This window comes from Electrona antarctica, assembly GCF_951216825.1.
Source record: "Electrona antarctica genome assembly, chromosome: 12".
NCBI classification, from domain to species: Eukaryota; Metazoa; Chordata; class Actinopteri; order Myctophiformes; family Myctophidae; genus Electrona; species Electrona antarctica.
In genome coordinates this window covers 11885548-11946495 of record NC_136793.1, presented here as the reverse complement: position 1 = coordinate 11946495, position 60948 = coordinate 11885548, and the positions used below count along the sequence as shown (strand labels likewise).

Here is a 60948-nt window from a genome sequence, read left to right as displayed (position 1 = left end):
TTTTAGGTAAAACATGACAGAATTGTGTGAGGATGAACAAAAAACAAACTAACAAAGCACTCGGAAACAGTCATTTCAAATAAACATTTGACCTGTTAACGATTGTCGTCTAACTTTCTTGCTGAATGGAGTTGAGACTGTGACGTTTACAGGTGAAGCTGAATGCCGAGCCAGTGACACAAAATCATTTGTTAAATTGCTATATGTGGACAGTAATCCTTTCCCATATGCGACCTGAGGTATTGTGACAGCTGAAATAAGGCATAATCTACTACTAACCAGTCCCACAGAGACATATGCAGCTTTCCATTCTGAAGGGGTTTTGATTGGCTCAGATCACGCTCTGCTAACAAGTGAGATGTTTTTTTTCCAGGAACAAACCTGGGTGTGGCACTGAAACTGCCTTGACCTATCAAGTGAGAATCCCCCATCCTTTTTTCAGTCACCGTAGAGGAAAGAGAAGAAACCAAGTTGCCCCGCCCCCAAAAGACCTTTTTCCTCATGCTTAATTCATGTCTAGTTGCATGCCGGTGTGGCGTGCAGAAAACAGGCCGTCTTCAAGGCGAGTTGTTAGCTCGTAGGCTATTTTCTGCACGCAAGACACCGCTGCACAACCAAGCATAAGATGGGACTCGCACGTGAGCTTCAGACGTGTCGTTCATATCATGGGAGAAAAGCAACCAATAGCACCACTGTGCGTTGACCTCTATTGGCAGCCATTTCGCCAGTAGTATTCTACACTCCAACATTAAGTAGAGCGAACCACACACGTCTGATGCATATGCATCGGCTTGCGTTTCAGATGCGTCGGCTAAAGTGCATGCGCGAGTCCAGCTCAAAATCAGGCTTAAAGCCCAATTCATACAAAAATAGACGACCTACAAGCTCACAAAGCGGCACGGATGCGCCACATTGGGAGCGTGTAGGACAGATATTTTGGGCGCGAACAACGTTGTGCGCCAGAGCATAAATTAGGCTTAAGTTTAACACAGAGGTTAGCATTAAGGGAAGCAGAAGCTGATCCTAGGTTTGTGAACTCCACAGAGGTCAGAGAGAGATAGAGAGCACGCAAGGGGGCTAAAATATGTTCCTCTTGAGGGGGGGTGGGGGGCGGCTACTGGCCGATGACCGCATCCAGCCACTTCTTGTAGGCCATAGCAAAGCGTCTCTGGTCCGGGCCGTGGCACCCGTCCAGGATTCCGCGTACAAAGCTGTGCTCAAACGACAGGACGGGGGGGCCGGGGGGCGCCGCCGCTGCCACGGCGGCGGCGGGCCCTCTCTTTAGTCGCTTGGTGTCGCGGGGGTCCGGCAGGCTGGCCCCCCCGGGACCTCCGGCATCCACGTCCATAGCTTCGCTAGCCTGTGGCAGTCTATTGGTGGTGGTGTCCCCCGCCACTGTCCCGCAGCCGCCTGCCGCACTGCTGCTGCTGCTCTTACCCAGCCGGTCTGTGTGAGCGGCGGAGGGGGTCTCACCGGACCCTGTGCGGGCACGGTGGGATCCGTTCACGGTGCCGGGGTGCTGCTGGTCCGTCCTCCAGTGGTGCCACAGGTAGAAGACAGAACGCCTGGAATCAGTCAGAGAAGCATTATCGTCACTGTCGGGCAGAGACTCATTTATATATATTTTTTTCTCTCTGCATAAATGAATGCACTATTTTATTTATAATTGGTCGTATAATGGTGTTGAGGAAAGGTAGCCAACACTACTCCTAAATTGGCAGCAAAAGTTCAGCCTATAACTTGCCCATTGCCTGCCGAGAATCAGGATGAAAGTAGTTGAGTCTATCAGTTGATTTTAAATATATTGAACAAATGAAAATAATGAACTCACTCAGTCAATGCCAGACTAAATAATCATTTCATTAACACAGTGCCAGTGATTTTCCTTTTTTTCTTAACATTAAGTAGTCACAGAATATTTATGTCCACTACGACTGATGGATCCGCAGGTGAAATGGGGGGGGGGGGGGGGGGGGGGGGGAGTGAACGGCCACCACTGCCCCAACACAGCTGAAGTGCCCATGAGCAAGGCACTAAAACCCAACTGCTACTCAGTGGCCAACAGTATAGCTCCCAGGTTTTAATGTGGGGGTGTGTGTGTGTAGGATGAGGCTGAAAATAAGCACCCTAGATTAAGCTACCTCGCTGGGTAAATAATAATAATACAAATTTAAAAAAAATTCAAATCACAATGCCAGTAAGAGAAGTAGTCCACTCAGTGGAGTAGGTCTGGAGGAACCAGACAAGTGACAAGACAAAGTGTTGAGACATGTTTCCAGCACCCTCTGGTGGACATATAAGTGACCTACATCAGAACTGAACCTTTAATGATGAAAATCTACAATATTATCATGAAGTTGAAGTTGTCTTGTTGTCTGTCCGTTTTGTGGCATGGCTCAGCACTAGATATCGTCCAGTGTCCGGATCTATCTTTTAGGACTTTTTTTCACGTTTAATACCTACTGTGGAAATGAACGGTTCTGGCTAATCGGGCTGAAGCCTTGCCCAAATGTTGAGTCATACGTCATAGATATATGTCACATGAAGTCTGAAATCCACATTGGAGGCACACCATTCCCATGTGAACCCGAAGATCCACGACTCAATTTGGTATTCACTGAAACCTTAGTGTAAAACAGTGATGTAAAAGTTGCCCATGACCTTCAGTGGATCATAATGGTCCACTGAAGGTCACTTCTTCCATTTTATACTGTATAATATTTACATTTTTAAATGAAGGGAGAGGCAGCTTGGTAAGTAACTAAAAATATGTACTGTAGATGCCAGACATTTATACTGACCGATGCCATAAATGACTCGCATCATCATATGGCTCTTTTTTTGCTTCAAGAAACAAGCGCACTGCGCTGCGCTGTCCCATGTATGAATTTCAGACACTACAGCTCGGTTTCAATTTCAAATAACATTCTCAGAGCCCTCCAAAAAGAAGAAAAAGCCCCAACGTTGCCAATCTACGATTTACCGGTATGCATACTGAAGTTGTGGGGGGGGGGGGGGGGGGGGGGGGGGGTGTCACACACCGAACAGAGCACATGTACCAGCTCACAAGTCACAACACATCATCACAGCGTGAAGCACAATCCATCGCCATGTTTTTGGCTATATAGAAGTGTATATGTCTCTAAATGTTATGATGAATTGAACAAGGTGGACCCTCTTGTAAATAAATGTAGTGCTTTATTGGGTCGTCCACTTTTTTGTATTGAGTTGTGCTTGAAATGTACTGTAATTCTGCAAACTGTTAATAAATACTTCAATCAATCAATCAATCATCACTGACGGATGCCTATGATAGCACTGTGAGATTATTTGCTTTCAACTACACCTCAATTTGAACAAAAGACCATCGGACTCGATAGCGATACCAATATCACTGCGTGGATATTAGTCTCGTCCCTCTCAGTATTATTTGCATACTGGGCCCTGGTTGGTTATAGCCTGGTTCCAGACGAATCTGGTTGGCTCGTCACCACTTCGGCGGTGAAGTCCTCCCACAATTGAGAGGGGCCAGACTTAATCTGCCTGGGGCAATATGCATTGCAAAGGCAGATGAAGGCGAAAATATAATAGTACCAGTAATCCAGTGCATTCATGTGGGAAAAGGCTGAATTGTTTTTTCTTTTGGTCACAGCCTGCTGTATATACGCAGCTTATATTTGAGTATACTGTCATTTTGAACAAAACAATGATATTGCATCGTGGTGAAATAAAATGATTGTAATGCAATGCGTTAGTACGAGACTGTTAAGCTCCAAACTACAATATGACAGGACCGAGGTGCATGCAGCCAAGCGCTTAATGTTCTTGCCATCTTCCGACCGACCAATGCATTTGTCCTGTTGTTTACCCCATGCGCACCCGTTTTAAAATACCAAATTATCATATTTGGTCTTAAATGAGGTGTGGTCTGGCACTACAAAGGCACGTTGCTACCTGCGTTTAGACCAGCAAATAGCTGGTGGTGGTGGTAAAAACATTATGTAGTCCACTGGTTCTCAAACTGCGGGTCCATTGTTTACTCAACTCAACAGTAAACAAAACCAACATACGTATTTAAAGTGACAATTTTAAGACCTATTTAATAGAAAGAAAATGGAAAAAATAATATTATTATGTCAAAAGTAATCAACCAACTATACTATAACACAATTTCAAACATTGGCCAAACTATGGTATATTAACTGAGATAAAGAGGCAAACACTATGAAAATATGGTATATTAACTGAGAGAAAGAGGCAAACACTGTGAAAATAGCCGATCTACAGGCATTGAATACCAGTACTCTTAAAGCCAAGCCTGAGAGGAATCACCTGTGACACCAGAGCGTCTCGTGACCGGGGTAAGACTGAATCAGGTCCGTGCACAGCTCCAGCTCCTGGTGGAACAGCTGATGGACAGAGGTTAGACCTGCTTGTTCCTCCTCCTCCTCCTCCTCCTCCTCCTCACTGAAGGCTTCTGCTACTTCTGACGCCTCGCCGTTGGCTTGGAGAGGAGCTTGGCGCTGCGGACCGCCGCCACCATGGAGCGCCGTGGCGGCCGCCTGCCGCGCCAGGGTCTTGAGCAGAAACTGACGGTAGTGGAAGCCGCTGTGGTCCGACACGTGCATGGACACCCACATGCGCATGGAGGACAGCTCCTCCTGGAGAACCTAGCGTCAGTGGTGGACGGCAACAAAGTACTTTAAAAACGTACAAAAAAGGTAGTGAATTTTTTTTGGGGCATTTTATTATTACGTTTCAGTCTGAAACAGAAGTATGTGTGTTTCTGAACCAACCAATCAGAGAGTTGAATTCCTTCCGGCTATGGGACATAGCTCTGCAATGCGTGGAGTCTGTTTACAAGTGAGACAGACGGCCAGCTCAGCACGTTTGCTACTACGTTGCTTATTTTCTAACCTATTATGTGTTCAGATACATATTTTAGCATGCTGATTAAGATTAAAATGAGTAATACACTGTCTGGTCATCTTGAATGAGATTAAAATATAGTTCAGCAACAGGAGTCTCCATCCATGTCTCTCCAGCTCTTAACCTATTTAGACCTGAGGCCAATTCTAAAAAAAATAGATTCTGAAATTCTGAAAAAGTTATTTTTTCAGTGGTGCTCAACCTTTTTCATGTCAAGGACCCCCAGAATTATCTGTATTTGGCCACGGACCCCCCATCTGAAAATATGTTTTTCCAGGGAGCCCCCAGAAGCGAAGATTTGAGTTAAAAACGTTCGGTCTCAAAGAATATATATTCAAAGACAGCCATCCACCTATCCACAAGAAGGAGCAGTGTACCAACGCATTATGGGAATTGTAGTCCAGGAAGTAAGTGAGCCCAGTGTCCATGACATCAGAGACACTGGGCTCACTGCTAAAATCTAAAATATCTAAAACCACATATTACACACATAAAGAACCCCAGGAAAGTGTTCTAAATCTTCTAAACGTCATAAACATATATCTTTTTGCAAAAAGGGTGAAGGTAAGGTTTGATGTTATTCTGTCTCTGCAGCACAAAGTCCCCACTGTGTTTGAGCATCAGAAAATGTAGCTCATGTGGACTCCTCATGCAGTGAAGGAAGTATGAGGTCAGTCCGTTGCTCTTCCCAGGTTGGCAGAGGGACTGTAGCGCCCAGGATCACATTCGATAATTGACACTGGGTGAAAAAAATGGGGGATACCATTTCTTAAAAACATGTACATAACCTAGTACCTAAGCACCTCCGCGTTCCTCTGTGACTTTGTGCCTGTGTGGCAACGTCTAAGGTCCTCTCTATCCTTACTCCTAAAGACGTTATGTAAAGAAGGAAATGATGGTAGATGTAAACCACACCCGTGTAATCTGAATTCACAGAAAAATAAATATTCAGACGTGTAGATCGACAGTTGCATAACAAGAATTGCTTATTCTCAGTGACTTCACACGTGTGCATGAATATTTTATGCAAGTGCAAATTTATATAATATACGTCGTTCAGACGTGCAGATGGGTCACGAATTTTGCAATATCCATACCGTGGTATGGAGAAACCACCACCTTACTGGACTATCGTTCTCCACGCCCCTCCTCCTACCTTCACGTTGTCCTTGGCCATGTGCTGGAGCACCCATATGCGGTGGGACCAGGCGTTGTAGTTGGAGGGGTAGCGGTCGGCGGCGTCGGCGCACACCCTCATCTCCTGCCGCAGGGTGCGGGCCAGCCGCTTGGCGAGCTGCTGGCTGCGCTCCGCGGCCGCAGCGTCACACTGCGGCGGCTCGTCGCCTCGCTCCTTCCTCTGACCGCCCTGGACGCAGCACTCGCGCATCACCTGCTGCAGCACCCAGCGTCTGCAAGCAAGCACGCATAATCAATAATAATAATAATAATCTTTAGTTCCTTATCTGCTGCAGCACCCGGTGTATGCAAGCAGTAATAAGAATCATTATCATCTTTATCTTATATCAGGCCATCAAGGTTCATATCACAAAGAAAATAGCATAGAACATAGAATAGAAAATGACAGCAGTAAAAAGAAAATGCACTACAGAATACAAGTCACGCCATGCGCTCACATGCGCGCACACATACACACACACAACCACACACACACATGCTCACACACGCTATGACTAATCTCTGATCATGCCAACTATAAATCCAAGACACCGAGTGCATACCTACAGTATTCTGGATGTTCAAAAGTACGTCTACAAGCTCATTTTCAAACAACCTACTGTAACTATAGATCAGTCTGTTAAAAAAGGAAAGCCACTCAAGAAAATAAGTCAAGACACCCCTGAGAGTCAGAAATCAAGATTTGGACAGAAACTCATTTGGCTGTCATGATTATTTGTAATTATTTTATTTCTTCATTTGGGTTTCTCTTGTCTAGTGTCTTTATTGCTGATTTATTTGCCCAAATGAACTTTATGCCTCGGGTGGACGCATTAAGCAGTTACACTTCCGTAGTTTGACAGCGTAGACGCGGAAGATCAAATTTGTATGTTGCTGTGTTCATGAGCACCAGTGATCACATTCCCTTATGTTTCGTAGAACAGCCAGTGAGTATCACTATCGCTCCCTCAGGTCCTAAAACTAGTTGTTCTGCATACTTGCTGGGTGTCTAGTGCCTGCAAGAGTTGCACAATAAAAACACAGCAGTATGCAGAACAGCTGACTCGTTTAGAGTCGTTTTTGGACTAGAGGGACTGAGGGAGTGATAACCCCCATTGCCATAAAAGCGCTTCAACGTTCACGTTCATTTGAAAGGGGCAGCGTGCAACATGCAATGTTCTCAGAGACCTACCGGTGGATCCATGTCTCAGGGCTCTTGGGGAACTTGGTCAGGGCCAGTTTCCCCAGGTAGAGGTCTTTCTCTGGGTTCAGCGTACCGCACTGCACTAGCTCCTTCCTGCAACACAATGTCCTCAAGGTTTAGGGCTCCCAGCCTACTGGCCTGTCTGGCCAGGACTACGGAGAACTGAGAAAGGTCATTATTAGTCGTCAGTATTTGACCAGAAAGCAAAACTAGACATCATGACTTCAAAAGCGACACGCTGCTATTTCTGCCATGTATGTAATTGTTTTTAATCTTTGAAGGTATACAATAATTAAACATCGTATGTCCTGTTTGGCAGTAGCACATTATTTATTTTGATAATTGTTACAGTCATTGTTTTTTGTGATCAAGTTTTTATTGTAATTTTTTTGTTAATAAAGGTTTCCCCTACCCCCCAACCCACAGGTTGAACAGCATAGATGGGAAGGATAAGTAAGCAAATACAAATAAATACAAAATGACAATACAGCAAAGAACTAAATCAAGGTACAATACCATTGAAAAAAGAAAGGTAAAGGAGAGAAGAAAATAACAATAATCAAGACAATAAATGGATGTATTGTTATGTTGGCATGGTTTATGTTTTTCCAATGCTGTGGCTAAGATGTCAAGCGTGTTTTCTTTTGCCCCATTGGTTCGAGCTATAGAGAGTTCCAAAGAGATCATGTCGATCCATTAAAACTTTGAGTTTGTAGGGAGGGTTAGGACCTTCTTTGAAGCTGTCAGCCCTAAGAGCAAAAGTCGGCTTTTTGGCATTGTCAACCCAATCACTGAATTGTCATTCAGCATTAAAATATTAGGCAAGAGGGAAATACGAGTTCCAAATACCTCGGATAATACTTCTGAAACTAAAAATGATCGACATCTGGGCACTCCCGAAACATATGCATATATGTTCCCCATTTGTTATTGATGCAGTCGTACAGAGCCAGAGTTGAAAACGTTTCCTTGGAGTCAAATAGAATCTACGAGTGAATTTAAAATTCAACATGTGATGGTTATAATTTTGTGATGAGGGGAATATTTTCCCAGACTCTTTTCCAATTGACCAGCTGCTGCCAATTCTTTAAGTCGACATTCCAGATTCTCTACAAAGACCATAGAGACCCATTGGCGAGCAAGTATAGATTCTCTTAACTTCTTATACAAATAGGATAAACCTTCACATTTAGGAATCTTAGTAAACGTATAATGTATACGTTATCATCTGTCATGTTTGCACTGTGCAAAACAGACATCTATTTTATGGTCAGGGACTTGGGGCTGGGTCATACCTGACATTCCATGCGGTGGTGAAGTCTGGGTTGAGCAGCAGTAGTGTGCAGGTGATGTCCACCAGAGCTGTGTGTACACACAAAACACAAACACACACAACATTTTCAAATGATATACCCCCAGCTCTGGTGGAAGACACACACAAACACAACAGTCAAATCCAGGTATGGAGCTGAGACATGGACGCTCACAGCACAACGGGGATGGCGTCCACACAAGATTGCTACAAATGGCACTTGGGCCACGTTTACGTGGCAATGATCAGAACAGAAAGCGACAAAGTGCCACTGTGTTCTCACTTTTTATTCTGCATTTACATTTACACAGTGACTCAGCAGTGATTGAAACCGCTGTAGTGTGTATGCCAGGTGGCGGTGTGACGCGTTTGCCAGGTAGACCAGTCAGTCACACATGCATAGAACCACTCCCGTACAACTTCTTATCACAGCTGTTTGTTTACATCTATGTAAAAGCGAGCATGGCGTGAGCCATGATGTCACTCATTTTGTCGTGTTTGACTGTTTACATGGAGACGGGAGGCAGAGCGTTTTCAAAGATTGCCACTCTGGAACGGGGTTTCACATCATTGCGTTTTCAACCCCCGAAAACACTGACTGTCTAAACGGAAGGAACATCTTGACATTTTATTTTGCCGTTTTCACTACTAGAAACCGTTGTCGTCTAAACGGGGCCGACAGTAAGTGTCACATGGGTGGACCACATGAAAAACGTGGAATTAGCCCTTCGCTAAACCCCACCTCAAAAGTGATTGTCCAATGCCTATCCAAATAGTTTAGCAACCGTTGCTAAGGCTGGCAAGCTTTCGACACCTCATAGATTCTTCTTATTTCTTATTCTCCTGAATAAGAAATAAGTTTAGGGTTAGGCATAGTTTTACTGGGATTAAGTTTAGTAATAGGGTTAGCTTTTGGCACCGTTTTATTGAGGTTAAGGTTAGGAATAAGTTTAGGTTTATCCATAGTTTAAGCATAGTTTACTAGTTTAGGAATACCAGGCTGATTAGTTCCGCCGGTTGTACGCCCGTGGTGACTGTTTTGATGCGAGCTTTCCAGTATTGTTGAGAATCAGTGTGTTTTGGAGCCGCATACCTTCAGGGTCCAGCCAGTGCTTGCGCTGGCGGTGCTGCAGCAGCTTGTTGTGAACATACGGGAGCAGGAACTTCACACACCAGCTCTCCACGCCCAGCTTGTTCTCCTCCAGCACGATGGGGCTGCGGTTGTAGCGCGCCTCCACGCACGGGATGAGGCCGATCTCATCGCTGCACGCCACGGAGGGAAAGAAACACACAGGGTCAGGGCTTAAAGCAAAGACAAATATCAAGAGTGCTTTGTTTAGAAAAACAAAAACAAAACAAAGTCATCCCATTTGATCCTCCCATTTGTTCCTCCATCAGTAATAATGCTTTTATTTGTATTACTTTCCCAGCAGTACTGTATGACAGTGTTGCTCGACAACAATCAACGAACGGGAGCTGACAACAACAACTCCTCATCAGATAGCGATGCAGTGCAACATGCAACACTTTAAGTTTATTCACTTGCATGTTGGGATTCTTCTAGAAGGCGTTGGCCCACTTGGCCACCCTCTGGTTATTTGCAGTTACAAGTGACTTTGTAGATTTAGATTAATATTATTACAACCAGCTAAACAAGCCCCATTTTATTCAACAATTGCAGCTTGCGGATCAGCTATTTTCTATTATTTTGCCAAAGTTTGACACAATTGTAAACATTTGAACAGGTTGACTTTGGCACTGTAGGCTATATATTGACAATCATAAATATTGTTGCGCTTTTACTCAAGCAATAATTCAGATTATTAACAGTTAGTATTACTATTTCTTTTCTTTTTTTAATGATTTGTTTTTGGCTTTTGTGCCTGTATTGATAGTTACAGTGAAGACGGACAGGAAAGAGGGAGAGAGAGAAGGGGAGAGACATGCAGCAAAGGTCGTCATGAACAGGACTCGAACACGCAACGCACTGTCAGGCCAGAGCCTATATGTAATGTGGCATGCGCCTGGACCACTAGGCCAGCAGGCCTGCTACTATTTCTACATTATGTCTGTGCGGAGTGTGCGCTATGCTGCTACTTTGTTTTTGAGGGGTGCTAGGCTAGCCCCTCCATCGTCTGGCTTTCAGAAATGACATCATGTGGCAGCCAAGTCTATGGACTTTTTATGTGGCAGCCACAGTGGGCGTCCCTCACTTCACACAAGTGAAGACCCCCTGTCTTCACCAGGGGGCCTGGGACCCCTAGGGCTCCTCCTCAGAGTTACTGCCAGGAGGGGGCTGCCAAATCTTTGTGTTAGGATATATAACCCCATTCTGAGGAGAACTTTAGCCAATGGGCAGATGGGCTATTTTCAGCAGAGTTTTGGTGAAGAGGGACAAAAAGAGCAAACCAAGTACAGAGTCACTCAGTATTGACGGTTTAAGACAAGTAGTGCTGCTGTCACAACAAATCTAAGACACTATGCATCAATGTCCCTGCTTCATCTCTCTCTAAGCTAGGGGGTCCATGCCGACCCCTGCATTAGAGCAGTGGTTCAGTGGGGTCCAGGGACTCTCAGGGGAGTCAGTGTCTAACTCTGACAGCTTCTGCAAACTGAACCAAATGGACCTGTGCAAGTCCGTAACTCTGACAGCGTCTACAAATGGAACCAAATGGACCCGAGCAAGTCTATAACTCTGACAGCGTCTACAAATGGAACCAACCCCAGCAAGCATGGTCAGGACCTGGACGAATTAGTGACGTTCAGGACTAGGCCAGATCACAGCCCATTATGGGGATGATCTTTAGGTCATTTCCAGGACCTCATGATAACGTTATCATGACGTCATTTGGCTTGCTGGGAATGGACCGTCCCTTACCGGTCTGTAACTGACTGTCTCTGACAGTGTACAAACCCCAAAGGATTCCAGAACTTCCATGGGTCCATTTGGTTGTATGGTGTACACTGTCAAGAGTTTAGGGGAGACCGAAATGTAGAAGTTTGAGAGCTATTGCTTTAAAGTACAAAATGAGAGCACTTTTTCTTCCACCACTGTTTGTTTGAGTGTGTGTTTGTTTATTAGCCTTGCTGATGCTCTCCATTCCATCCCGTGGCTCAGTCACAACAACGCTGCTGCAGTACGACGGTGTCGTTCGCCGACAAAGCGACACCTCTGAGCCCGACAAAACAACTCGTCGTCGGCCGGCGGACAGCGATCTTACATGCCGGTAACTATACAGTGTAATACTTGCATGTTGGGGTTCTTCTTGAAGGCGTTGGTGATGTCTTTGACCACCCTCCGCACCAACACATCGACCTCCTCCTCGGACTCCGCCATCTTTAAAAAAAATAAAATAATAGTAATCCCGAGGATGACGTCACCACGACCCCGTGCGTCATCGTCATCTGCTCTACTATGTTCATCCGGGTTGTTGTTGTTGTTGTTGATACGTGACGTCGAGCGTGCTGTGTTTGCGTGTGTGCGTGTGTGTGTGTGTGTGTGTGTGTGTGTGTGTGTGTGTGTGTGTGCGCGCGCGCGCGGGTGTGCATCCTCCAAGGGCTCTGGTTGTGCGGGTGCGTGTGTGTTGAAAAGCAACTTCTTTTGCTCAGTTTACAGGTCTACAGCAATACATTAAGTTTTAAAATATTTGGACAGGACGAATATTTATATTAATATATTTAATTTGAATAAGAATCATCTTTTATTGTCACATCACAGTTTTACTTTTTTAGTAAAAAGTGGTTGGATATATGCCTAAATAAAACACAGTTTATATATTAGTTCAAATTGTTAGCCTATACATTTGGCCACAGATCCCCATTTGAAAGGATTTTGTGCCCAACGACCCCCCCATGCAGTGTCTATATTTTATGCAGGTTTATGCAGGTTATTGTCTCCACCAGGCCGAAGGCATGGGGAGAGAGTATGTTTTGCACTCCGTCCGTCCGTCCGTGTGTGTGTGTGTGTGTGTGTCCGTCCGTCCGTCCTTCCGTCTGTGAACAGCTAATCTCCGGCACCGTTAACCCGGTCGATGCCAAATTTTGCACTCACACTCCCTGGATGCCAACGATGAACCTCTGCCCCAAAATTTCCAGAACTGCCTGTTATAGCGCCACCAGGAGGCCGCTTTGTGCAAAACAAGTTTTTGGACAGTACACCTACAGATTTTGTCCAAACATCACGCAAATTGGTACACAGTCTCTCTAGAGCCATTCAACGAAACTGGTCTTTCACATTTCTCAGACTCCATCCTGATTGGCTAAGATTGGCTTCCAAAGTTCGCAGGAGTGCTCAGTTTCAAACAAAATGCTGCAAATCATGAACCCATTGTGTGATTTCCGTGAAATTGTGCACGCACATTCCCAATAGGCCGAGGAAGAAATGCCAAATGAACATTTTCAACTAAGCCTCATGGTGGCGCTATAACTGGCCGAAAAGTGTTTTTACCTCTAACTGCACGGATCTGTGGATAACTTTGTATGCCAACTCCCTAGAGGCCAAAGAAAAACCTTTGCCTGGAATTTTTCACATCTGCTCTTTATAGCGCCACCAGGAGGCCGACATATGTAAAACACATTTTCTAATATTACTCCTTCAGATTTTATCCAAATTTCACGCAAATCGGTACACATGCTCTTCATAGTCATGTGATCAAGACGGGTTTGTTTGATTTCTCATAATCCACCCTCATTGGCTACGATTGGCTTCTAAACTTTTCAGGAGTAGCCCGCTTTGTACCCGTTTTGTACAAATCGCCACAACTACTCAACGCAGTGTCCGATTGTGGTGAAACTGTGCATGCATATTCCCACTAGGCTTTGGAAGAAATGCCACTTGACAGTTTTCAAATCAGCCTCATGGTGGCGCTACAACAGGCCAAGCCGCGTCTCTCACACACACACACACACACACATACACACACACACACACACACACACACACACACTTATATTGCTCCTAAACATTTTGCCAAACATCACACATCTCCTGGTGGAGACCTGTGCCCAGAAGGGCACTTTTTCTAGTTATATATATAGACTGGACTCCAGGATGAACAGACAAAGCTGGTTCATGCATTGCAAAGTGGTGTGTTGGCTTTTCATCAGTAGGCTTGATTGATTGATTGATTGAAAATTGTATTAACAGTTTGCAGAATTACAGTACATTTCAAGCACAAACTCAATACAAAGGCTGTTAACTGTGAGTGGACGACCCAATTAAGCATTACACTTGTTTACAACAGGGTCCACCATGTTCAATTCATCAAAACATTAAGAGACGTACAAATAGACACTTCTATATAGACAAAGAACAGTACAGGAATTCATCATAATGGAGGTAAAAAGGGAAAAGAAACATATACAGTGAGGGGAAAAGGGGGGGGGGGGGGGGGGGGGGGCGGTGGGGGGGGATTCAGATTTGACGGGGGCCAGTTTCGAATTGCAGCCATCCGTAGGTGCCCTTTGAGAGCAGTTTTGAAGGAGTCAAGGGATTCGCATGTCTTAATGACTGCCTATTTGATGACTGCCTATGAGGCCTATTTGTTTCATTGCGTACGTAGGCTATATTAAAAGTGTTAGTTCAGTCACACAACTCTTGGATTTAAATACATATATTGAGCATAAATCTAATATCATTTGAGCATAAATGTATACGAACACAAGTACATTCTGGTGTCAAAGCTCTGTCTCACTTCATTCACCATTCCTTGTAAACATGAAAATATTTTATATTCTTGATATTCCCTCCTATATACAGCTTTTGTCCCCACACATCTCAATATTTGCCATTGAAAATGAAATGAGAAATTAGGTCAAATGACTTTTGATTGATTTATTAACAGTTTGCAGAATTACAGTACATTTCAAGTACAACTCAATACAAAAACTGTTAACAGTGAGTGGACGACACCATAAAGCATTACACTTGTTTACAATAGGGCCCACCATTTTCAATTCATCAAAACATTTAGAGACGTACGAATATACACAACTATATAGTCGAAAATAAATCATCATAGGAGGTAAAAAGGGAAAAGAAACATATACAGTGAGGGGAAACAGGGGTGGGTGGGGGATTCAGATTTTACGGGGGCCAGTTTCGAATTGCAGCCGTCCGTCCGTAGGTGCCCTTTGAGAGCAGTTTTGAAGGAGTCAAGGGATTCGCATGTCTTGACTGTTGTCATTGATCTCATTCTGACCTCGGACAAATCCAGAATCTCCAAGAAAGGTGTTATTGTATGCAGGCTTAGCGATCATTTTATGATTTTCTGCACCCGCAAAAAACAACAACTAAAGTCCGGCTGTGGGCTGTCACAAAACAGTCATATCTAGGGACCTCAAAACCTACTCTAGCGAGGCCTTTAACATTGAACTGGAGAGTCTGGATTGGTCCAATTTGATTGCCAAATATGACGTAAATTTTGTCCCCACACGTCTCAATATAATGCCATTGACAATGAAAGGAGATATTAGGTCAAATGTCCACCAAATATGACGTAGCTTTGTACGATGACAAGAGCGCCCCTCACTTCACACGGGTGTGATTTTTATTTTACAATGAACAAATGATGTGCCAAATACAGAAGATATTGCAGGGAATGAAATCATTCCACATGGAAACGGAGCCCATACAGGTGGAAGCTGGGGTGCAAAAGCATCAGCAGCACAGCAGAGCTGAGCAGCAACCAGTACTGTAGACGAGGACATGAATACATATAGGAGATGCAACACATGTTGATAACAGTCGCAATGATCGACCTCGAAACTGGCTAAAAACAGACGCCAACTAATATCTCTAACTCTCCGCTGTGCCGCGCAAATCGGATGATACGGAACACCACTACCCTCATTGTTTTTGAGGGGCCTCCGAGAATACAATTTTGCAGATTATACATCAAGTGGCAGCTAAATCTATGGACGTTTTAATGTTTGTTTAGAGCACTTATGACATTTTCCAGCCAAGTCTATGGACTTTAATGTTTGTTTAGGCCAGGGCACTAAATGACAACGTATGTCACGTAGATATACGTATATAATAAATACAGTGGACACCCCTCACTTCACACAAGTGTGATTTTTTTAATTTGCTGTGTAAAACCAGTCGATACTGATATAACGCTAGATTTGACGCAGTTTGGCTTAAAAGAGCGCTATCACTGTCTCAAACCGCTGAGTGTGATGTGATGCGTAGCACTTGCCCTAGCCTATCCCCTTAGATAGCACATTATGTAGACTTAGATAGTATTTTAAACAGACTTATAGCTTGTTACGTAGACAGCTCCAGAATTGCACTTTATGTAGTCATAGCACTTTATAGTACACATGTATAATATATTATATAGTATAGTATGTATAGTTAACATTGATACTCCACTGTTACATTCTTAGTTTACGCATGATTCATGATAACTACTTTTTATATATGTGATGTATGCCATGCTTTTGTTATTGCTTAATGTAAATCGCTCTGGATTAAGAGCGTCTGCTAAATGCCTAAATTGTAAATTGTAAAATTGATGCCTGCCAAGCGGTCGCATACATTTTAGTACTTAAAGTACATTATTATTAAGACATTCACTCCATTACATTTCAATGCCAAATATTGTACTCCACCACGTTTCTAGGAAGGACAGCTATACGTTATGAATGAACCACTTAAGACCTATTTCATGCAATTTCAATATAGTGAAAATATCAGATCTAAAAAATAAAATCACACTTGTGTGAAGTGAGGCGCACCTTTGAGTTACGCACAAACATGACGCCATGGGTGGATTGCATAAAAGCGAACATGAAAGGTCCATAGACTTGGCTGCCACATCACGCCACGCAAATCGTACAGTACCCACATAAATGTACACTGCTCGGCAGGCTTCGCATCATACACTCAAATCGATATCAACAAAGATGGACGGTGTTCCCCGTCATCCGATTCACGTAGCACGACGGAGAGAGAGAGATCAAATCAGATTTCAAGACGGATCATTAGGACTGTCATTGTCATGTGTTGCTTCCCCTGTGTCTATGCATCCATACTCGTCCACTTGATCGTTGCACCTCCCACAGAGGCCACAGCAGAAACAGAAACAACAGCCGCATGTTAAAATAGCACATAAGATAGTACAGAAAGCCACGAGTGCCTTGAACCAGCACTTGGACGCGATGTCCACCACCCCAAACTGCTCTGCCACGTAGAGTCCCATGGAGCCACACTCGTCATAGACCTTCCGTTTGTTGTGATCACTGAGGATGCTGTTGGCATTGCTGATCTCCTTGAACTTCTCGGCGGCTGCCGGATTGCCTGGGTTCTTATCGGGGTGATGCCTCAATGCCAGTTTCCTGTAGGCCCTCTTGATGTCTTCAGGAGATGCTCCCTTCTCCAGGTCCAAGATCTCATACAAGTTGTCCTCTCTTCTATACATGCTTTAATGTTCACACACAATAAAGTTTCACTGCAAGAAAACGGTATACTGGCTCTCTTTTAGGTGGAAGCTACGTCAAAGTCTGGCGTCATCAGCTTCGTGTGACGTAGTGCTCGGATCGGCGGTAGGTTTTCAGACCTGAAAAGAGCCCCAAATCCAGAAATGGGAGCTGTTCAGGTTCAACTAGAAACAATAAACTAGAAACAATGCATGGCTTTCCGAAATTACGTCATAGGCCAGCCTACTATAGACTTTTAATGTTTGTTTAGAGCCTAATTCTAAATTCCCTGTCCCCAGCCAAGTCTATGGACTTTAATGTTTGTTTAGGATAAATTATGATGTAATTCATGCCAGCCAATGGACTTTAATGTTTGCATGTAGTTTACATTATTTTACATGTAGTTTACATTGCATTTACATATCTATTGTCTCTATTCCAGGAACCTGTGTCTGTGCTGTGTGTGTGCTTCTGTCATATATGGATATGACTAACATCGCAGACAGTACTGACATCATATAGACAACTGACGTCGTAGACTGGCCTCCAGTTTGTGTACGTGCCCGCGTTTTTCCCACAATATGGAGAGAGCTGATGTCATATTTGATGATGTGACTTTTAGAAAGCACAAAAGAGGTGCTTAAAAGGGCTACTCATAAGATAAACAACAATTCAGGCCAACAGCGGACAGGTGTTTGCATTGAACATGTTGAACATGCCTCTGTTCGGTAAGAAGTTATTCGGATCAAAGGGAGGAAAGGACCATAGCCAACAACCAGAGGCCATTCGGAAACTCAAAGAGACAGAGGAGATGCTAACAAAGAAACAGGAACATCTAGAGAAAAAGATTCACGAGGAACTACTTATTGCAAGGAAAAATGGCACGACAAACAAGCGGGTGGCTCTGCAGGCCTTGAGAAGAAAGAAGCGGTACGAGAAGCAGTTGAGCCAGGTCGACGGCCAGCTGTCCACCATCGAGTTTCAGAGAGAGGCGCTGGAGAACGCCAACACCAACACCGAAGTGCTCAAGAACATGAGCATCGCCGCCAAGGCCATAAAGCACGTCCACGAAAACCTGGACGTCGACAAGGTGGACGACCTCATGCAGGACATCACGGAGCAGCAGGAGCTGGCGCAGGAGATCTCCAACGTCATCTCCAAGCCCTTCGGAGAGGAACTCGACGAGGACGAGCTGCTGGCTGAGTTGGAGGAGTTGGAGCAGGAGGAGCTGGAACAGAACCTTCTAGAGATCGAGAGGGTCGTCCCACTTCCCCAAGTGCCCGCCACCTCGTTACCCTACAGACCCGCCAAGAAAGAGAAGGAAGAGGATGAGGATGAGGAGGATGCAATGGAGAATCTACAGCAGTGGTCAATGGGCATGTAGACCAGTTGTTCTTAAGTCAGCCTAAAGAGAGAAGAACCTTTTTTTTTCTTTTACACCCCCACCCCCCACAACAAACAAACACACACACACACACACACACACGCGCGCGCGCATGCACACACACACACACACACACACGCTGTGCATATCATCCGTAGGCACTACAGAATAGGTCGTGATTGTCTCCACCAGGCCGAAGGCATGGGGAGAGAGTATGTTTTGCACTCCGTCCGTCCGTCCGTGTGTGTGTCCGTCCGTCCGTCTGTGAACAGCTAATCTCCGGCACCGTTAACCCGGTCGATGCCAAATTATGCACACACACTCCCTGGATGCCAACGACGAACCTCTGCCCCAAAATTTCCAGAACGGCCTGTTATAGCACCACCAGGAGGCCGCTTTGTGCAAAACAAGTTTTTGGACAGTACACCTACAGATTTGGTCCAAACATCACGCAAATTGGTACACAGTCTCTCTATAGCCATTCAACGAAACAGGTCTTTGAGATTTCTCAGACTCAATCCTGATTGGCTAAGATTGGCTTCCAAAGTTCGCAGGAGTGCTCAGTTTCAAACAAAATGCTGCAAATCATGAACACATCATGTGATTTTTGTGAAATTGTGCACGCACATTCCCACTAGGCCGAGGAAGAAATGCCACATGAACATTTTCAACTCAGCCTCATGGTGGCGCTATAACTGGCCGAAAAGTGTTTTTACCTCTAACTGCACGGATCTGTGGATAACTTTGTATGCCAACTCCCTAGAGGCCAAGGAAAAACCTTTGCCTGGAATTTTTCACATCATATGTCGGCCATCAGGAGGCCGACATATGTAAAACACATTTTCTAATATTACTCCTTCCGATTTTATCCAAATTTCACGCAAATCGGTACACATGCTCTCCATAGTCATGTGATCAAGACGGGTTTGTTTGATTTCTCATAATCCACCCTCATTGGCTACATTTGGCTTCTAAGTAGCCCGCTTTGTTCCCGTTTTGTACAAATCGCCACAACTACTCAACGCAGCGTCCGATTGTGGTGAAACTGTGCATGCATATTCCCACTAGGCTTTGGAAGAAATGCCACTTGACAGTTTTCAAATCATCCTTATGGTGGCGCTACAACAGACCAAGCCGCGTCACACACACACACACGTTTATATTGCTCCTAAACATTTTGCCAAACATCACACACACACTCCTATCCTCCTGGTGGAGACCTGTGCCCAGAAGGGCACTTTTTCTAGTTTTCAACTTGTTTAGTTGTCATACAAGTTAACTGCTACTTGTATACATTTTCAGGGCCTTCACATATAGTGCTGTACTGGATTGACCGGAGCAAATGGTCACTGACATGTGGCACTTGTAAGCCATATAGTGTGCATTAAAATAGGGTTTCTCAAGTGGGTCAAGTGGGTTCCGTGACCCAAGTCCAGGGGTGCCTCAGAATACTTACATTTGCTAGTATCAATGTAATTCAGAGTGTTGTGGATGATGAAACAAGTTATTTACAGAGGGGTGAACGGAGCCAAAATGTTCGGGAACCTCTGCATTAAAATAGTCACACACAAAAAACGTTTGACTATTCTCATGCCGGACGCCTGATCTGATTCATTGTGGATAGGAGCAACACAAACACCTTGGCTGTGACAAGATGTTAATTGGTGCGGAAACGAGCTGGGCAGAATCCAGCACAGCGATAGTTCATTAGGACATGGAAGGCAGGAGGTTACTTTTAATCTCAATTCATTCATTCGCTAATTCATATACTCCCACTAATCAGTCTGTCTGTTTCTCATTCGCTTCAAGCTAACTCACACATGCCCACAGTACATCAGGCGGTTCATTTAAGCAGTCTCTATTCTGCGTTCACTCATGCTAGCTGACAAAGTTGTTCAGATGTCTGCGTTCAATTCCCTCCACCTCCCCGGCCTCGTCCCTATATGGCATTTAGTTCTGTAATGGGACGTACTTCTTTGATTCATATTTATGGTTGTACTATATGTGGTATCCAGTTCTGTAATGGGTGATTCTGTCATAAGTGATTCATGGATTGTTCTATATGTGATATGTATCATATCCACATGGTATATAGCATTTATATGAAGTTATTTGTCATATGTAATGTCTTTATCTTGTGCTCTGCTCTGGGGGGTTGTTTTTGATTGATATCATATTCAGCAAATTGGAATGATTGACAATGATTGCGATCTGTCCTTTTTGAGCATTGCTGGGAGAAGTAGCATACTCAGATTTCCTTTTTTTTGAAGGGCACTAGCCCTCATGTCCAGCTTTTGGTGTATGCGCACAAACTTGGTCCTACACAAACATTAAATTCCCATTGACAATGAATGGACAATTTCACGTCATATAGTGTCTGATGATGACAGTGTAGGCCTACGTCATGATGATGTAGCCTACGATGAGATGTGATTATTTGCTACTTTTGCATAACACTCTTGTATAACAAACAAGGGCATCACACCCGTGTGAACTGAGTGGTGCAAGGTCTTATATAGCCTGATCAGCTGTGGTCTACAAACACGGATACAAACAAAGCTGGTTGTTGGAGTGGTTTGCACCACTCAAAAAATGTTGAATATGGAGATGCAAGCTTTGTGCACAACGGCAAACGTTTTGTTTTAGCGCTTTCACACAGAAAGACTTGGATGGATGTGAGTCTTACATAGACAACTTTTATTCATTTATTTGAATGCTTTGCGAAGAGGGAACCGCTCCCATGAAACGTGTCCATTACACACCTCAACACACTAAAATCCTCAGCGTTAACTGAACCCCAGCATGTGCAAAATGCAGTGGTGTAAAGTAACTAAGTAAATTTACTCAAGTACTGTACTTAAGTACAATATTGAGGTATTTGTAGTTTACTTGAGTATTTCCAATACGTTTACTTCTACTACACTACATTTCTGAGTCAAATATTGTACTATACCCCACTACAATTACCGGTATTTGAAAACATTAGTTACGTGTTACTTTGTGGATCACAATTATTATTAGAAAACCACTATTAGAGTAACCACTTCAACCCTATATATATTTTGACCATTTGAAAATAGCCGATCTACAAGCTCACAATGCGTCGCAATGTGACAAATTGTGAGCTTGTAGATCTGCTATTTTCAAAAGATTGTTATACATTTGAAAACTTGAAATGGGACATTCTGCATAATGAGTACTTTTACTTTTAGTACTTTAAGTACATTTTGATGCCAATACTTTTGTACTTTTACTCAAGTACATTTTGAATTCTGGACTTTTACTTGTAACGTAAAAGTTACTTGTAACGTACTCACTCAGACCTTTAAGACATTGATGCATGCTTGTTGTATGAATGTTGTGAGTGTCATGGCCGCCCCAATGCATTTCCAATGGAAGTCACATGGTTTGAGGACTACATTTTGGACTACAAGCTGTTGTATGGCTTTCGGCTGTGTTTCGACTGCCATGTGAAACCATGTGACTCCCATTGGAAATGCATTGGGGCAAGCTGTGTCACACCCTTTGTATACAACAAGCATACAGCAATCTGTTGCGACCGTGTGAGTGAGGCAAGTAGTTCTATATTGCATTATAGGCTATTGATACTTTTACATAAGTAAAAAGCGCGAGTACTTTTTCGACCACTGACAAAATGTAACCCACGCACATTCCTTCTGTAAAGTTCCATTTGGTCAACATGTTGTACACTCTGGGAGTTACATAGCTCTGGTCCATATAGCGCTAATGTTATATGGACCAGAGCTACACACAGATATGAACGCTGAGAATTTCACCCGTGTATGTCTGCGAAACCCCGCCCCCTCCACAGCAGTGGTTCTCAAAGTGGGGTTCAATATATAATATGAAAAAATGAATTATCACCCCTGGGATCCTGGGGTGTAAGTTAAAGAAAAATGAATATTGTTGAAACTTTTTAACAACACAAATCCTGTAGGGGGGGGGGGGGGGGGGGGGCGCAAGAATTTTCAGATTCTTCAGATGGCGTCATTTAAAAAAAACATTATAATAATTTGGTGGTCCTTGACATGAAAAAATGTTTGAGAACCACTGCTCCACAGCAACGCACAACATAATGCAACATACAGAAAATAAATAGATGCATGTTAAAGTTAATTTCCATATACAAATATATTTTCTTATGAAGCTTATTGTACAAGCAAGCATTTCCTTTTACCTAGAGCGGGACATTTACAATAAAGAAGCCGTTATAAAACTGGTGATATATACAGTATTACAATTGAGCAGTGGTGGACAATGTATTCAACCCCAGTAATTGAGTTAACAGCCTATAGATCAGTGGTTCTCAACATGTGGGTCCCCAGATGACAGTGAAGTTACAATTTAAGGACTTTCTAGACCTTTTTAATACAAAAAAATCACACCCGTGTGAACTGAGTGGTGTAAGGTCTTATATAGCCTGATCAGCTGTGGTCTGACGTAATGTCTGACGTAATGAAATCACACCCGTGTGAATTGGGTGACCATAGCAACCGTGCTCATTTTTTGGTACGAACAGACAGACAGACACGTAAACTAACAAAGCCAGTTGTAGGAGTGGTTTACACCACTCAAAAAATAAAATAAGAGAGAAAAGAAAAAGACTTCAAATGTAATCAACTATAGGCTACTATAAAAAATAAAATAAAGAGGAAACATTATGAAAATAGCCGATCTACAAGCTCACAACGCCTCTCGGTATATCTGCTATTGTCATACTTTCCCTTAATATTTATCTGTGGAACTATGTAATCTGCCTCAACTCCTACACTCCTTATCAGGGTGGGGAGTCCCCAGTTCAAATATGGGGGGGGGGGGGGGGGGGTCATGGCCGGAAAAAGGTTGAGAACCACTGCTATAGATACTCTGCAAGTAAAGCAAGTACTGGAGAACTTGCATTAAAAATGAAAGTAAAAAAAAAACCTCAGGCATTCAAAAGTGAATATAGATCTAGTTTCAGTGGTTTATACATGTATTTGTGTAAGTTTTGGGTCCCAGCCTGGAGGATCCTTTCCTATAGAAATGTAGCGGAGAGAAAGTCTTAAAAGCTTAAAAACAAAAACTCACGTACAGTACAGTTAACAGTATACTAATTGCGTGCAGTACTCGAGTGAATGCACTTCATTGCTGTCCACCACTGCAATTGAGTGCCTTTGATATGTGCACTGCACTGAAAAAAAAGAAAAAGAAAACTCCAGACATACTGGTTAGCTCAACACAGTTTCAAAATGTTTCCGTCTAATAGTGGGAAGCACTGAAAATGCACTAACAATAAATTGGATGTCCAGCCACACTTCCTTTTCGCCTTTGCAGTCGTGTCCCACACTGGGGGAAAACCAAATTAGTCGAAGCCGGCATGCTTCTTAGCATAATAAACCAAAATGATATATATATATATTTGTATATATATATATATATATATATGTTTTTGTGAATGGAAATGAGAAAACAAATTCCTGTCACAACCTTTGCGAGGCAGTGTTTACAGACATTGTGGAAGATTGAGGGACACAATGCAACCAATGCACTCATTTAAAGACAATACTAATACTACTATCAGTGACTCTCGAGTCTCAACATGCGGGCCACGGCCTATTGGTGGGCCCTGAGAATATTGCAAGTGGGGCCCAAAAAGAAGAATGTATTAAAGGCAGGATCAGTGATTTTCTTTGTGGTTAAAATAAGTGTTAAATATATTATTGTGGTACTCAATGATAGTGTTTGTTCAGTAACTGGAGTCTTCATGTCTCTCCAGCTATATAGATAGATAGATAGATAGATAGATAGATAGATAGATAGATAGATAGATAGATAGATAGATAGATAGATAGATAGATAGATAGATAGATCATTAAACAGAACATTTTCATTTGACCAAATTAGGATAGAGAACCCAGTCAGGACACAGAATCAGATTAAACAAGTGAAATTGGAAGTGATGACACAAATAACTGTAACACTATAAAAATGAAGCCGGAAAATTGGTACTTTCTCCTGATTGGCTGAAATTGTGTCACCTACCTGAAAATGTACGTTCTGTTTATTAAAGAGCTGGGGAGACGCCTGTTACTGAACAAACACTCAGCAATGATTACGTTAGAACACATAGAGCTTTAACCTTTAAACAAAAACCTTCTTTGTTTTAACCCACAAATATCACTAACCCAACCTATAATGCCATAACATTGATATAAAAAGAATACAAAAATACAAAATAAGTCAGGGCATTTCTTTCTTCACAACCTTGACAAATGTTTCAGCTTTCATTGTGATACCAAAACTTAAGCTATAGGAACTATATGAACTTTAAGTACACTATTGTCAGTTCCATTAATCCTAGCCGGAACACAATGGATTTAATTGATAATTAAAAAACAAACAAACAAAACATTCTCATTCAAATGCATGCGGCTCACCTCACCCATCTGACCACTAGGGCCGCGAACAATTTCAAGTGGGCCCTGATCCAGAAATGGTTGGAACCCACTGTAAATAAACGGTATATAGGCCTACTATATTCCTTTGGAATGCAGTGTGTGTGAGTACATTATTCAACAATTGTTTAACAGGTTAAGTATCCGTATTGGCACAAGGTAAGGAAGATTATGCAGTTAGCTGTCGACACAAATGTATCTCATATATTAAAATAGTGAATCAATCGCAATACAGTTTGCAATAATCCTTATTAGCAATCATAATGATCAAAAGAAACAATTCACTCGTAGGAAACATATATATTTTTGTACCATATATGATATAAAACTATTCTTAGATGCTTTTGACATCAGCTTCATTGTAAACCAGTTGTCTGTAGGACAGGGCCCTTTGGAACAGACCGTGAATTAGGATATACATAATGTTCTATTTACACAAACAATGTACAAGTCTTTAGAAAAAACAAGGCTAGCTTCAACAGGGCATATCCTACGGTAAATGCACAATAATGTCTGCATGTGTGTGCAGTGTGCACTGCAGTGGTGAAAAGTAACAAAGTGCATTTAAAGGAGCATTCAGTGATTTGGAAAAAAAAAACGGTCCGCCCCGGTAACAAGATGTGCACATGCACGCTCTACAGTGGGGGAAGTACAACAGACCAACAGCACGTGCACCAAGGCCCGCCCCACTCGATGATGATTGGATGAAAGCCCCTCTCATCCTGATTGGATGAAGGCTTTGCCACCCAAAGCCCAAACCGAAACTAGGGTATTTTGACCCCAGGGGCTCACTGGGGACAGGGAGGAACTCCTTATATGGTCAGCACCCTTTATAGTAGGGAGGATTATCCAAAAAATAAGTGATATTTGAATTAAGTGAAATCACTGAATATGCCTTTAAGTAGTACTGTAGGGCTTGTAGGCTACAATTCTGAGGTGCTTTTACTTGACTTGAGTATTCACAATTTAAATAATGTAGTTTAATTGCAAATTAAAAATAGGTTTAGCAAGTCATAACTATAAACCTGCCAAATGATTGTGGTGGAGTAAAAAAAGTGCAGTATTTGCCTTTGAGATGTAGTGCAGCGGAAGTATAAAGTATCAAAAGTAGGAATACGGTAGTCAAGCAAAAATATAAAAGTAGCTCAAAATGTTACTTAAGAACACCACTTCAAATGAACGTACTTAGTTACTTTCCAGCACTTGCACAATGAAATATAAATGAAGCATAATAGGCCTGACAATCATGGAGTGGCTTTTTGTTTTTTGTGGTTTTTACACCCGTCTGTCGTCGCTGTCGGGTGAAAACCTTGTACAGTTGGGTGCCACCGATATTGTCCCTTATCATTTGACCTATTTAGGCCTGACCTCAAAACTTTTAAAAATCCTTCTAAATCCTGAAAAAATCCTTCTAAATTTTCACGATTTTTCAAAAATAGCAGACCTACAAGCTCGTAGCGCGCCACTCGGTGGCGCGCTATGAGCTTGTAGATCTGCTATTTTTCAATAGCTAAATTATAACATGTTTAAAACACCAAAAGGGGTTCCCGCCCAAAATGGGTTAACTGTCCTTTTGCGCAGATCACGGAAACCTCAGCAAAAAGAAAAGGACAATATCGATGGCCTCCAACTGTATGTCGGGAACTTTTTAAAACGTTTTACATGTGTTCAAATAGCAACCTGGTTCCAGCCCTCCACCCCCTTCCTGTTCTGAAAGTCAAATGTAGGCTTTGAAAGAATCACACGCCAAAATCCGGAGTGTTCTGTTAATTGTAATTCAAAAGGTCCATTTTAAACTATTTCTGTGTTCAATTGACACTCACTGTGCAACAGCAGCAGTGCTGAACTGCTCAGTACTGTAGAGTATGTTGAGTGATGGGAACTATTTTTCACAGAATGAGTGGTACACTGTGACATCCAGAGTGTTAACTTGAAGGTGGTGTACGTCATTTCTATTAATCTTTTTTGTTAAAGTAAGTGCTAAATAGCTCTATATCCTGATAGTAATCATTGCTATATACTAGTAAACAGACAATACATTTTCAGGTCGGGATACCTACTGTATATTACTCTCTCCTTATTGGAGGGAATTGGTGTCCCATATGAAAATGTATTTCCTGTTTACTAAAGAAAGAGCTTGAAAGACAGGGAGACCCCTTTAATGTACAAAGACTCGATAGCAAAGATAACTATCAGAACATTTAAACTTTCTATCAACAAACAAACAAACAAACAAACAAAGAAAAACGCAAGGGTCCTTTTGTACACTCTCAGAGTTACAAATTGATAAATGAATGCTGAGGATTGTACTGTGTGCATATTAGTAAATGACAAGTAGCTTACCCTTACGCATAATGATTCTTACAATGTGTACTAAATTACATACAATTATGATGCAGTGATCTAAAAAACAATTAAGTAATGCTATCTACTCTCTAGTCTACACCACAAGTGTGTCTTTTGGGTGGATCTGATATATCTTCTATATAGCAGCCAAGGCAATAATTAGGCAGTAATTTCTGTATAGTGAGTAACACAGTGATAGTACAGACATAAATACAAACGTACACAGCGGAATGAAAACCATGCAAGTGGGCTGTAGTTCGGCGACAAGAAGGCGACTTCCGGGCTGCGAGACGAACAACATTGTATGGAATCCAACAATCTGAGGACCTGAGACTTCAGTATTATGTTCTTGATTTAAGGACACATAGCTTTTTTTTTTTTTTTCGTTTGTTTGTTTGTTTGTTTGTTGAAGTAAAATACAAAATGTCAAAGTTCGATTCGTCCGATTTTGTCGTCTCCCGCACAGAAAAAAAGCACATCTCCAACGAGCCTCAGGTCCTCAAAAGATCATGATTGTGAACGGCGTCTCCTCCTCCGATAGATAATAAGCAGCGATGATGATGATGGCGGTAATGATGATGATGATCCATCTCTGTATTTCTGTGAGGAAGATGCTTTTAATCTGTTCCTTTCTATGAACACAAGCAGGTGGTTCACTGGTCTCTCCTCCAGGGCAGAAGAGTAGCATCCATGTGTGTGTGTGTGTGTGTGTGTGTGTGTGTGTGTGTGTGTGTGTGTGTGTGTGTGTGTGTGTGTGTGTGTGTGTGTGTGTGTGTGTGTGTGTGTGTGTGTGTGCGTGCTTGCGTGCATGCTTGTGTGCGTGGCGTGCGTGCGCTCACACACGTGTGACTACCTGACTGTGAGGAACCAAACTCTTTGCATAACTGTAGTTCCCTTTTCCAGAAGGTTGGCATAAACATTTCCGCTTCCGGGGGGATTCAATAGCTTAGCTTCCTTCATTCGATTGGCTCGGCAGCAAATGTGAAGCAGGAAGCAACACTACCGTATATCTTTTATATTATATGTGTTGCCGGTTCGAATCCGCTGTCGAAATGAAATGTCGAAATGTATGCCAACCTTCTGGGGAAAAAAGGGAGCAGCGGTTATGCGCAGAGCCAAATTGCAGAGTGCGTTGTCTTGCTTTCTCCTGCGTTCAGATCCGAGGCGTGTCTGAGTGGAGACGTTCCTCCCCTTTGGGGCCGGCGGCGGGGACATTATCTGCAGGCGCAGGAGTCCACGGTCATGTTGGGGTAGACCTTGAGCACCACGTTCTTGTCCTCGTCTAGGAACAGGATGCTGAGCGACGACATCTTCTCGGGCACGCAGCAGGGCTCGGGTATGCCCGGCACCACCCCCACCGCCCGCACGATGCTCTGGATGGTGGCGTGGTTGGAGGGCTTCAGAGCCTGCCAGGGAGAGAGAAAGAGAGGACAGAGGCATGGGGTCAACTGCTGAGAGTGGAACCGCTTAAAATCTCGAAACTTGTGCTACCTCAAGATTAGGGCTACAACGATCGATGATTTTCAAAGCAATTATTCTATCGATGACGTTTTCCATTATTGGAATAATCGATGAACTAAATGTTCTAATATCTAGAGAGAGAGAGAGAGAGAGAGAGAGAGAGAGAGATTTTGAATATATCAATGAATTGATTAATCACGTGACGTAAGCCCTATTTTATACTTTAAATACTAGATCTACTGTATAAGCTCTGAGCTTGTAGATCTGATATTTTGCTATTGCTTCTGACTTTTTATTTTATTTTATTTGTTCAACTATAATTAGTAATTACAAGCCCAAAATAGGTATTGATTATTAAATGAATTATTTGTTTGCATTAATTAACTGTTGCAGATTCAGACCCAGGTGCAAAATCATTCCCTGCTAAGCAGGTAGAGAATGCCTTAATGCTCAAGGGAGAAACAGAACATTTTTCCAATCGATTTTTTTCTGTGAACTACAGTGTGGTGTTTCAAAGTGGTGTTCATTAAATGTTCAGATGAATTGAATATGAAGGACCCCAATGAAAACAAGCCATAGTGCTTTGACCTGGGTTATACATCCTCTTAGCAGACCTTGCATTTAACTGTACTTTCATGTGCTGTTTTCTGCAAACCGTTAATAAAGTATTCAATCAATCACTCAATCAATCAATCAATAAATAAATAAATCAATCAATCAATCAACCAACCACTCAATCACAGTTCTAGTTCAGATGGGTTGCCCACATCCAGTTCGTTGCTGGTGCTGGAAACAGTTCAAAAGAACAAAAGTCCACACATCAGCATCCTAAAGTAAGTGTTTACTTTAAAAGTCAGACCCGTCTGACGTGGGTGGTGCTGTACTGTAATCGTGCTGTACTGTACAAGCCCTCCTCCCTGGTGTGTGTGTGTGTGTGTGTGTGTGTGTGTGTGTGTGTGTGTGTGTGTTAGGCTGCGCAACAGTGACACTTGGTGGTGAACAAACGCTATAACGCTAATTCCGTGCTCTGACGGACAGACCCAGAGACACACATTGGGACACACATTGCTGCACCACTCAAAAAGAGTATGATGAAGGCCAATAGTAGCCGAAACGTTACATACTAAAACCTGCACTGTTTTTCTGGGTTTTAAAGTAAACAAAATGCAAAGCTATGCTGCTGTGTGGACACTTATTCTTTTGAACTACAGTAGTCGTGTTTTCCCTTACACCTATACTGTATTTAGGAGCAGACGTACATGCTTTGACCACTTGAACCCTTTATGCTTGACCTGGGGTACAGATCCTTGACCTGGGGTACAGATCCTTGACCTGGGGTACAGATCCTGACCTGGGGTACAGATCCTGACCTGGGGTACAGATCCTGACCTGGGGTACAGATCTGACCTGGGGTACAGATCCTGACCTGGGGTACAGATCCCTGAGCTCACTGCGCCGCGTTGTGAGCATGTCGATGTGCTATTTTCTGCAAAAGCTGTCCCTACAATACATATCTGCATTTACTACTGTACTTACTAATGTATCCCTACTGACATGTTTGCACTTGCGAGAGATGCGAAAATACTTTTCGCTGTACTGTACTGTACTGCACTGTACTGTACTTGTACTGTACATTGAAAATACATTGAATCTCATCTCATCTCATATGCTTGGGTTTAAGTGGTTTAACTACACTAATACGGATGAGGAGAACAACTTGCAGAAGTGTACTATACCCTTTTTCTATATCACTCAAAGTTTCAACTTGAAAAGTTAAAGGTCTCAGATTTGCTGACACGACAGAGCAGCTGTGTTATGGTACTGTACCTCCCTTCCACGTTCCACTGAGGTTTGTGCGATGGTGGTGCGGTTCCAATTATAAACAGAGGCACTTATCTAGGCTCTTATTCTCTACATAAGACCGAGATGATATTAGCCCATGTAGCGCTAAAAGAGTGCAACTCTGGGCAGACAAGTGTGTGTGCGTATGCTGCTATGCCTATCAGTGTTGTTTTTGGCAGCACATTTTGATTTTAGTTAACTTTTAGTCATAGTCTCTTGAAGTTATAATTTAGTTTCAGTCACATTTTAGTCACCTGGAATGTCTTAGTGTTAGTCTAGTTTTAGTCGACTAAATATCATAGGATTTTAGTCGACTAAATCTACAGTTGATTTAGTCTACTAAAATGTATTTTGGCGGGCCTTGATGCCGTCGTAATGGCTGTTTTAACACTTTCTGAAAATAGCCGATCTACAAGCTCACAACGCGTCGCACTGCGACGCGTTGTGAGCTTGTAGATCGGCTATTTTCAGCTTGCAACCAAGTGTAAAATGACTTATACTGGATCTCTTGTCCACTAGTCCCTTCCTAACATTTTAGTCTAGTTTTTATTTGTTGACGAAATTGTCAATATATTTAGTCTTAGTTTTAGTCATCATAGCTTAGTTTTAATTTAGTTTCCATTTAGTTTTCTTCGGTGGAAAAAGGTAGTCGACGAAAATTTTTCGTTTTAGTTTTAGTCGACGAAAACAACACTGATGCCTATGAGTCTGTACAGTACATACAACAATTTGGTAACGTTCCTGAGCAAGAGCAACACTGGCCGCACTCAGATTGGGAACCAACCAGTGGAAAAGGGGTCTCAGTGCAGAATAGAGCACACAAAAAGGCCAGGTGCTGGGTAGAGACAAATATTAAAAGGCCAGGTGCTGGGTAGAGACAAATATTAAAAGGCCAGGTGCTGGGTAGAGACAAATATTAAAAGGCCAGGTGCTGGGTAGAGACAAAATATTAAAAAGAAATCACGCGTCTGCACACTCTCTCTGTCTCACAGAAGGATTACCCAGACATTGTGCCATCTTTATAATGAAATAATCAATCAAGACCAATTATAAGACAAGGTTGAAAATGGGAGAAATGCTCCTTTTAACCCAATCTGAGCCAAAATGAGATAATCTTGTGAATAGCTATTTAATCCTCCTGTGCCAACACGAGATTACGAGATTTGATTAATATGCATTTTTTTTACTCACATGGTAAAACAGCCTAAGGCTTAGGCTTGTATTCAGACAGCCATTGCTCCCAAAAAATGTAGTCTCTGTGACACCTCTAGGGGCCGCAATCTGCATTCAAAGATTTTCCTAGAAGCTTTATCATTGGTCGAACATTTCCCTGCAGAAAATGACTAACCAATCAGGAAGTAGACAGGCAAATTCAATGCATTATTCCTCATTTTTGAAGGCCGACTGCGGCCCCTAGAGGTGTCACAGAGAGTAGTTTTTGGGGGGAGCGTTTTTTCCATTGCTGGCTGTTAACATGGCATTGACATTTTGACATATTATTGCTTATAGCGACTTCAAGTGACTACTGGCCAATCACAGTGTGTCTTTTCCAGGATTGGCATGAGAAAACAAATGTATACATTGCCTCTGATCGGCGTACCGAATGTCTCCTTCTGTGACGCACACGGAAGCTTGGCAAGCTTCCGTGCGCGTCACAGAAGCTTGCCTCCTCTCGAGATACAGACGCCCCAGAGCCGAAGGAGGTGTCTACCTTTCTATGTCTATCTATGGTGCATATCGGGCGGATCTTTGCGTGTGTGGGCGCGTGCTACTGCCCCTGCAGCCTCTTTCATCCATAGGTGGTATTCAAATGACTGACAGGACCACTTGCCACAAGTCACAATAACAGACCTGCTAATGACGGCTATTTAGCAACTTCTGAAGGCAGCCTGACTGAGAAGTGAGATCACACAGGCAGGAGGGGGTGGATTTGCTGTGAGAGATTCTCACCCTTTTCAATTTCAAAGAACCCCAGTTTGATAGCGTGTCCACTTTTCAGGATTCAAATTCCAGATCTAGATCTGCTACTTTTTTTTATACTTTTGTGTGACACTGTAGTATGATCAAGTAGGGCATACATTTTTTTCCGAAAAAACACAAAAAGAATATAGAGATAAGAGGTTTCTGCCCGACATCAGCGATATACAGTTGGGTGCCACCGATATTGTCCCTTATCATTTGACCCATTTAGGCCTGACCTCAAGATTTAAAAAAAATCTTCTAAATCCTCCAGTTTTCTGAAATAAATATTTTCACGATTTTTCAAAAATAGCAGACCTACAAGCTCGTAGCGCGCCACTCGGTGGCGCGCTATGAGCTTGTAGATCTGCTATTTTTCAATAGCTAAATTATAACATAATGTTTAAAACAACAAAAGGGGTTCCCGCCCAAAATGGGTTAACTGTCCTTTTGCGCAGATCACGCAAACCTCAGCAAAAAGAAAAGGACAATATCGATGGCCTCCAACCGTATGCATCAGACCACGGACCACCATTTGTTACCGACTGGAGGGGGGTATTTCAAAAATGAAAAGTTAAAGAGGCACTTGTAACTTTTAAAAAAAATGAATACAATTCATTAAATCATTTTGTCCTTTCTGAGCGGTGCCTAACCGCTCCAATAACTGGCCGTGTGTGTATGTCTGTATACTAGGCACTGTTGGGCAGCCAACTGCAGCCAGCCAGCGGTGTTGTTGAGCAGCCTGCACCGCTCAGTTCGCATGGTTGCAGTGGTTGTAGCCTATTCTGTCTCCCCTGGATCGTGTCAAAGCTCATGTCTCACCTAAACACGGACGGAATCTGACACAAATTTTGACTTGATGGTCAAGATTCAATTTATCCCCTGAGCAAGCAGGCAGGCGCTATTAGCTCAATGGTAAAAATGTCAGGACTTGCGCAAGAGGAAACTGGGTTCAAATCCCCGGGGTAGAAGAAGTTACATGTGCAGCTTAAAAGCTCTATATTCTGATAGCGATCGATTGTTATAACAGACTCTATACTGAATACTCTATGGGAATTCAGTGACAGGGGCCTTCCGGTCTCTTTATTTTTTGAGGGGCGCTAGCCCCTCCTATGCACATCTTTGTGCCACAGAATGTAGCTGAGCAGGGAATGTGATGATGTACGATGATGTACTGTATGATGATAAGAGCGCCCCTCCCTTCACACAAGTGTGACCCCCCCCCCCCCCCATCCGGATGAAATTGGTATCCCGACCTTAAAATGTATTTTCTGTTTACTAAAAAGAGAGACAGGGAGACGAGACCCCTGTTACTGAACAAACTTACACAACCTTGAATGTGCAGATATGCATCGGCCAGACAGCCAGTTTCATGTCACACTGCTAGGCCTGTCACAATTATTACAGAATCGTCTAATCGCAATTATTTGAGATAATCGCAATTATTTTGTCATAATCGTTTCCATGTTGTTCATACATTAAAAAAAGCTGAAATAGCTGATCTACACGCTTACAATGTGTCACTTTGTGACGCGTTGTAAGCTTGTAGACCAGCAATTTCCGTAAATGTGTAATCGTGACAGCCCTACACACGTCCCTAGACTTATTAGTAAATATCTTGCAGGAACACTTTGCACTATATTGAAGATCATACTTTCCCTGTTATTAGTAAATGAATTATTCATATGACTCTAAGCCGTGAAGACTAATTCCTACATGATCTTGAATTCTTGATTACAGAGATTCTGCTGAGAAATAGTTTGGACCACAAGATGGTGCTACAGATAAGCAAAAGCAGTGTGATGTTCACACCAGGTCTACAGATTGCTGTTGGTACTTAGATTGGCTATTTTCACTATTTTAAAATGTTTTTCAAAATAGCAAAATAGAGGCCAGTACCCAAAGAAAATTATGAAACTCAAACTAGTGAAAATAGCAGATCTACAAACTCACAATGCTGCACTGAGCTTGTAAATTAGCAATTTCTTTGAATTTTTATTGTATTTCTTCATGTAATTAATGAAACATTAACCAATGGTGAATGGTTAATGGTTTTTGTTTTTTAAGGTTTTGAAATAATAAGACTTAAAAACTAAATAGGAAACCAAAAATAAAGGACCCATAAAAATGTGTCCAGGACCCACAAATGAGTCCCGACTCAGTGTTTGGGATTGGGAACCATTGGTCCACATCTCCCGAAAGGAAATGCATGTATCCCAGCATACCTTATGGTAAAGGCCAAACCAACGCTGAACTACAATTCTTAAAAAAAGAACAAAAGTTGCTTTTTTAAACCACATCCTAGCGACTATCTATTCTGGGATGAAACTATGGCAAAGAATAGCAGATCTACAAGCTCCCAATGTGGCACGTTGCGACACAATGTGTGTTTGTAGATCAATTATTTTCAGTGAAAATAGGGGAGAAAAGGTGGGGGGCCTAGTTTAGACACCTGGGGGCACTCGAAGTAAGTAACTTTAAGTCAAAGAAGTAGAATTTTGGAATATACTCAGTTACTTTCCGCCCTGGAACGTTGCAAAGAGAATGAAAGACTTGCCTTGGGCATGGGGAACTGGCAGGATCCCGAACAGTAGTAGGCATCAAAGGATTTGGGCGAAATAATCCACTCGCTCCAGCCGATATCCGCAAAGTCCACCTTGAGGTACCTCCGCGCGCAGTTCCGCGGCTCGTTCCACTGCTTCTTCCTCGCCTTCTTGATGGTCTGCTCGTCGAACTGCAGCAGGGGCATCTTGTGCCGCTGGTTCTTGCGCGGCTTCTTCCGCGGCCGCCGGGCCTGTTTGTTATTGTTCTCATAGGGCTCGTAGGGACCGGTCTCGTCCCAGCCAGTCGTCTGGTACGGGTACTCCGGCCCGGGCAGCTCGTTGTTCTGCAGCGGGAGCAGAACATTGGCGGAGCGCTCGTGTCTGGGCCGAGGCAGGGCCGCCGTGTCGTTCGGCGCCCGCAGCCCGAGCTTGTGGAAGCCGGGCGCGAAGGCCTCGGAGCCCTCCACTCCCGCCGGTGCCACCGAGCGGCGCCTCTGGAGAGTCGTCACAACGCTCTCGGCCTCCGAAATGGCCGAGTCGTTGGCGTAGACCAGGATGTACGGCGAGCGGTCGGAGAGGAGCCTCTTCCAAGGCCGGGGACCTTCGGGCGCCACGTCGATGCCGATGAGCAGCTCGTCGTGGCGCTTGGCCTGGTTGACCACGCGGGTTATGTCCTTCCACTGCCAGGAAATGAAGTCTCTGTACAGGGTGGACACGTTGACCAGGCAGTGACCCAGCGTCCGCGTCTTGTTATCCACAGAGGCAAAGCTCCAGACGACCATCTGGACATGTCCCGTGTGTCCCCTGGGGCCTGTGTGTCCCCTGGGGCCGTGGTGGTGATGGCCGCAGCGCTTTGACGAGCCACCGCATCCAGCCGTGGCGTTCCGAAGGTCCCCGATGTAGTAGTGCAGCGTGGCCGACAGCACAGCCTCTGACTTGGTGAGGGAGGTGAGGTTGAACACCTGCAGTTGCTTCTTGTTGATGGTACCTGCAGGTGCATAGTGGAGTAGAATTAGACCAGATGATTAACCACTGAAAGATACAAGTACATTATGTAACTTTCATTGTCCTACCCGCCATTTGAACCTGGGTTCAACATATTGACCACTGTGCTAATTGAGCGTACCTACATGCTCATATGAAGTCATAGACTGGAGGGACTCCATATTTGAGCATGCCTGACATGCATGATACGACAGACAGACAGACTCACGTGTGCACGTGACACACGGACGGGTGTGACGGGTGTTGCACAGTGGCATAAATATCGACAGTGCCCCCAGATGCCATGGGGGCCCATGAAGGAAGAAGAAAAACAAAAAGAAAAGCTAAGGGGATCCAGTTTTCTCTGCCGAAAAGGCGAAAAGCTGCGTGCGTCCTCGAGTTACATGCGTTCCCATGTGGATCTGCTCAGAGCTAAAGCAGCCCCTCCTCCCTGCCCGGTCTGCAAGTGAGTTTAAGTATTATTTAGCACCAATATTAAGACAAAGCAAACGGCGAAAGTAGCATCACCACCATGATGTGTTGTCTGTGGTGTTGCATGACGAGGTGACATGCATTTTCAATGTTATATTAACAAGAGCTTGTGACTAAATAATAACTACATTAGATCATTTAGTACAGTGTGTGAGTGTGATTGTGTCATTTCCTGAAAAGTAACGGTTTTGGGCGTACAAGTCAGTCAGTCCATATAGGGGGAGTTCTGTTTAAGAAACCTTTTTAGTTTCTAGCAACATTTTAGTGAAATTATGGCAGATTATGAAATCTTAAGTGAGAACATCAACATAAATGAGAATAGCATTTTCATGAAGTGTGGTGGGTTTTGTAGCCTATTATTTTTCCGATTGCTTAAGATAGCAGGCTGATGTTTCGAGAGGCATCAGTTCACACTTTAAAAAAAATCATGAATAGGACGAAAATAACAGGACGGTTTTGAGGAATGACATAATTATTATCAAAAAATAGCAGTGTCAAAAAAGCCTGGAATGAATTACAAATAGTTATCAGTCGACAGGGGGCAGTATAGATCCACGGTTTGATAAACTGACCAGAAATGTGGAAAGTGACGCTCCTACCTCCAACTCCAAGACATACGACTATAAGAGAAACCATGCAGCAGCAACTGAGGATTCCAACTTGCAAACATAAAACAGGAATATAACCAACATGGTTCCCCTTTAAAAACACACAATGAATGACACATTCATTGTGTGTTAGAGCTGCTCTACCAGCAGCACTACTGAAGACAATGGTTAAATTAACCACCATCACTCCAACCATCTATAGGCCTACTTTAGTAAACTAATAATCAGTAACCGGAGAGAAGAGCGGACCAATTAAGTAGCCTACTGACCTGGGCCGGCTCTGTAGGCTAGCCTAGTTGGTCCGCTCTTCTCTCCCCTCTGCACCAAACATCTCCACATGAGCTCCCATTTCATGAGTTGTGAGTTTAGTTGTAGGCTATGATCTTTATTTGGGGTCCCCCTTGCAATATCCTCATGGATATTTTCGAATTTTCCACCCAGATAATAGGGTTCAAGGACTAAAACAATGACGTAAAGCAGGTAGGCTATCTGTGTGTGTGTGTGTGCGCGCGCGCGCGTGCGTGCGTGTGTGTGTGTGCGTGTGTGTGTGTGTCACGGTCTGATTAAAAACGGGTGCTTCTATAAGGGCAACAGTGGAGTGACTATAGGCTCTGAGGACACCATGTATCAACAGGTGCATTTGTGTGTTTTTTGCTCCGCACGCAATACGACGGCGTCGCGTGCCAAGTTGGCAGATCAGCGTAACTGTATCAGTTATTTTTTTCGACCATATGCAACACCCTTGGTCCCTTGCGCAATGGAGTAGCCATAAATTAACGTCGATCTGTACACTAGTAAACCGGCTCTATAGGCTCTGTAGGTCAGGACCCAAACCAAATCGCAAAATCGCAAAACATATCCAAATCCAATCTACAACAAGCTCACATAACAATAGTCGTTTTGGACAGTTAATTGGACCGTTTTGGACAGACAACCAACCATGCAGGTTTCCACCCGAGATAGGCAAAATACTCTAATACTCTAAAGTAAAAGACCTGTCAAAAAGAGGAAGAAAAAACAAATAAAATAAAAAGTAGCCCTACAAAGGTAGACAAAAATGTACTTATACGCGTGCGTAAAATACGCACACGGTCGAGTCTCTCTTTATTTTCTATTATTTTTTTGGACACGTTACACGTACCCCAGTGCGCTTTGAAACTCCGCACGGTGTTGCCGTCCTTGAAGGGGAAGCCTGCCCGGTTGTACTTGTCGTAGAGCATCTGCATGTGCTCCGTCATTGTATCCTGCGAGAGGAGACCACCGGAGTCCTGCTCCTCTTTGTGGTCCACCACCGCCGAGCGGCCAAACGAGTCCACCTTCCGCCTCTCCTTGAGCATCGCGCAGGAGCCGAGGCGCAGATACGTGCATCCGTAGAGCAACGCCACCAGAAAGCGTGAAAAGAGAGCCATTATATCGGTCGCTCAATCAATCAATAAGCCGCCGATTGATTCACGGGTATGGAAGAAGTCGCAGGTCAAATAGGCCTACAATTGAAGCTGCTTTTTTGGTTTTGTTTGTTTTAATAGTCTTCTTCTAGTCCGAACCCACACAACATGGTCAGCTTAAGGAGCGCGATTCCCATCAAAAAGTGAGACCATCACGTAAAAAGTGCTGCAAAAAAAAAAAAAAAAAAAAAAAATTAAGCGAATAATAAGTTGTAGTCCAAGTTGTCAAAAGATGGCTGGTGTGGATATATTCCTATATGTAGCAGCCTTAGTGGTTAGGAGGCTGATTTGTTTAGGAATCCGTTTGAATCAGTGGATGAGAAACGTAGATGCAGTCAGTGCATGCAGCAGCAGCAGCAGCAGCTCTTGGTTGTGTTGTCCGGAGTGAGTTTTTCCTGGGCTGATCTCTCACACGATCCACTGGCCGCTCTTCTCTTCTCTTCTCTTCTCTTCCCCCCTTCTCAGCTTTCATTGAAGGTAAAGCATGTTGTGCTGGTGATATAGGACTACTAGTGGGACCAGCTGGATGGTCCTCTCCGCGCATAGGAAAACACCCGAAGGCAGAGAGGGAGGGAGGGAGGGAGGGTGGGAGGGGAATCAGGGGATGGGGCTGAGAGAGAGAGAGAGAGAGAGAGAGAGAGAGAATGAGAAGAGAGAGAGAGAGAGAATGAGAAGAGAGGGGGAGAGAGAGAGAGAGAGAGAGAGAGAGAGAGAGAGGGAGAGAGAGAGAGAGAGAGAGAGAGAAAGAAAGAGAATGAGAAGAGAGAGAGAGAGAGAATGAGAAGAGAGAGAGAGAGAATGAGAAGAGAGGGGGAGAGAGAGAGAGAGAGAGAGAGAGAGAGAGAAAGAAAGAGAATGAGAAGAGAGGGGGAGAGAGAGAGAGAGAGAGGGAGGGAGAGAGAGAGACACTATAGGGGGAGTTCTATTTAAGAAACCTTAGCAAAGTGGACATTAAAGTGAAATTCTTTAGGTTATCAAAGTGTTATCTATTCTACACCTTCTACTCTTTCTTTCAAACACAGAAAGCTGATGATTCAGCGGGTATTAAAACGGCAGTTTTCTGACAGACAAACAAACAAACAAACAAACAAACATTCAATAGCTGGGGAAACAGCCTCTGTTTTCTCGCGCCACATCCACAACAACACACACCGGCTACTATGTGCGTCACTTCCGCGTGCAGTCCAAACCTATAGCGTGAGTTCCACTTCAGCACTGGCCCACTGGCGAGCAGCACGTGGTCGCTTGCCAAAAATAAATAAATAGCAGATCTACAAGCTCACAACACGCCAGAGCGGCGGCACGTCGTGAGCTTGTAGATCTGCAATCCCCCCTCGACGTGCGACCAAGTATAAATCAGCCTTATCTCAGCAAAGCTGTGCGCGTCTGCAGGCCGGGCTGCTAGCTGGCTGGCTGAATGCAGCGAGGCTTATTGGCGGCATTAGAGGCTCTCTCCCCTATTTAGTTTAGTTCAATAGAGCTAAGCACATACATCCTGGTCCATCACAGTCTGATCCGGATGCTGGAGCCGCTCCCCTCCCCTCTCCCGGCACACCAGACCCATGCCAGGGCTTTAAATACCCCCCCCCCCCCACACACACACACACACACACACACACGCACACACACACACACAGTCACACACACACACACACACACACACACACACACACACAGACTGGGGGCTCTTTTTTCAGGGGGCACTCTGGAGGAAATGATTAGAGTCCATTTCCCCCCTTGGACATCTGATGGCAATAATATGAGCATGGGCATGACCTTCATAATACCGGTCAGTCATCAACAACACACTGAACACATTTCATGGATTGGTCTGGCCGGGAAATGGAGCGCTAGTGGTCACAAAGCCCCCTCCGAATTAAAAACTAAATAGAAATAATACCTTGTATGAAATAAAAGGAAGAATTCTTTGGTTTATGATGAATGATGTGGCCGAGACATGTTCAGGCCTTCAAGGGAACGCTGTGTGGCATCCAGGAGGCCTAAAGTACTAAACCACTTACAGCAAACCCTGTATGGTTGACCGGAGTCCCTCAGGGCTCTCCTGGTGTCTTTTCTGTTTTCTGTTATTGTGTGGGAAAGCTTTCATTGAAAATGGCAGATTGTCAAGATCACGACGCGGCTGTGAGCTTGTCGATCTGCTATTTTCGGCTAAAGCTTCCCCCACAGTACGGACTCTGGGTTTCAAGTGGTTAAATCGGACTATACATCAGAACGACTAATGAAGCCGAACTTCAGTCAAAATCCCCAATGGGATGAATACCTATTAAACGTTACTGAAGGATATATGCTGGACTAGTTGAGTGGAGGTGATTTTCTAGATCCTTACTACAGTGTGTGTGCAGACACACGTGACCTGTTCTTGGTGAATTCGTATCACTTGTTTTGGGCGAGAGGTATAGCCTACAGATGAATCCATGGAGTGGTGCCCTGTAGGCCAGGTGTAGGCAGTCAATAGGTATCAAGCTACGCTTAATGGTACACCTCAGCCATGGCTGCGCCCACCGCTCTGTGGATTCAATTACAATTTACAATTTAGGCATTTAGCAGACGCTCTTAATCCAGAGCGACTTACAGTAAGCAAGAACAACACATGGTAATACATCAAATGTTCATCAAGGATCATAAGCAAGTTAAAGACCTAACATCCATCTAACAGTAGAATGTCTGTACAATGAAACTATGAGTATACACTATAGAGTGCTATGTGAGTGCTATTTATATGCTATCTAAATTACATGAATTTAGCCTTTGCATACGTCTGTAAGGTCGTCGAGGCTAGTGCAAGTGCTATACATAATCGTCTATACATAATCGATTCACGGACAAGAGAAGCGCAATTCTTTGCCTCGCGTATAGACTGACTGATATTATGCCGTGCTCTGAAAATGCACGTGGCCCACCCATCTGACCACCTGACACGAACAAGGTTAGATGGGTGGGCCCGGGTCCAGAAAGGTTTGAGGAAACACTGGCCTAAAGTCCTCATGGTTCTGCGATACCGTTATGCGTTTGTACATTTCCAAATAGTTTCCACCCAGTATTAACGCGTTTGTTGAATTTAGAGGAGATCTCTCATCGGCTGGCTATACGTGGGACTGAAACTCCCCTATGTACTGACAGTGGTGGAAAGTTTCAAGTATATAGTTTTACTTTACTGGAGTATTTCCGATGGTCAATACTTTTACTTCTACTCCACTACATCTCAGAGGATGTTGTACTTTTTACTCTATTACGGGCATGCGGTCGCAACGGGTTCGTAACGCCAAATCAAATGGGTTCAGAATCAGATCTGAGGCAAGTCTCCTGAGGAGGCGCGTCTGAAGCCTGTCCTGGACGGAGTATTCGGACGTAAAAACAAATCCATCCTTACTCCGTTACAATTATTTGTCAATTTGAGTTACTATTTACTTTGTGGATTTTGATTATTGTTACAAAACATGCATTAAGCACTTCAGCCCTATTTAAACTTAGTGGCTTTTGAAAATAGCCAATCTACAAGCTCACAACGTGACACATTGTGAGCTTATTTCAAAAGTTTTGTACACTTCTAATACATTTGAAAACTTAGTTACTTCTAATTATCTCTCCCCGGAACCCCCCCCCCCCCCAGTCATTTGCTGATAGTTAATATATACTCCCACTAATCTGTTTCTCATTCCCTTCAAGCTAACTCACACACGCCCACAGTACATCAGGCGGTCCATTTCATTTAAGCAGTCTCTCTTCTGCGTTCACTCTATAGCTGAGCACAGTATTCAGATGTCACCGTTCAAAATCCCTCCACCTCCCCGGCCTCCTCCCTGTGGCCTTTAGTTCTGTAATGGGTGATTCTGTGATTATAATGTGATTTATGGGTTGTACTATATATATATATATATGTGGTATCCAGTTCTGTAATGGGTGATTCTGTGATTATAATGTGATTTATGGAGATTTATTGTGATATGTATCATACGTATCTATGTGGTATGTGGCATTCAATTGAAAGTGATGTTGTTCATGTAATGTCTTGTGCTCTGCTGGGGGGGGTTTGTGATCTCAGATTGTATACTGTATGTTGCATAGGTGATCTGTAATATCACATGAGCAGAGCCACACCGCCAAACTTAATGCAATGGCTTTGCAATAAATGGTAATGGTCAATCCTGAGGTGAAGTGTCTCAATTAAATGGGACATTCTGCATAATGAGTACTTACAGTTGGTACTTGGAAGTATATTTTGATGCCAATACTTTTGTAGTTTTACTTTAGTCAATTTTGAATACTTCTGTACTGAATCGAGAAGGTATTTTCAATCAGGAAATCTTTTGAAATAAAGAATCTATTTTGAATTGAATCGTGCTTTTCTAAATCAAAACGATTCCCGAGATACCGAACAATTCGCACCCCTATCACCCCCCCCCCCCCCCCCCACACACACACACACAATTCAATTCAATTCAAAGGGCTTTATTGGCACGAGAAAACATACGTTTACATTGCCAAAGCAGAAAGCACAATACAACAATACAGCAATACAATCAAAACAAAAATGATGTACATTTGAAAGTCAGAATCTTCAATAGATCAATTTCTATGTACCAAGATCACTGGATGCAGGTATAGTGCAGGAATATACACACACACACACGCACACACACACACACACACACACACACACACACACACACACACACACACACACACACACACACACACACACACACACACACACACACACACACACACACACACACACACACACACACACACACACACACCCTCACCCTTCAATTGAGCATGTTGTTTGATGTGCACATGTGCTGCTGCCATGTTGTGATTGGTAGGTGTTTGGGGAGAGCGGCGTGGGCAGCGTCATCACAGAGGGATCAAGCCCACATGAATGAGGGCCTGAGGTCTGTGCACAGCATACTGTACGCTCAGTGGTGGAAAAAGTACTCAATAGTTTTACTTTACTAAGTGAAAGTACCAATACTGCAATTTAGAACTACTTCGTTACAAGTAAAAGTACGGAATTGAAAATGTACTTGAGTAAAAGTACAAAAGTATCGGCATCAAAACGTACTTAAAGTACTAAAAGTAAAAGCACTCATTGTGCAGAATGTGCCATTTCACAAGTTCAAAATGTGTACAAAGTCTATTGAAAATAGCAGAACTACAAGCTCACAATGCGTCGCGTTGCGACGCATTGTGAGCTTGTAGATCGGCTATTTTCAAATGGCCGAAATGTATAGGGTCTAAGTGGTTAATGTATGTTTTCTAATCAAAATTAAAATCTCCAAAGTAACTATAGTAACTAAAGTTTTCAAATAATTGTAGTGGAGTAAAAGTACAAATTTAGCCTCTGAGATGTAGTGGAGTAGAAGTAAAAGTATTGGAAATTGGAAATAGTAAAGTACAAATACCTCAAATTTGTACTTAAGTACAGTACTTAAGTAAAAGTACTTGGTTACTTTCCACCACTGTGTACGCTCCTCTCTGCATCATCGTCATTATACCACCCGTACACTGCTGTCCAGGGGGCTTCCCCTGTGATTACACCTCAACTGTATGCAGGGGCCCCGAGAGCCATGGGCTGCTGCACTGCAGGAATAAGTACAGTAATAATAATAATAATAATGAATTGCATTCTTAGGCCTCACTCAGACCTTTACTGCATTGCTGTATGCTTGTTGGATGAATGTTGTGTAGTGTCATGGCCGCCCCAATGCATTTCCAATGGGAGTCACATGGTTTGACACAACATTTGTGTTGTATGAGGGGGAGGGGAGCAGTCGAAACACAGCCGAAAGCCATACAACAGCTTGTAGTCCAAAATGTGGACTACAAACCATGTGACTTCCATTGGAAATGCATTGGGGCGGCCATGACACTACACAACATTCATCCAACAAGCATACAGCAATGCAGTAAAGGTCTGATTGAGGCCTAGGGGTGCACTCACACGGTTCATGCAATTCTCTGTGCTCGTTGGGTGTTGTGTCATGGCCGCCCAGCGGCCCAATGCCGCTGGGCGGCCATGACGGCGGCCACAACATTGTGTTGTGTGAGGGGGAGGGGCGGACGACTGCGCCCCTCCCCCTCACACAACACAATGTTGGGTCAAACCATGTGACCTCCATTGGAAATACATTGGGCGGCCATGACACAACACAACAAGCATCCAACGAGCACGAGAATTGCATGAAAGGTGTGAGCTCAGCCTTGGGCTGAGCTCACACCTTTCATGCAATTCTCTGTGCTCGTTGGGTGTTGTGTCATGGCCGCCCAGCGGCCCAATGCATTTCCAATGGAGGTCACATGGTTTGACCCAACATTGTGTTGTGTGAGGGGGAGGGGCGCAGTTGTGCGCCCCTCCCCCTCACACAACACAATGTGCGGCCATGACACAACACCCAACGAGCACAGAGAATTGCATGAAAGGTGTGAGCTCAGCCTAAGGGTGCACTCACACGGTTAATGCAATTCTCTGTGCTCGTTGGATCAATGCTGTGTTGTGTCATGGCCGCCCAATGCATTTCCAATGGAGGTCACATGGTTTGACACAACATTGTGTTGTATGAGGGGGAGGGGTGCAAGCCATACAACAGACCCCTCCCCCTATGTTGTGTCAAACCATGTGACCTCCATTGGAAATGCATTGGGCGGCCATGACACTACACAGCATTGATCCAACGAGCACGAGAATTGCATTAAAGGTGTGAGCTCAGCCTAAGGCCCGACTCACACCTTTACATCTAGCATACAACATTGATGCATGCGCTTGTTGTATGAGATGTATAGCTGATGCAAGCTCGCAATGCATTTCCAATGGGAGTCACATGGTTTGACACAACATTTGCGTTGTATGGCTTTCGGCTGTGTTTCGACTGCCCCCCTCCCCCTCATACAACACAAATGTTGTGTCAAACCATGTGACTCCCATTGGAAATGCATTGCAAGCTTGCATCAGCTATACATCTCATACAACAAGCATACATCAATCTGTTGTGCACGTGTGAGTCGGGCCTTATAGCGCTTTTCCAAGTGCTCAACGCGCTTTACAAGGTTCATTCATTCATACATTGGGAGGTGAAGGTTCATTCATTCATACATTGGGAGGTGAAACGGCGAACAGTCGACGCCAGCATCCTCACTTCCCACATTCACACACCAATGGTGGCAAGCTTACACCGACCGACTCATTGGAGGCAATGTAGGGTTCAGTGTCTTGCCCAAGGACACTTCGACATGTGGACAGGAGGAGCCGGGATTCGAACCGCCGACCCAGGGATCATTGGACGACCTGCTCCTGAGCCACAGCCGCCCAGTACTCTTATTATTCTTTTAAATGTAAGACAATTTACCGTAATGTAGAAATCATTGCTGTTGGACCAGGAACCTCCGTACCGTATTATATATTTGTTTAGTTTGTTCGTAAATGAACGCCCCTACGCCCTATATGATCATGCTTGAATTTGAATCCTGACAGTTTTGGACATGAGGTTTCCGGCCGACCTGACAGAGAGACTAAATACTCCATTACAAGTAAAAAATTACTTGAGTATTTAAAGTACAAAAGTATTGACAAAATGTATACTTAATAATACCTCATTTTGCAGAATGTCTCATTTCACAATTTTCTTTTCATATTTACCTTCTAAAATTGCCAATCTATAACCTTATATGGCACGGTTTTTGGCTTTTTACTCAACTACATTGTGTAGTCGAGTAAATAGTAAAAATGTTGCCCCTGAGAGGCAGTGGAGTATAAATGTATCAAAAAATGTAAATACTCAAATAAAACAAAAAGTACTAGTATAGCTATACTACGAGTAAATGTACTTAGTTACCTTCCAGCACTGACGAGCTGTGTGATTGCGACATGCCCCCTTTACTCTGAGGTCAACCCCCCCACTGGGCTGTGTGTGTGTGTGTGTGTGTGTGTGTGTGTGTGTGTGTGTGTGTGTGCGTGCGTGCGTGCGTGCGTGCGTGCGTGCGTGCGTGCGTGCGTGCGTGTGTAAAAGGCCATAAAGAAACAAAAGGAGAGGTCGAGGAGGAAGTGAGATTGTCGTGCACAAGACCTCTGACATCTTGTGGGTTTGCCTGCTATCCTGGTCAGGACCGGTCGCTGCTCCAAACCCACTGCAAACAATCACTGTTCACCCCCAAGAAAAACATCACCCCCTGCCCTCCCTCCTCCTCTCCTCTCCTCTCCTCTCCTCTCCTCTCACACATGAACCAGAAAAGAGGGACAACCTCGCACTTGAGCAGTGGTTCTCAAAGTCGTTCATGTCAAGGACCCTAAAATTCATATTTTGCCCCCCCCCCCCCCCCCCCCGCCCACACACACACACAAGATGTGAAATTAGACTTCTATTTCTTTTCCAAAATCTAAAATATCCCAAATTTCTCCCGCCCGTCCGGCGGCACCCAAAATGTGAAAGCCACTGCTCTAGTCCGCCTTGTCCTCAGAGTTCAATAACCACCCAGGATTTTAGTGTGTGCAACCATATTAGAGACACACGTTCCCATGTACAACAGCCCAATATTGATTGCTACTTTTAAAGTAAAACATACATACTTTTTACAGTATGTTGGCCAACGTACGACCTGCCACCGTGTTTGATGTCTCTAAGCAGTGAGCAGTATTTAGTCTATTGGAGAATGGTCTTATATAAACCAGTTTTGTAATTGAATGCAGAACAAAGCTACTGTGGTGCTCTGCTATAGGGCAGATGGTCAAACCTGATTTCATTTATTCCTTTTCTTTTCAAAACGCGCTCACCCAGGACAGTGTTTCTATTGGTCACACACATTTCCAGTATTTTGTAAGACAGTTTCCACTGAAAAATAAATAAATAAAACAACAACGGAACAAAATGTTGACATGTGTACAGTAAACATATCATGATCCAGCAGTCCTTTCCAACTGCATGTTCTTGTGTGGGATGATTATAGAAACGGCTCATTTTATTCACGTCCATAATGAGATTATTTTGAGGCATGCAATCGCTTGAACAAATAAATATATATATGAGATCATTATTTAAACAAATATGGGGTGCACAAAATTGAAGGGGGTGTAAGTTATACTGTAAACGTATGTTTTGTTGTTAAAAAGTGTTAAATTGCTCTATATTCTGTTAGCAAAATGTTTGTCCACTCACAGGTGCCTCCCTGTCTGTCCAGCTTTTTAGTTATCAGAAAATATACATTCTTCAATTTCTATCCAATAAGGAAAGTGAACTAAAAAGGATACAGGATAGTATAGTAAAGTAAAGTGACACAAGAGGAAGTGATGCTTTTTTGTATTTTTATAATGCATAAAGTGAGTGATTTCGAGTGGCAAAGTGAGTTTAACGTAGTTTAACTCTGTTTAATGCAATCAGATAGGACTTTTCTCTTTGGATGTATGGGCTGTCAGGACCAGAAAGTAGTTTATCCGGGTATGTTGATTATGTCACGCGCATACCCTCTATTGGTATCCCGACCTGAACATGTACTATTTCCTGTTTACTGAAGAGCTGGAGAGTCAGTGTTGAGGCCCCTGTTACTGAACCAACAGTCTATTGACCTTATTCCGACCGCGGCCATCTTGCCAGCAAGGTGCTAACTAGGTGCAACTTCCCATTGACAGCCCATACTGTTCATCCAAACAGAAAAGTCCTATCTAATTGTATTAAACAACGTCAAGCTCACCAACATTTCAGCTGTACGAAAAGCTTGAATTATCCTAAAGTGTTTGTTTCATAAAAATCCACTGTAGACATGTTATGAGCTACTTCCTGTCAAGAAATTCCTTGCACATGATTATTTTCAAAGTATCAGAGTTTGGAAGCGCTCGTTAGCAACCTCCTGCATTATCCATCCATCTTCAACCGCTTATCCGTAGTCGGGTCGCGGGGGCAACAGCTCCACCAGAGTGCTCCAGACTTCCCTCTCCAGAGCAACATTAGTGACTTCCTCCTGGGGGATTCCGAGATGTTCCAAGGCCAGTGAGTCGATGTGGTTTCTCCAACTGCGCCTTGGTCTGCCCCGGGGTCTCCTCCCAGTGGGACGTGCGTCGAGGACCTCCATAGGGAGACGCCCGAGAGGCATCCTAACCAGATGCCCAAACCACCTAAGCTGGCTCCTTTCCAGGCGAAGGAGCAGCGGTTCTACTCCGAGTCTCTCTCGTGTGACTGAACTTCTCACCCTATCTCTAAGGGAGATGCCAGCCACCCGTCGAAGAAAACTAATTTCGGCCGCTTGTATTCGTGACCTTATTCTTTCGGTCATGACCCACACTTCATGACCATAGGTGAGAGTAGGAACGAAGATTGCTCGGTAGACAGAGAGCTATGCCTTGTGGCTCAACTCCTGCATTATGTGCAAATTCAAAACATGTGGTACGCATGGGCCGTTGCGCTGAGTGATATTCAACGAGTGCTTCCAAACTCCAACACTTAAAAAAAATCACATGCAAGGAATTTCTTGACAGGAAGTATAGCTCATAGCATGTCTATGGTGGATTTTTATGAAACAAACACTTTGAAGATAGAAAGAGGATAATTCAAGCTTTTCGTACAGGTGCAATGTTGAATGTGTGGTGGTGAGTTTGACATTGTTTAATACAATTACTGTAGATAGCACTTTTCTGTTTGGATGAATGGGCTGTCAATGGGAAGTTGCACCTAGTTAGCACCTTGCCTGCAAGATGGCCGCGGTCTGAATAACGTCAATAGCAGGGGTTCCCCAACTGTTACTGAACCAACAGTCTAGATCATGGGGTTCCCCAACTGTTACTGAACCAACACTCTATAGCAGGGGTTCCCCAACTGTTACTGAACCAACACTATCATGGGGTTCCCCAACTGTTACTGAACCAACACTATATCATGGGGTTCCCCAACTGTTACTGAACCAACACTCTATAGCAGGGGTTCCCCAACTGTTACTGAACCAACACTCTATAGCAGGGGTTCCCCAACTGTTACTGAACCAACACTCTATAGCAGGGGTTCCCCAACTGTTACTGAACCAACACTCTATAGCAGGGGTTCCCCAACTGTTACTGAACCAACACTCTAGAGCAGGGGTTCCCCAGCTGTTACTGAACCAACACTCTATAGCAGGGGTTCCCCAACTGTTACTGAACCAACACTCTATAGCAGGGGTTCCCCAACTGTTACTGAACCAACACTCTAGATCATGGGGTTCCCCAACTGTTACTGAACCAACACTCTATAGGAGGGCTTCCCCCAACTGTTACTGAACCAACACTCTATAGCAGGGGTTCCCCAACTGTTACTGAACCAACACTCTATAGCAGGGGTTCCCCAACTGTTACTGAACCAACACTCTATAGCAGGGGTTCCCCAACTGTTACTGAACCAACACTCTATAGCAGGGGTTCCCCAACTGTTACTGAACCAACACTCTATAGCAGGGGTTCCCCAACTGTTACTGAACCAACACTATATCATGGGATTCCCCAACTGTTACTGAACCAACACTCTATAGCAGGGGTTCCCCAACTGTTACTGAACCAACACTCTATAGCAGGGGTTCCCCAACTGTTACTGAACCAACACTCTATATCATGGGGTTCCCCAACTGTTACTGAACCAACACTCTATAGCAGGGGTTCCCCAACTGTTACTGAACCAACACTCTATAGCAGGGGTTCCCCAACTGTTACTGAACCAACACTCTAGATCATGGGGTTCCCCAACTGTTACTGAACCAACACTCTATATCATGGGGTTCCCCAACTGTTACTGAAACAACACTCTATAGGAGGGGTTCCCCAACTGTTACTGAACCAACAGTCTAGATATCATGGGGTTCCCCAACTGTTACTGAACCAACACTCTAGATCATGGGGTTCCCCAACTGTTACTGAACCAACACTCTATAGCAGGGGTTCCCCAACTGTTACTGAACCAACACTCTATAGCAGGGGTTCCCCAACTGTTACTGAACCAACACTCTATAGCAGGGGTTCCCCAACTGTTACTGAACCAACACTCTATAGCAGGGGTTCCCCAACTGTTACTGAACCAACACTCTATAGCAGGGGTTCCCCAACTGTTACTGAACCAACACTCTATAGCAGGGGTTCCCCAACTGTTACTGAACCAACACTCTATAGCAGGGGTCCCCCAACTGTTACTGAACCAACACTCTATAGCAGAGGTTCCCCAACTGTTACTGAACCAACACTCTATAGCAGGGGTTCCCCAACTGTTACTGAACCAACACTCTATAGCAGGGGTTCCCCAACTGTTACTGAACCAACACTCTATAGCAGGGGTTCCCCAACTGTTACTGAACCAACACTCTATAGCAGGGGTTCCCCAACTGTTACTGAACCAACACTCTATAGCAGGGGTTCCCCAACTGTTACTGAACCAACACTCTATAGCAGGGGTTCCCCAACTGTTACTGAACCAACACTCTATAGCAGGGGTTCCCCAACTGTTACTGAACCAACACTCTATAGCAGGGGTTCCCCAACTGTTACTGAACCAACACTCTATAGCAGGGGTTCCCCAACTGTTACTGAACCAACACTATATCATGGGGTTCCCCAACTGTTACTGAACCAACACTCTATAGCAGAGATTCCCCAACTGTTACTGAACCAACACTCTATAGCAGGGGTTCCCCAACTGTTACTGAACCAACACTCTATAGCAGGGGTTCCCCAACTGTTACTGAACCAACACTCTATAGCAGGGGTTCCCCAACTGTTACTGAACCAACACTCTATAGCAGGGGTTCCCCAACTGTTACTGAACCAACACTCTATAGCAGGGGTTCCCCAACTGTTACTGAACCAACACTCTATAGCAGAGGTTCCCCAACTGTTACTGAACCAACACTCTATAGCAGGGGTTCCCCAACTGTTACTGAACCAACACTCTATAGCAGAGGTTCCCCAACTGTTACTGAACCAACACTCTATAGCAGAGATTCCCCAACTGTTACTGAACCAACACTCTATAGCAGTGGTCCCCCAACTGTTACTGAACCTACACTATATAGCAGGGGTTCCCCAACTGTTACTGAACCAACACTCTATAGCAGGGGTTCCCCAACTGTTACTGAACCAACACTCTATAGCAGGGGTTCCCCAACTGTTACTGAACCAACACTCTATAGCAGGGGTTCCCCAACTATTACTGAACCAACACTCTAGATCATGGGGTTCCCCAACTGTTACTGAACCAACACTCTAGATCATGGGGTTCCCCAACTGTTACTGAACCAACACTCTAGATCATGGGGTTCCCCAACTATTACTGAACCAACACTCTAGATCATGGGGTTCCCCAACTGTTACTGAACCAACACTCTAGGATCATGGGGTTCCCCAACTGTTACTGAACCAACACTCTATAGCAGGGGTTCCCCAACTGTTACTGAACCAACACTCTATAGCAGGGGTTCCCCAACTGTTACTGAACCAACACTCTATAGCAGGGGTTCCCCAACTGTTACTGAACCAACACTATATCATGGGGTTCCCCAACTGTTACTGAACCAACACTCTATAGCAGGGGTTCCCCAACTGTTACTGAACCAACACTCTATAGCAGGGGTTCCCCAACTGTTACTGAACCAACACTCTATAGCAGGGGTTCCCCAACTGTTACTGAACCAACACTCTATAGCAGGGGTTCCCCAACTGTTACTGAACCAACACTCTATAGCAGGGGTTCCCCAACTGTTACTGAACCAACACTATATCATGGGATTCCCCAACTGTTACTGAACCAACACTCTATAGCAGGGGTTCCCCAACTGTTACTGAACCAACACTCTATAGCAGGGGTTCCCCAACTGTTACTGAACCAACACTCTATATCATGGGGTTCCCCAACTGTTACTGAACCAACACTCTATAGCAGGGGTTCCCCAACTGTTACTGAACCAACACTCTATAGCAGGGGTTCCCCAACTGTTACTGAACCAACACTCTAGATCATGGGGTTCCCCAACTGTTACTGAACCAACACTCTATATCATGGGGTTCCCCAACTGTTACTGAAACAACACTCTATAGGAGGGGTTCCCCAACTGTTACTGAACCAACAGTCTAGATATCATGGGGTTCCCCAACTGTTACTGAACCAACACTCTAGATCATGGGGTTCCCCAACTGTTACTGAACCAACACTCTATAGCAGGGGTTCCCCAACTGTTACTGAACCAACACTCTATAGCAGGGGTTCCCCAACTGTTACTGAACCAACACTCTATAGCAGGGGTTCCCCAACTGTTACTGAACCAACACTCTATAGCAGGGGTTCCCCAACTGTTACTGAACCAACACTCTATAGCAGGGGTTCCCCAACTGTTACTGAACCAACACTCTATAGCAGGGGTTCCCCAACTGTTACTGAACCAACACTCTATAGCAGGGGTCCCCCAACTGTTACTGAACCAACACTCTATAGCAGAGGTTCCCCAACTGTTACTGAACCAACACTCTATAGCAGGGGTTCCCCAACTGTTACTGAACCAACACTCTATAGCAGGGGTTCCCCAACTGTTACTGAACCAACACTCTATAGCAGGGGTTCCCCAACTGTTACTGAACCAACACTCTATAGCAGGGGTTCCCCAACTGTTACTGAACCAACACTCTAGATCATGGGGTTCCCCAACTGTTACTGAACCAACACTCTATATCATGGGGTTCCCCAACTGTTACTGAAACAACACTCTATAGGAGGGGTTCCCCAACTGTTACTGAACCAACAGTCTAGATATCATGGGGTTCCCCAACTGTTACTGAACCAACACTCTAGATCATGGGGTTCCCCAACTGTTACTGAACCAACACTCTATAGCAGGGGTTCCCCAACTGTTACTGAACCAACACTCTATAGCAGGGGTTCCCCAACTGTTACTGAACCAACACTCTATAGCAGGGGTTCCCCAACTGTTACTGAACCAACACTCTATAGCAGGGGTTCCCCAACTGTTACTGAACCAACACTCTATAGCAGGGGTTCCCCAACTGTTACTGAACCAACACTCTATAGCAGGGGTTCCCCAACTGTTACTGAACCAACACTCTATAGCAGGGGTCCCCCAACTGTTACTGAACCAACACTCTATAGCAGAGGTTCCCCAACTGTTACTGAACCAACACTCTATAGCAGGGGTTCCCCAACTGTTACTGAACCAACACTCTATAGCAGGGGTTCCCCAACTGTTACTGAACCAACACTCTATAGCAGGGGTTCCCCAACTGTTACTGAACCAACACTCTATAGCAGGGGTTCCCCAACTGTTACTGAACCAACACTCTATAGCAGGGGTTCCCCAACTGTTACTGAACCAACACTCTATAGCAGGGGTTCCCCAACTGTTACTGAACCAACACTCTATAGCAGGGGTTCCCCAACTGTTACTGAACCAACACTCTATAGCAGGGGTTCCCCAACTGTTACTGAACCAACACTCTATAGCAGGGGTTCCCCAACTGTTACTGAACCAACACTATATCATGGGGTTCCCCAACTGTTACTGAACCAACACTCTATAGCAGAGATTCCCCAACTGTTACTGAACCAACACTCTATAGCAGGGGTTCCCCAACTGTTACTGAACCAACACTCTATAGCAGGGGTTCCCCAACTGTTACTGAACCAACACTCTATAGCAGGGGTTCCCCAACTGTTACTGAACCAACACTCTATAGCAGGGGTTCCCCAACTGTTACTGAACCAACACTCTATAGCAGGGGTTCCCCAACTGTTACTGAACCAACACTCTATAGCAGAGGTTCCCCAACTGTTACTGAACCAACACTCTATAGCAGGGGTTCCCCAACTGTTACTGAACCAACACTCTATAGCAGAGGTTCCCCAACTGTTACTGAACCAACACTCTATAGCAGAGATTCCCCAACTGTTACTGAACCAACACTCTATAGCAGTGGTCCCCCAACTGTTACTGAACCTACACTATATAGCAGGGGTTCCCCAACTGTTACTGAACCAACACTCTATAGCAGGGGTTCCCCAACTGTTACTGAACCAACACTCTATAGCAGGGGTTCCCCAACTGTTACTGAACCAACACTCTATAGCAGGGGTTCCCCAACTATTACTGAACCAACACTCTAGATCATGGGGTTCCCCAACTGTTACTGAACCAACACTCTAGATCATGGGGTTCCCCAACTGTTACTGAACCAACACTCTAGATCATGGGGTTCCCCAACTATTACTGAACCAACACTCTAGATCATGGGGTTCCCCAACTGTTACTGAACCAACACTCTAGGATCATGGGGTTCCCCAACTGTTACTGAACCAACACTCTATAGCAGGGGTTCCCCAACTGTTACTGAACCAACACTCTATAGCAGGGGTTCCCCAACTGTTACTGAACCAACACTCTATAGCAGGGGTTCCCCAACTGTTACTGAACCAACACTATATCATGGGGTTCCCCAACTGTTACTGAACCAACACTCTATAGCAGGGGTTCCCCAACTGTTACTGAACCAACACTCTATAGCAGGGGTTCCCCAACTGTTACTGAACCAACACTCTATAGCAGGGGTTCCCCAACTGTTACTGAACCAACACTCTATAGCTGGGGTTCCCCAACTGTTACTGAACCAACACTCTATAGCAGGGGTTCCCCAACTGTTACTGAACCAACACTCTATAGCAGGGGTTCCCCAACTGTTACTGAACCAACACTCTATAGCAGGGGTTCCCCAACTGTTACTGAACCAACACTGTATAGCAGGGGTTCCCCAACTGTTACTGAACCAACACTATATCATGGGGTTCCCCAACTGTTACTGAACCAACACTCTATAGCAGGGGTTCCCCAACTGTTACTGAACCAACACTATATCATGGGGTTCCCCAACTGTTACTGAACCAACACTCTATAGCAGGGGTTCCCCAACTGTTACTGAACCAACAGTCTGTAGCAGGGGTTCCCCAACTGTTACTGAACCAACACTCTATAGCAGGGGTTCCCAACTGGTCTCCCCAGCACCCAAACTTAAATTACGAATTAACCACTTAACTTTCCCATTTCTAAAATAGTGAAAATAGCTGATTTACAAGCTCGCATGTCACACTGTGACATGCTGTGAGCTTGTATATCTGCTATTTAAATTATGTCTTGAATGTTTAAATATTAATATATGGTTATATTAAAAAGTTCTTGACATCATTTGTAATATTTGATAAAAGTATATAATATAATATTTGATATAGTTTGGGAACCACTGCTCAATAGCATGATTACTAGCTGTAACCTTTTAACTATTTGTATTCTATTTCTAACTATTTGTATTCTTCTCTTCATTAGCTCTTTTTCCTCTTTTTTCAAAAACCGGACCACACTTCAAGGTGGCAAATGCAAGGAAGTGGATTATTTGTATATTTTAAAGAAGAGAAGGGAGAAAAAAAGAAAGGAAAAAGTAAAGTGAGTGACTAATATGTAAATGACGGACGGGGGACTTTGATGTCCCATGAAGTCTGTCTGGCATCTTGGAACATGAGGAATGCTTTAAGCCCATTTCCCTTCTCCTCTGTCCAAGCGGAGCTGCTGCAGCCTGGGGGGGGGGGGGGGGGGGAGACAAACAGCCCCCCATCATCTTTCAAAGCTCTTTACGCCTTTAATTTGTTTAGACAAACAGCCAAAACATGCCGGGGCCAAAGCGCTGAGATGAACCCAGGGTCCCCGAGCAGGTTCCTGCCCCCTAACTATAACTACAAGAGACCACTAGCTCTGGGGAAGACCAAAACAGATGAACCCAGGGTCCCCGAGCAGGTTCCTGCCCCCTAACTAACTACAAGAGACCACTAGCTCTGGGGAAGACCAAAACAAACGCTTACCTGGTCTGCACTGCCGGGAATACAGACAATTAAAGGGCCCAACACCGTGTGTGTGTGTGTGTGTTGTACATGTGCATGCGTGCACATGCGTACGTGTGTGTTCTTGTGCACGTGTGTGTGAATGTTTAAATGTCCCCACAAGTATAGCCGATTTTTTGACATGAGAACATTTTGACATGGTCCTCATAAACGAATGCTTATTTTATTGTTAAAAGAAGTTTTTGAGAATTGGTCTTACAATTAGGAAATTATTCAGTTTGGAATTGTTGCATAATTTAGATTTTTCTTTTGTTTTTTAATTATTATTTTTGTACACAAATCTCTTCTGGGGGGTCCCTGGCACAATACCTTTTCAGATGGGGGGGGGGGGGGGGGGGGTCCGCAGCCACATTTGCCAATTTGGGGGTCCTTGACATGAAAAAGTTGAAGCACTACTGCTTTTGCTCAGGTCTTAAATGGCTAATAAACAAGCTCCCTGTGTGTCAAAATAATAGTCCTTATTGGAGGTTTCTGTGACAACATACAGTATAGGGAGATGTTTTGACTAAAACGTAACCATCATGGCCTCAGACGGCCTCAGACGGCCTCAGACGGCCTCAGATGGCCTCAGATGGCCTCAGATGGCCTCAGACGGGTGGCCGGCATCTCCCTTAGAGATAGGGTGAGTTCAGTCACACGAGCGAGACTCGGAGTAGAGTCACTGTTTCCTCGCATGGAAAGGAGTCAGCTTAGGTGGTTCGGTCATCGGATTAGGATGCCTCTCGAGCGTCTCCGTAGGGAGGTCCTCGATGCACGTCCCACTGGAAGGAGACCCCCGGGCAGACCAAGGACCAGATGGAGGGATTACATCTCCACACTGGCCTTGGAACGCCTCGGGATCCCCCAGGAGGAGGTTACTAATATTGCTCTAGAGATTACTAATATTGCTCTGGAGAGGGAAGTCTGGAGCTCTCTGGTGGAGATGTTGCCTTCGCGACCTGACTACGGAAAAGGGGTTAAGGATGGATGGTAAACCATCATTGTGAGATACTTGACAATTCTCCATCTTGGCCCGTAGCACTTGCTGTAGCACTCGCCTTAGCCCAACGACCTTACAGGCGAATGCAAAGGCTCAATTTATGTAACTTGGATAGCATTTTATGTAGACATAGCACTATATGCATAGTTTGATTATACAGATATATTCCAGTTATGTTCGTAGCTTATGTATGATTCATGATAACTAGTCTTTATGTATATGATGTATCATCATGTTTTGTTCTTGCTTAATGAAAATCCCGCTGGATTAAGAGCGTCTGCTAAATGCCTAAAATGTAAATTGTACTTGTGTTATAATGCTTAGCTGTAGGTGCCAGTGTTAATTAATCAAATTAATTTAATCGATTATATAACCGATAACCGATCAATTTGTTTTTTTTAAATGTAAAAAATAACAAAATCTAAAAGCATTGTGAAGAAGGAGAGGTCAGATACATGAGCAAATTGGTGCCCATCGCAATGGAATGCATTGAAGTCAACGACAAGTGTATGAATAAACACTCATTTTTGAATTATTGCAACCATTGTCAAATAATCCGTTCAGGTAAATAAAAGATGACAAATCACATGTTTAGACTGATTTGCTTTAGTTTTACAATGTGCGCACCATACTTTTATTATGAGTTGTCTAACCAGCACAGAGACGTTTTGGCCAGACTGTCAGGCGACAGGACAGACTGTCAATTGACAGGCTGTCTCACGATGACAGTCGCATTTGAGCATTTTCATGTGGATAGAGAATCTTTTATAACCGTGGTTGTGTAGACAGGAACTTTTCTAAATGGGAGGACAAACGGTTTAAAAATAATAATATTAATAATACTCAGACAGTCCTGAGTCAGGACGCCCAGCTTGATACTGGGTACCCTAGTCTAAAGACTCTTCACAGCAGCTATCCACTCTGCGACTGTCGCATCCAGGTGAAGCACGACGTTAATCATAAAGGTAGTGGGCGCGTTAAAGCGTTACCATTTGAATGGAATATCTCTATGAGGAGACTACAAGATTCCCACCGATGCTTACTTTCCCAAAAAGCTGTCGTAAGGATTCATACTACATCGGGTGCACCAGGCGCAGGGACAGCATCCACTGCCTGTATCTATTACAGTATAACATGTGTGCCTATAATTTATTGCCTTAACAGGTCAGCTGAGACCCGTTATGAAAGATTCATCTGAAGTACCCATTGTTGTGCAGTAGGCCAGGGGTTCTCAACCCATGGGTCGCGACCCCTCGGGGGGTCGCCAAATTATTTTGGGGGGTCCCCAAAATATTTTCAAAAAAAGTTCTTTTTTTTAAATTTTATTTTCACGATTTTTCAAAAATAGCAGACCTACAAGTTCATAGCGCGCCATTCGGTGGCGCGCTATGAGCTTGTAGATCTGCTATTTTTCAATAGCTAAATTATAACAATGCTTAAAACACCAAAAGGGGTTCCCGCCCAAAATGGTTTAAGGTTATTGTAGCAGTCAATTTATATTGGGGGTCGGGAGGGGGCGGGGCGGGGGTCCCGAGACATTGCCAAAGCATTTCCGGGGGTCCCCGGCCAAAAACGTTGAGAACCCCTGCAGTAGGCTACGCTTTGTTTGTTATTCTGAAGGACATGTTCAAACGCAGCAGATTATAGAGGGTATGCGCGTGACATCATCATCAAACCCGGAAGTTATGCAGGAATGCCTACTGAGTGGCAAAAAAACTACTTTCTGGCCTACTTTCTACATCCAATCAGAAAAGTCCTATTTGATTGCATTAAACAACATTAAACAATGTTAAACTCACTTTGCATGTTGCTTTGCCACTCGATGTGCCATTCACTTTAAGCATGCGCTCTATTTCTCTATTGAGAAACCAGCATTAGGAATGCTGGCTGCATGTGCTCAATGCACAAAGATGTTGGTAATTAATGTATCTGTGCAAGCCGACCCTGTTATATACAAGGTGTATGTATATTACTCGTTCAAATGAAGATTAGTAAAGATAGATCGCTATGTGTCATTTTAATTAGACTTCCCCTAAAATGTGTGCTCGACCTTAAATCAGAAGTTTGACAGACAGACATACAAACTCCCTCAACAGCAGTCCAGCAGTAAACAGAAAAAAATAGAATGTTCAGGTTAGGATACAGGTTGTATCCAATCAGGAGCAAGGAACTCCACAGAGATCATTTATCAGCATCAATGTTACAGTGTTCCAGAACCAGACAGACAGATAGCTTCTCAATCTGCTATTTGCCACCCTAAAAACCAGCTCGATGATCAGTTGGCTTTCTCGTTCTGGGGCTTCTTGCACCAATCCCTCACCCCTGCATCCAGATGCCATGCGTAGATATGAGAGGAACACTCTGGCTGCTGATGACGGTGGTTGACTCAAACTCAAACTTTGTATTTAGATCAAATTAAAGGCTTCGCCGGTCGCCCTCCAATGTGCACTTAAATTGCAGTGTGCGTCAGTGGCGGGGCCGGGCCCGGGGCCGCCGGAGGCCCTGCTCACGCCGTCCTCCTGCTGATGTGGTCGTACACGACCACGTGCGCGTACAGCGCTGACTGCAGGGGCGTCCTGCTGGAGCTGTCGCCAGGTGCCGCCTAAAGAAATGGCCCCGTAAAAGAAAGAAAGAAAGAAAGAAAAAAAAATAACAGGACAAAATGGTTGGCAGGTGTCGGGTTAAAGGAGAAATCCACCCCATGTACCCTGAATCAGCCAATAATCCTGTCCCAACATAAATTAATTGTTTCATAGTATGTTCTCCATTTTCCCCACCCAATGGTGGACAAAGTACGGTAGCCTACTCAATCACAGTACTTCAGTCGGTCTGTATAGTATACCAGTGCTTCCCAAACTTTTCAGATCGAGACCCAAAAGAGAGATTAGACGTTTGGCCGGGACCCAAACTAGTGAAAATAGCAGAACGTGTCGCTTCACGCCGCGTTGCGAGCTTGTAGATCGGCTGTTGGGAGCTTGTAGAGCAGCTATTTTCAGGACTTCTTATATATTTTATATAGTCTTGGAATTTCATAGATAGATTTGTTTGTTTGTTATAAAGTTGTATACAATTATCTTATTTAATCTTTTGAAACAAGAAAATGGGATTCTCACTCGAGTTGTAACCCATGGTTCCCGAGCCACTGTTTGGGAAACAGTGTAGTATACTATAGACTATTTTACCAGGAGTATAGTATAGATACTCCTGATCACACATCATTAAATACAAGTGAAAGTTGTTAAAGGAGCATTCAGTGATTTGGGTGATTTGGAAAACCACCCAGTCCGCCCCGGTAACAAAATGTGCACATGCACACGCTCTACAGTGGGGGGAAGTGCAACAGCATGTGCACCAAGGCCCGCCCCTACACATGATTGGAGGAAGGCCCCTCTCATCCTGATTGGATGAAGGCTTTGCCACCCGCCACCAAAACTGAAACTAGGGTTTTTTGACCCCAGGGGCTCACTGGGGACAGGGAGGAACTCCTTATATGGTCAGCACA

General features: G+C 44.0%; 4 protein-coding genes across 6 annotated transcripts in view; 1 reads left to right on the top strand and 3 right to left on the bottom strand.

Moving 5' to 3' along the window:
- Positions 1 to 1102: 1102 nt before the first annotated feature.
- Positions 1103 to 12016, bottom strand: ptar1 (protein prenyltransferase alpha subunit repeat containing 1). Of its 2 annotated transcripts, XM_079516777.1 has the most exons (7): positions 11873 to 12016; positions 9715 to 9884; positions 8605 to 8671; positions 7298 to 7402; positions 6086 to 6338; positions 4333 to 4670; positions 1103 to 1565 (listed from the first exon to the last, which is right to left on the bottom strand). In XM_079516777.1, the coding sequence occupies exons 1-7, from the start codon at positions 11956 to 11958 to the stop codon at positions 1115 to 1117; spliced, it is 1470 nt and encodes a 489-aa protein (XP_079372903.1). In that variant the 5' UTR covers positions 11959 to 12016; the 3' UTR covers positions 1103 to 1114. The 2 variants fall into 2 exon arrangements, with proteins under 2 accessions (XP_079372903.1, XP_079372904.1); XM_079516778.1 differs by lacking the exons at positions 1103 to 1565; positions 4333 to 4670 and adding an exon at positions 4745 to 5668.
- A 5741-nt stretch (positions 12017 to 17757) lies between these two features.
- On the top strand, positions 17758 to 18426 carry LOC306933758 (charged multivesicular body protein 4b-like; the record flags this gene model as incomplete). Its single annotated transcript, XM_079516065.1, has 1 exon — positions 17758 to 18426. The coding sequence occupies one exon, from the start codon at positions 17758 to 17760 to the stop codon at positions 18424 to 18426; it is 669 nt and encodes a 222-aa protein (XP_079372191.1).
- A 9853-nt stretch (positions 18427 to 28279) lies between these two features.
- On the bottom strand, positions 28280 to 38525 carry bmp3 (bone morphogenetic protein 3; the record flags this gene model as incomplete). Its single annotated transcript, XM_079516131.1, has 3 exons — positions 28280 to 28633; positions 35047 to 36020; positions 38258 to 38525. The coding sequence occupies 3 exons, from the start codon at positions 38523 to 38525 to the stop codon at positions 28442 to 28444; spliced, it is 1434 nt and encodes a 477-aa protein (XP_079372257.1). The 3' UTR covers positions 28280 to 28441.
- A 20421-nt stretch (positions 38526 to 58946) lies between these two features.
- Positions 58947 to 60948, bottom strand: part of cfap299 (cilia and flagella associated protein 299) — a 123766-nt gene continuing 121764 nt past the window's right edge. For both annotated transcript variants that reach the window (XM_079516629.1, XM_079516628.1), the window contains one exon: positions 58947 to 60048. In XM_079516629.1, coding sequence (XP_079372755.1) covers positions 59852 to 60048 — 197 coding nt within the window. In that variant the 3' untranslated portion in view covers positions 58947 to 59851. The remainder of the gene's footprint in view (positions 60049 to 60948) is intronic.

What these genes read in the sequence shown, in the direction of transcription:
- ptar1 (XM_079516777.1), bottom strand. Translation starts at nt 11,958, where the DNA reads ATGGCGGAGTCCGAGGAGGAGGTCGATGTGTTGGTGCGGAGGGTGGTC. An exon ending in TTCAAGAAGAACCCCAACAT is followed by an intron (nt 9,885 to 11,872) that starts GCAAGTATTACA and finishes CGTGGCGTGCAG; the next exon opens with CGATGAGATCGGCCTCATCC. An exon ending in GCACTGGCTGGACCCTGAAG is followed by an intron (nt 8,672 to 9,714) that starts GTATGCGGCTCC and finishes GTGTACACACAG; the next exon opens with CTCTGGTGGACATCACCTGC.